We start from the raw sequence: 72,089 nt of genomic DNA on the forward strand, positions 1-72,089 counted from the left end.
TGCAGCTGGCACGAGCTGCTGGACAGACTGCTGCCGCCCAGCCAGAGTTGGAGCAGTCAGCAGCCGGCCACTCCAAGGCCAGAGCTGGTGCAGGCCGACCCCCAAGGGAATCTGCCGTCTCGCCATCTGCCCCTCAGCAGCCTTCCCCCAGCCTTGCTGCAGCCACTGGGCTCCCATTGAGGAGGAGCAGCAGGCCGGGCAGGGGCCAGGCAAGGATGCGCAAGGCATCGCCCTCGCAGGGCAAAAAGTAGAGGCATGCACAAATGCCTGGTGCTTGTTGTAAGGCCGACACTGGTGCAGTTGTTTTTGTGTAAGGCCGAGACTGGTGTCTTTCTTTCTTTATGTAAGGCCGAGACTGGTGTCTTTCTTTCTTTATGTAAGGCCGAGACTGGTGTCTTTCTTTCTTTTTGTAAGGCCGAGACTGGTAGTTTTGTGTTTTTGGAGGGGGCTTCTCCACATGAGCATGTAATGTGGGAAGGGCAGAGGTTTTCAATAAATTATTGTGGTTAAATTGCAGTGTGCATGGTTTTTTGGTTAAGTCCTGGTTGCCTTGGTCGGCTGAGGGCTTGTGGAGCGGCTACATTCATCTGCTGACATTGGCACAAGCCAGTCCCTGAGAGGGGGCCGAGAACCGACGTTCAATAAGCCGGCGACGGGCAGCCCTTGCACTTTGTGCCTCCCTCCTGTGCTGGTCCTCCTCCTCCTCCTCCTCCTCAGGTGGTCCTCCAATCTGTGGTGGCAGTGGCTGAGTCCTGCGGATAGCCAGGTTGTGCAGCATGCAGCAAACGACCACGAAATGGGAGACTCGCTCCGGCGAATACTGTAGGGCTCCACCGGAATGATCCAGACAGCGGAACCGTTGCTTCAGGATGCCGATTGTTTGTTCGATGATGTTCCTGGTCGCTTGATGGCTCTCGTTGTATCTCTCTTCAGCAGGGGTGCTGGGCGCACGGAGCGGGGTCATCAACCAGGTACACAAAGGATAGCCTTTGTCCCCGATAAGCCATCCGCGTGGGTGAGGCTGGGCCTGGAACATGTCTGCCACAGAAGTCTGTCGCAGGATGAAGGCATCGTGGCTGCTGCCTGGAAAGCGGGCATTGACAGCTAGGATGAGCTGCCTGTGGTCACACACCAGCTGTACGTTCAGCGAATGGTAGCCCTTCCGGTTGCGGTAATCCTCGGCATTCTCCAGAGGTGCCCGCAAAGCCACATGCGTGCAGTCAATGGCGCCCTGCACCATGGGGAAGCCCGCGAATGCTGCAAAGCCCATTGCACGCTGTTGCTGCTTGGCAAGGGCCATGGAGAAGGAGATGAACTGACATCTCCTTTGGAAAAGGGCATTGGTGACCTGGCGGATGCAGCAATGCACGGCGAACTGGGAGATGTTGGCAATGTCCCCAGTAGCGGCTTGGAAGGAGCCGGTGGCATAGAAGTTGAGAGCCACCGTCACCTTCACTGCCACCGACAGAGACGTCCTGCTCCTCAGCTGTGGCTGCAGATCACCGCCAAGCAGCTGGCAGATCTCTGTGACCACGTCCCTTCTGAATCGCAGCCTCCGAACACACTGCTCGTCAGACATGTTGAGATAGGAGAACTGCTGGCGGTATACCCTGGCTGGGTAAGGCCTCCTTTGCCGACGCCTGTTGCCCCCTCTCCATCTAGCCAGGGCTGCCACTCTCTCACGGCGTCTGTGAACCCTTTGGATATAATTGAGAAAGCCTGCGTTGACACCCATTGCAGCCCCATAATATGCTGGCAAACAATGAGATGTCAATGAAGGCAAAGACTAGTGGAAATCTGTGGCCTGAAGCCAGAAGTACCTGTCCGAGTGTTGGGCCAAAGCAGAAAGCTACCTACCTTGGTCTCTCTCCAAAGATCCGTTTCGCAAGAGGGAGTGCTGCGAAATGGCAGCCTTTTATATTGCAGGAGGAGTGCCCTTTAATTTGCGCCCCCCGCGCCCCGCATCGGCTGAGCACCGTTCCACTTAACAGTCACTAGGGGCGCCAGGTGCACAATGGGGCGTTGCCACTGAAGTTCCGGTTGGGGGCGCACAAAGGGCGTTGCACGAGGAAATGACGTCATGATCTGCGCGCGCAGCTGAGCGCGCGCAAAGACTTTGCGCCGCCGCTAAATCTCTAGTGAAGTTGGGGCGAGGCGCAGTTCTCGCTGCGCCCGGGCGCTACCCGCCTAGCGCCTGACATCTACTCCTCCTAAGGCGCTAACGGCTGGCGCAACCAACTGAATTTCTAGGCCTAAGAGTTTTTATAGTTATATAAAAAGAAAAAGGGTGGCTAAAGTAAATGTTGGTCCCTTAGAGGATGAGACCGGGAAATTAATGGTGGGAAATATGGAGATGGCAAAAACACTGAATGAATATTTTACATCAGTCTTTACAGTAGAAGACACTAAGAATATCCCAACACTGGACAAACAGGGGACTAAAGGGGGGGAGGAGCTAAACACAATCAAAATCACTAAGGAAGTGGTACTCGGTAAAATAATGGGACTCAAGGCGGATAAATCACCTGGACCTGATGGCTTACATCCTAGGGTCTTGAGGGAAGTGGCGGTAGGGATTGTGGATGCATTGGTAATAATTTTCCAAAACTCCCTGGACTCGGCAATGGTCCCGGCAGACTGGAAAACTGCTAATGTAACACTCTTATTTAAAAAGGGCAGTAGACAGAAGGCTGGAAACTATAGACCGGTTAGCCTAACATCTGTGGTAGGTAAAATTTTGGAGTCCATTATTAAGGAGACAGTAACAGGACATTTGGATAATCATAATTTAATAGGACAAAGTCAGCATGGTTTTATGAAGGGGAAGTCATGTTTGACAAATTTGCTGGAGTTCTTTGAGGAAGTAACATATAGGGTGGATAAAGGGGAACCAGTGGACGTAGTGTATTTAGACTTCCAAAAGGCATTTGACAAGGTGCCACACAAAAGATTATTGCTTAAGATAAAAAATCACGGGATTGGGGGTAATATTCTGGCATGGATAGAGGATTGGCTATCTAACAGAAGGCAGAGAGTTGGGATAAATGGTTCATTCTCAGACTGGCAATCAGTAACTAGTGGTGTTCCGCAGGGGTCAGTGCTGGGTCCCCAACTCTTTACAATCTATATTAACGATTTGGAGGAGGGGACCGAGTGTAACATATCAAAGTTTGCAGATGATACTAAGATGGGGGGGAAAGTAGTGAGTGAGGAGGACATAAAAAAAACCTTCAAGGGGACATAGACAGGCTAAGTAAGTGGGCAGAGATTTGGCAGATGGAATACAATACTGGAAAGTGTGAGGTTATGCACTTTGGCAGGAAAAATCGTAGAGCAAGTTATTATCTTAATGGCAAGAAACTGGAAAGTACTGAAGTACAAAGGGATCTGGGGGTCCTGGTGCACGAAACTCAAAAGGTTAGTATGCAGGTGCAGCAAGTGATTAAGAAGGCCAATGGAATGTTGGCTTTCATTGCTAGGGGGATAGAATATAAAAATAGGGAGGTATTGCTTCAGTTGTACAAGGTATTGGTGAGACCGCACCTGGAATACTGCGTTTAGTTTTGGTGTCTATACTTAAGAAAGGACATACTTGCTCTCGAGTCAGTACATAGAAGGTTCACTCGGTTAATCCTGGGGATGAGGGGATGGACATATGAGGAGAGGTTGAGTAGATTGGGACTCTACTCATTGGAGTTCAGAAGAATGAGAGGCGATCTTATTGAAACATATAAGATTGTGAAGGTGTTGGATCGGGTGGATGCAGGGAAGATGTTCCCGATGATGGGTGAAACTAGAACTAGGGGGCATAGCCTTAGAATAAGGGGCTGCTCTTTCAAAACTGAGATGAGAAGGAACTACTTCACTCAGAGGGTGGTAGGTCCATGGAATATGCTGCCCCAAAAAGCTGTAGAAGCTACATCATTACATAAATTTAAAACAGAAATAGACAGTTACCTAGAAGTAAAGGGAATTAAGGGTTACGGGGAGCGGGCAGGAATTTGGACATGAGTCTAGGTTCGGATCGGTCATGGTCCTGTGGGTAGCGGAGTGGGCCCAGGGGCCGTGTAGCCTGATCCTGCTCCTATTTCGTGTGTCTAATTCTGTTAGATGCAGGAGATGGTTCTGTGATAGTGGATTGGCAGTCAGGATCAGATCAGCCATGATCTTATTGAATGGCGGAGCAGGCTCGAGGGGCCGATTGGCCTACTCCTGCTCCTATTTCTTATGTTCTTATGTACACTAACTCTTCCATTCAACCCTATCCCTCCAGTACACTAACCCTTCCATTCAACCCTATCCCTCCAGTACACTAACCCTTCCATTCAACTCTATCCCTCCAGTACACTAACTCTTCCATTCAACACTATCCCTCCAGTACACTAACTCTTCCATTCAACCCTATCCCTCCAGTACACTAACCCTTCCATTCAACCCTATCCCTCCAGCACACTAACTCTTCCATTCAACCCTATCCCTCCAGTACACTAACCCTTCCATTAAACTCTATCCCTCCATAATGGAAGGGAAGATGCAGATATTGCAATCAGTGTGAAATATTCAATGAAATAAATATAGTGAAAGAGGAAGTAATAAGGGCTTTAGCATCTTTGAAAGTGGATAAATTCACAGGCCCAGATGAAATAGTCATAGAGTCATAGAGTTATACAGCATGGATAGAGGCCCTTCGGCCCATCGAGTCCGCGCCGGCCATCAAGCCCTGTCTAATCTAATCCCATATTCCAGCATTTGGCCCGTAGCCTTGTATGCTATGGCATTTCAAGTGCTCATCCAAATGCTTCTTAAATGTTGTGAGGGTTCCTGCCTCCACAACCCTTTCAGGCAGTGAGTTCCAGACTCCAACCACCCTCTGGGTGAAAAAGTTCTTTCTCAAATCCCCTCTAAACCTCCCGCCCTTTACCTTGAATCTATGCCCCCTAGTTATTGACCCTTCTACTAAGGGAAAAAGCTCCTCAGCATCCATCCTATCTATGCCCCTCATAATTTTGTACACCTCAATCATGTCCCCCCTCAGCCTCCTCTGCTCCAAGGAAAACAAACCCAATCTGCCCAGTCTCTCTTCATAGCTGAAGCGCTCCAGCCCTGGTAACATCCTGGTGAATCTCCTCTGCACCCTCTCCAAAGCGATCACATCCTTCCTGTAGTGTGGCGACCAGAACTGCACACAGTATTCCAGCTGTGGCCTAACCAGTGTTTTATACAGCTCCATCATAACCTCCTTGCTCTTATATTCTATGCCTCGGCTAATGAAGGCAAGTATCCCATATGCCTTTTTTACCACCTTATCCACCTGTTCCGCCGCCTTCAGGGATCTGTGTACTTGCACACCCAGATCCCTCTGACCCTCCATCTTGCCTAGGGTCTTACCATTCATTGTGTATTCCCTTGCCTTGTTAGTCCCCGCAAAGTGCATCACCTCGCACTTTTCCGGGTTAAATTCCATTTGCCACTGTTCTGCCCATCTGACCAACCCATCTATATCGTCCTGCAGACTGAGACTACCCTCCTCGCTATTTACCACCCTACCAATTTTTGTATCATCCGCGAACTTACTGATCATAACCTTTACATTCATATCCAAGTCATTAATGTAGGCCACAAACAGCAAGGGACCCAGCACCGATCCCTGCGGTACCCCACCAGCCACAGGCTTCCAGTCACAAAAACAACCTTCGACCATCACCCTCTGCCTTCTGCCACTAAGCCAGTTTTGTATCCAATGTGCCAAGGCACCCTGGATTCCATAGGCTCTTACCTTCTTGACCAGTCTCCTGTGCGGGACTTTATCGAAGGCCTTACTGAAATCCATGTATACCACATCCACTGCGTTACCCTCATCCACACACCTAGTCACCCCCTCAAAAAATTCAATCAAATTAGTCAGACATGATCTTCCCTTGACAAAGCCATGTTGACTATCCCTGATTAATCCTTGCCTCTCCAAGTGGAGACTAATTTTGTCCCTCAGAATTTTTTCCAATAATTTTCCTACCACTGATGTTAGGCTCACTGGCCTGTAGTTCCCCGGTTTTTCCCTACTCCCCTTCTTGAATAATGGTACTACATTAGCGGTTCTCCAGTCCTCTGGCACATCCCCTGTGGCCAGAGAGGTTCTGAATATATGTGTTAGAGCCCCCGCAATCTCTTCCTTTGCCTCACACAGCAGCCTGGGATACATTTCGTCCGGGCCTGGGGATTTATCCATTTTTAGGCCTGCTAAAACCGCCAATACCTCCTCCCTCTCGATGTTAATATGCTCGAGCATATCACAGTCCCCCCGCCCTATTTCTATGTCTACATCGTCCTTCTCCATAGTGAAAACAGATGCAAAAAATTCATTTAGAACCCCTCCTACATCTTCCGGCTCCACACACAGATTGCCACTTTTGTCCCTAATGGGCCCTATTTTTTCCCTAGTTATCCTCTTACCCTTAATATACTTATAAAACATCTTAGGATTTTCCTTTATTTTGCTCGCCAGTGTTATTTCATGGCCCCTCCTTGATCTCCTAATTTCTTTTTTAAGTATCCCCCTGCACTTTTTGTACTCCTCTAGGGCTTCCTCCGTCTTTAGCCTTTTGTATCTGCCAAAAGCCCTCCTTCTTTTCCTAATCCATTCTCGTATATCCCCTGACATCCAAGGTTCCCTGTGGTTTTTGGAACCACCCTTGACCTTTACGGGAACATGTTGCCATTGTATGATCTCAATCTCCCTTCTGAAAGCCTCCCATTGCTCCGATGCGGATTTTCCTACAAGTAGCTGATCCCAGTCCATTTTGGCCAGATCCTGCCTTATCCTATTAAAATCGGCCTTCCCCCAATTTAGAACCTTTATTTCCGGCCCATCCCTGTCCTTTTCCATGACCACCTTAAATCTCACCATATTATGGTCACTGTCACCAAAGTGCTCACCTACTAGCACTTCTTCCACTTGGCCGGCCACATTCCCTAGAATTAGGTCCAGTACCGCCCCCTCTCTTGTAGGACTTTCTACATGCTGGCTCAAAAAGCTCTCCTGGATGCACTTTAAGAATTCTACACCCTCTGAGCCTTTCACACTCTGACTATCCCAGTTAATATTGGGGAAGTTGAAATCCCCCATTATTATTACCTTATTATTTGCACATTTCTCTGAGATTTGCCTACATATCTGTTCCTCTATCTCCCCCTGACTGTTTGGGGGCCTATAGTACACTCCCAGCAAAGTGCTTGCCCCCTTTTTGTTTTTAAGCTCCACCCATATGGCCTCATTAGAGGAACCTGCTAATATATCATCCCTCCTTATGGCAGTAATTGATTCCTTAATTAATATTGCGACACCCCCTCCTCTTATACCTCCCCCTCTGTCTCGCCTGAAGATTCTGTACCCCGGAATATTGAGCTGCCAGTCTTGCCCCTCCCTCAACCATGTCTCCGTGATAGCAACAATATCATACTCCCATGTGTTTATCAACGCCTTCAGTTCATCCACCTTATTTGCAAGACTCCTTGCATTAAAATAGATGCCATCCAGCCTTGCCCTTATATATTTGCCCTGTCTACCAAGCTGACTTGTTTTTTTCTCTATAATTGGCAGCACATCACCCCCTATTTCAGCTCTCCTCTGTATCCCATCCCCCTGCCAAGTTAGTTTAAACCCCCCCCAACAGCGCTAGCAAACCTCCCCGCAAGGATATTTGTCCCGCTCTGGTTCAGGTGCAACCCGTCCGACTTGTACAAGTCCCACCTTTCCCAGAAGCAGGCCCAGTGATCCAGGAAACTAAAACCTTCCCTCCTGCACCAACTTTTTAGCCACGCATTCATCTGTTCTATCCTCCTATTCCTATACTCACTAGCACGTGGCACTGGGAGTAATCCAGAGATTACAACCTTTGAGGTCCTGCTCTTTAATCTGCTACCTAGCTCCCTAAATTCTTGATGCAGGACCTCATCCCCCTTCCTACCTATGTCGTTGGTCCCAATGTGGACCACGACCTCTGCCTGCTCACCCTCCCCCTTAAGAATGCCCTGTAGCCGCTCAGTGACATCCATGACCCTGGCCCCAGGGAGGCAACAAACCATCCTGGAGTCACGTTTGCGGCCACAGAAACGCCTATCTGTTCCCCTTACGATAGAATCCCCTACCACTATTGCTCTCCCACTCTTTTTCCTCCCTTTCTGAGCAGCAGAAGCGTCCCTGGTGCCAGGAATTTGGCTGCTGCTGCCTTCCCCTGGTGTATCCCAGACTGTTAAGAGAAGTAAGAGAGTAAATAGCAGAGGCTCTGACCATCATTTTCCAATCCTCTCTGGCTACAAGTATGGTGCCGGAGGACTGCTAACGTGGTACTGTTGTTTATAAAGGGAGAAAGGGATAGACCAAGTAATTACAGGCCAGTCAGCCTAACCTCGGTGGTGGGAAAATTATTGGAAAACATTCTGAGGGACAGACTAAATCTTCATTTAGAAAGACACAGATTAATCAGGGACAGTCAGCATGGATTTGTTAAGGGAAGGTCATGTCTGACTAACTTGATTGAATTTTTTGAGGAGGTAACAAGGAGGGTTGATGAAGGTAGTGCATTTGATGTAGTCTATATGGATTTTAGCAAGGCTTTTGATAAGGTCCCACATGCCAGACAGGCCATGATAGTAAAGGCCCATGGGATCCAAGGCAAAGTGGCAAGTTGGATCCAAAATTGGCTCAGAGGCAGGAAACAAAGGGTAATGGTCGAAGGGTGTTTTTGTGACTGGAAGGTTGGTTCCAGTGGGGTTCCGCAGGGCTCAGTACTGGGTCCTTTGCTTTTTGTGGTATATATCAATGATTTGGACTTGATGTAGGAAGTATGATTAAGAAGTTTGCAGATGATACAAAAATTGGCCGTGTGGTTGATAATGAAGAAGAAAGCTGCAGACTGCAGGAAGATATCAATGGACTGGTCTGGTGGGCAGAACAGTGGCAAATGGAATTCAATCTGGAGAAATGTGAGGTAATGCATTTGGGGAGGGCTAACAAGGCAAGGGAATACACATTAAATGGTAGGACAGTGAGAAGTGCAGAGGATCAGAGGGACCTTGGAGTGCATGTCCACAGATCCCTGAAGGTAGCAGGACAGGTAGATAAGGTGGTTAAGAAGGTATACGGGATACTTGCCTTTATTAGCCGAGGCATAGAATACAAGAGCAGGGAGGTTATGCTTGAACTGTATAAAACACTAGTTAGGCCGCAGTTAGAATACTGCGTGCAGTTCTGGTCACCACATTACAGGAAGGATGTGATTGCACTAGAGAAGGTGCAGAGGAGATTTACGAGGATGTTGCCTGGGCTGGAGAATTTTAGCTATGAGGAAAGATTGGATAAGCTGGGGTTGTTTTCTTTGGAACAGAGGAGGCTGAGGGGAGACCTAATGGAGGTGTATAAAATTATGAGGGGCCTAGATAGAGGGAATAGGAAGGACCTATTTCCCTTAGCAGAAGGGTCAATAACCAGGGGAAATAGATTTAAAGTAACTGGTAGGAGGCTCAGAGGGGATTTGAGGAGATTCTTTTTCACCCAGAGGGTGGTGGGGGTCTGGAACTCACTGCCTGAAAGGGTGGTAGAGGCAGAAACCCTCATCACATTTAAAAAGTACTTGGATATGCATTTGAAGTGCCGTAACCTACAGGGCTACGGACCAAGTGCTGGAAAGTGGGATTAGGGTGGATAGCTCTTTGTCAGCGGGCACGGCCAAATGGCTGTAGCTTTCTATGATTCATTAATAAACCTGAAGCTCATGGTAACCTGGCAGTCAACTTGTGCCCCTGTTAACATCGTCATCCACAGTGCAGCGAATGCTGGGCTAATTTGACCAAGGCTGTCCTTGATAATCACCACATGCTCTACAATACTACAACTCCCGTGCAGCTGTCCACAAGGTGTGGCGGCACAGATAGTCATGGCAGCTCATTCGCACTATTTCCGGGTGCTGACGCCCCAGTGTCTGGAGTGTGTTGGATATTTCCTGCTCACAACTTTCCTCTTCCTCAGCAATCATCTTCACGAGGACAGCTGAGAATGATTCCACGTTGAGGTACATTTTAGCAGTCTTTTCACAGCCCACTGGAAGTTTAGAATTGCTCCCTTCGGTATTAGAGATTATTACTGCCCTCTCACTAAGCTGTCTGATGCACTCTCAGCAGCTCCGTCCAGGTCTTTACTCTGTATTCTACTACTCTTCAATCTGAATAAACATTTTAACGAAATAATTTTTATGATCAATGAAAGACTGTCTTTGGGGAATGCCTACCTTGAAGAAGTTCTGCTTTTCTCTTTGACGGGATCTCTTTTACTTCTTTTACTTCTTTTGTTCTATCGCCGCCCTGCCTTCGATCTATTTTATTTCCTTTCCAGTTTGAAAAAGGGTTCGACCCGAAACGTCACTCTAATTTCTCTCCACGGATGTTGCCTGGCCTGCTGAGTTTTTCCAGCATTTTCTGTTGTCTTTGTTCACTCACTGACGGTCTGAAATCAGATCTCTGGTTGGATGACTCTTTCCTCTCTGGTTTCTTTCTCTCCAATAATTAACACTGTTTCTTTGCACCGTGTTTCCAGTCAGCTCTCCGGTGATCTTCCAAGATTGGGATGGATTTGATGAACGCATTTGTCTTTACACTCTGCTCTCGTTGCTCTCTCATACACAAATGCACCGTTTGTGCCACTTTGCTGTATTTTGTCCGCCCTGTGGTTTCTATGTTGTCATGGTTTCCATTGTGAGTTACCGAACTCCTCAGTTGTGATGTGGCACTGGGTCATCTGCTCTTTGTGGCAGTTTAAGGTGGATAGTGGGGGTTAAGGCCCAGACCTGAGGTACAGACAACATTCCCAACACTTGGCAGCCAATATTGGATTGAGCAGCTGTTTGTTCCTAATAAAGAACCCACCACACCACAGACACTCAAAGTACTTGTGACAGAAGATGTGGAAATGGGAGTGTAGGACACACATTTCCAACAGAATTGTCCCCAAATTGGGATGTGCGTGTGTCAGGGATTGAAGCTGCTTAATGACGTCATGTGGAAGTTGTGACATCAGAACGCTGCATTGTGACATCAGAGTGGTCCGTTGTGACATCAGAGCAGTCCGCTGTGACATTTGTTCCACTCACCTCCCCTTTAAAACTCTTGTTCTCTGTTGCCCACCACCCCAGGTTTCTCACCAACACATCCTCCCTGCTTTCCTCCTTCAGTCTCTGCACTCAATGACTCCTCATCCTCAGTCATTTCAATCTCCATCTCAACTCCCCTTATCCTTTCTCCTCTGATTTTACTGCCCTCCTGTTGGCCCTTAAACACTCCTACCCATCACGGCCACCCCTGCTACTTTGCCATCTCTCCTGGCCTTACTACTTCCATGGTCTCAATCACGGACAAGGCCATCTCAGACCAATTCATTGTATCACCTATAACCCCCTCCCACCTTCCAACCCCATTTCCATCTTCGTCCACCCCTGCAAACAACTCTCTCTTACAGGAACATAGGAACATTAGGAATAGAAGGAGGCCATTCAGCCCCTCGGGTTTGCTCCCCCGTTCAATTAGATCATGGCTGATCTGTTTCAACTCCATTTACCCACCTTTGCTCCACATGCCTTCACAACCTTACCTAACAAAAATCTATCTCTTTCAGTCTTGAAATTGCCAATTGTCCTAAAATCGAGTCTTTTGTGGAAGGGAGTTCCAGATTTCTACTAACCTATGTGTTAAAAAATGGTTTCTGATTTCACCCCTGAATGGCTTGGCAGCTGTACAGGACGATACCTCTCCACTCACTGATCAATGACACATGTCACTTAATGTCGCACCTATTCAGATACAGGACTGTACATCTCCACTCACTCACTGACCAATGACCACATAGATTCATGGAATGATAGAGTCATACAGCACAGAAGGAAGTCATTCAACCCATCACGCCTGTGCCGGCTATTTAATTAATCCCACTTCCTGGCTCTTTCCCCATAGCCCTGTAAATATTTTCCCTTCTAATATTTATCCAATTCAATTTTGAAAGTTTCTATTGCCTCTGCTTTCACCAACCTTTCAAGCAATGCACCCCAGATCACAACAACTCACTGCATGAATAAAGCCTCATGTTGCCTCTAGTTCCAGTTCTTTGGGTTTCAGTGTTCAGAGGGGAGGATCTAGAAGGAGATTTGCTCATTCCCATCCACCATTTCAGGTGTTATGAGCTGCAGCTCAGTCATCCTGTTCATCAACAACTTTTTAGTATAGTACCATTAACTCGAGTACGGGGCCTGGTATGTTCGTTCACAGTTATGATCTTTCGCCAACAACAAAAGGTCACTTTCAGCACAATACCATGGATCTAGCAATTTGAAGTCACATGGCAAACATATTCTCTGCTGAAAATTAAGCAAACATTAACATCAAACCCCTTCCCTTGCCCCCTCCCTCCATCCATCTAATAGCAGTTGGTATTAAATTAGGTTTCTGTGTTCAAGCCCTGCTTCATGACTGGAGTCCATGTAGATCTTTCATGTTGAGGGTAAGATTCAGGTCGAGATGGTAATTACCTATCGATAGAGCTAGTGAAGAACTAACCATGCCAAATGCAGTGGGCTGTAAGTGCTTTGGGGCATCCTGAGGTCCTGAAAGGCGCTATATAAATGCAAATTATTTTTAAAATTTCTTTCACAATCTTCACAGCTTTGTGAGACGATGGGGTGTTTATGTCTGCATGCTGTCTTCAGTTAATTGCCTTTATTCTCGTTACATACTCCTGAACTGTTCCAGTTTGTTCTGATGAATACTGCACTGAATACCTCCACCGTTCGTTCCTTTCACAGATGGAGGCTTTCCACCTGGTCACAGCGGTTAATGAACCTTGCATCACTCTGCTTCCATAATGACCTTTTATCTCCTCGGATTCTGTGCTCCAATCTGTGGTCTTCATGTTGCCTGTACTCATTCAACTTACCAATTGCAGCAAGTGTCCCCACTGAGTGAATGTCGTGTGGTTGCAGCCTGTTTAGTCATGGGCTGATTAGGAAGTGTTTGTGTGGAATGCCCAGTTCACTCAGCTTGGTACGACCACAGCTCTCCTTTGTGTTTCAGTGCCGAAGGACCTACTGGCGGACATGTTAGAAAGTGAGGATCTGGAGAAACACGAGTTGACGTTTTGGAATGACCTGCTGAACCCTAATCCCAGTGCACCCAATGACTTCAGCCACGAGTGTCAGAACACCTTTGGAAGCTCGGGCCTCAGTCCGGGGCCTGTGGCGGAAGCGGTCGAACTCAAATCGGCTGATGCTCCAACCAGTTTCCTACCATCCCAGCTCTTCGACCTCAGCCATGACACAGCAGGAGCTTTCATCGGTGAGTCCTGTAGCTTATTCAGTTGCACTCTTCCCCTTCACTGCTCAGTGTGTAAGTATTCAATAGTGAGGGTAACACATTTTACCAGTTTCAAAAACACAATCTCTATCTTAAAGCCTAATCACACTTTTTCCCATCACCCTTTCCTATAATCCCCATGCACCAAAAAACTTCCGTTGTTGATAAGATTGACTGAAGCCCTGCTCCCAGGCCTCTGCCAATGCTGTTGTGTAGCCAGAAAGTGTGCCTTTGCCTAATTGACACACTGATCCCTTTCCCTTCCTCCCCCAGCCCCCAAGAGAAGGCATTCTCCCTCAAATCAGTACCTTTTGCCTAAGATCATGATTGGCAATCAGGGCAACAGTAGCAAGCCAGTATTTATTGCCCATCCCTATTAGGAGTCAACTACATAGTGTGTGACTGGACCAGGTCGTCGTCCGTGTCTTCATACTGTTCCCTTTGGGGAACTGTATGAAGTGGCGGAAGGATTCTGGCTGCGATTAACGCTCCTTCCGTGACCGTAACCATCTTCGTACCAGCCATTAGGGTGGTTAGTCCTATGGCAGGAGGGTTTTACGGGCTCCCACAACCCATACGAGGGGGGGGGGGCACCCACACCCACGGACGCAAGTATCCCGCTGGATGTCAACCCAGAATTTAGAGCCGGAGCTCTGACTCCACTTGCCAGGACTGTCTAGTGCGGGGTTCGAAACCCTACGCCTTCTGGCCCAGCGGCGGGGATGCTACCGCTATGCCAAAGGCCCACTCCACTGGACCAGGTAAAGATGGGGGAGGCAGGTCCCCTTCCTTGAGGAGCATTAGTGAACCAGTTGGGTTTTTACAATAGTCTGGTTTTTATGGTCATTTTTTCTGGTTCCATCTCACAAATTGAATTCAGTTTCCCAACTTACCATGGTGGGACTTGAACTCCCAACCTCTGGACTAGTTAGTCCAGGGCCTTAACCACTAGGCTACCAAGCTGTTACTGCTCAGCATCCTTTAAAATCTGATCTGTTGAATCTTTTCTCCCTTTGTTACCTCCCTCCGTCTCCCCTTACCACTTCTGCACCCGACTCCCAGCTGCAGTGTGCTTCCATAGGAGTCAGGCATCCTCCAGGAGTGCCTTACTCAAATGGCCATTTGGTGTGAGTGAGCGTTGGCAGGATATTGCATTAAGGAGAGTATTGTGGCGGAGACCACATAGGGACAGTAACACAATTCACTATGTTTAGCCAATGTTGTTATCGCTCCACGTTATGTACGGAACTTGGTTGGGTTATCGGGGCAGGGTCCCTTTAAGAGTCGTCGATTGTGTGATTACGTCATAGCCCTGCGACGAGGCTGAGTCCCTCAGTCCATGTGGAGAGTTAATAAAGCTAACACGTGTTTTTCTTTGCTGCTACGAAAGTCTCGCAGTCTGTTGATTTCCAGCGACTCCTACATTGGTGACCCCGTTTCTCTTTTGGACGTTTCCAGAGACTTTATCCGAGGTGGCGACGAACGCCGTTTCTCTCAAATTACCGGAGTTTTGGGAACGACAGGCTGCCGCTTGGTTCGCCCAGGCCGAGGCTCAGTTTGCAATCCGGGACATCACTGCGGATGACACGAAGTATTATTACGTCGTCTCTGCTCTCGGCAGCTCCACCATGGCCAGAGTCGTGAGCCTGCTCGAGGACCCCCCGGAGCACCACAAATTTGCAACGCTGAGAACGCACCTCCTAGAGACTTTTGGACTAACTGAACCCGAGCGCGCACGCCAGCTTCTCTCTCTACCCGGGTTTGGCGACTCCAAGCCCTCAGAACTTATGGACCACATGTTAACCCTCCTGGGCAAGCACAAGCCGTGCTTCCTCTTCAGAGAACTGTTCCTACAACAGCTGCCAGGGCAGGTACGGTCATTTCCGCGACCTGGCCAAGGAGGCCGACAAATTTTTCTCCGCCGGGCAACAGTACTGCGCAGCCATGCAGGGCCCTGCCCCCACCGCCACAGCCCAACGGCGGCAGCCCCCAAACATGTGCTTCTACCACGCGCAGTTCGGCCCCAAAGCTATGAAGTGCCGGCCCCCGTGCAGCTTTACCACGTTGGGAAACGCGAAGGCCCACTCATTAGCTACCATGGCTGTCGGCCGTTCATGTAGTCTGTTATTCATTACGGACACTGACTCTGGACATCGTTTCCTCTGCGACATGGGTGCCCAGGTGAGCGTCCTGCCCACGTCAACCATAGACATACAGGGGGGAAACCACGGCCCCGCCCTCGAAGCCGCCAACGGCAGTTCCATCCGTACCTTCAGGAAACGGAGCGTGGAGCTGTGTTTTGGCGGGCAGCGTTTCGCTTGGGAATTTGTTACAACGAAAGTGTCACCCCCCTTCTCGGCGCTGACTTCCTCTGCGCCAATGGCCTTTTGGTGGACGTCAAGAACCAACGTCTCGTCAACGCTGAGACTTTCAGTTCGCTCCCGTGTTCGCTCAATTGTTCTGGCACGACGAAGTTGTCCAGCGCACTCTCGGCCTCCGACGAGTTTTCCCACCTCCTCGCCGGGTTCCTGGACCTCACGAAGCCCACTTTCTCGTCCACCGCCACCAAGTACGGGGTAGAACACCACATCCTGACCACCGGTCCGCCTGTCTACGCCCACGCTCGGCGCCTCGACCCGGGGAAACTCGCCATCGCTAAAGGTGAGTTCGACACGATGGAGCGCCTCGGCATCATTCGCCGGTCGAACAGTCCATGGGCCTCACCCCTCCACATCGCACCAAAACCAGGTGGCGGTTGGCGCCCGTGCGGCGATTACCAGCGCCTCAACGACGCTACGACCCCCGACCGCTACCCGATTCCACACATCCAGGACTTTTCCGCCCGCCTGGCCGGGAAAGTTGTTTTCTCTAAAGTGGACCTCGTTCGGGGTTACCACCAAGTCCCCGTCCGGCCGCAGGACGTCCCGAAAACCGTGGTGATCACCCCGTTCAGGCTGTTCGAATTCCTCCACATGCCATTTGGTCTCAAAAACGCCGCTCAGGCTTTTCAACGCCTAATGGACACCGTGTTACGGGACCTGCCATTCCTGTTCGTCTACCTGGATGACATTCTCATCGCCAGTGCCTCCAGGACGGAGCATGTGTCCCACCTCCGGACTCTCTTCGAACGCCTCAGCCAGCACGGCCTAATCGTCAATCCAGCCAAGTGTCAGTTCGGGCTGTCCTCGATCAACTTTCTCAGGCACCGCATCACGAAGGACGGGGTGGTGCCACTGCCGTCGAAAGTGGAGGCCGTGAAGGATTTTCCGCGACCCCTCACCGTGAAGGCCCTGCAGGAGTTTTTGGGCATGGTGAACTTTTATCTTCGCTTCGTTCCCCGAGCAGCCCAGCTTATGCGGCCCCTTTACGAGGCCCTCAAAGGCAAGCCCGCCAAGCTCGCCGTCGACTGGTCCGAGGAGATGGTCAATTCATTCACTGACACGAAAAGGGCCCTGGCTAACGCAACCATGCTGGCGATCGCTCTCGCCACTGATGCTTCGGACTATGCTGTCGGCACCATCCACGAACAGTGGGTCAATGGCGCCTGGCAGCTGCTCGCCTTCTTCAGCCGGCAGCTCCGCCCCAACGAGCGGAAGTACATCACCTTCGATCGCGAGCTTCTCGGCCTCTATCTCGCCGTCCAACACTTCCGTTTCCTGCTAGAGGCCCGCCTGTTCACAGCGTTCGTGGACCACAAGCCGTTGACCTTCGCCATGGCCAAAGTTTCCGAGCCGTGGTCGGCCCGTCAGCAGCGCCAGCTTTCCTTCATCTCCGAGTTCACGACGGACATCCAGCATGTGGCTGGGAAAGACAACCCCGTCGCCGACTGTCTCTCCCGGGCCGTCGCCAGCGCCGTACACCTCGGCATCGACTACACCCGCATGGCAGCCGACCAGGCCTCCGACCCGGATGGCCAGGCCTACAGGACGGCTGTCACGGGCCTTCAGTTAGCAGACGTCGCATTTGACGATGCCGGCACCACGCTCCTGTGCGACGTCTCCACTGGGCAGCCACGCCCCGTCGTGCCCGACGGGTGGAGACGGCAGGTTTTCAACACTGTCCATAGCCTTTCCCACCCAGGCAGGAAGCCGTCACAGAAGCTGGTGGCGGCTAAGCTCATCTGGCACGGGCTCAAGAAGGACGTTCGCGACTGGGCCAATACCTGCGTGGTATGCCAGCGCTCGAAAGTGCATCGCCATACTCAGGCCCCGTTGGTGCCTTTCGCGGTGCCCGAGAGGTGGTGCGACCATGTTAACGTGGACCTGGTGGGGCCCCTGCCGCCCTCCTGCGGGTTCACCCACCTCCTCACGATGGTCGACACAACCACCCGATGGCCGGAAGCCGTCCCGTTGTCGTCAACAACGTCCGCCGATGTGGCTCGGGCATTCATCGACACTTGGGTCGCCTGGTTCGGCGCCCCATCTAACGTCTCCTCCGACCGGGGACCCCAGTTCACGTCGGAGCTCTGGAACGCTGTCGCCCGAGGCCTCAGGTTGAGACTCCACCGCACCACCGCATATCACCCTCAGGCTAACGGACTGTGCAAATGGTTTCATCGCTCCATGAAGGCCGCGCTCCGGGCCAGCCTCCGAGACGACAGTTGGATCGACAGACTCCCGTGGGTCATGCTGGGACTCAGGACCGCCCCCAAGGAGGACCTCCAGTCTTCGTCTGCCGAGCTCGTCTATGGGCAGCCGCTGCGGGTTCCCGGGGAGTTCATCCCCAACGCCATGGACCCTTGGTCCGCAGCCCATCAGCGGTCTGCCCTCCTGGACAACGCCAAGGTTTTCGCGCCGGTGCCCACATCGCTGCACGGTCTCCCTCAGTCCCACGTTCTGCCCGACCTTCGTGCGGCGGAGTACGTTTTTGTCTGCCACGACGCCCACCGGGGACCTCTTCACCCACCCTATGACGGACCATTCCACGTCCTGGAAGCCGGGGACAAGGCCTTCGTGGTGGATGTCGGCGGTAAGCCTGACTACATTTCCGTGGACTGCCTTAAGCCGGCCCACCTGGATCTGGACCAACCCGTTGGGTTGGCTCAGCCCCCGCGGCGGGGCCGACCTCCGGCTTCTGCACCCTTAGTCCACCACCGAGCGCCCAGGGACCCTCCGGCGACCCCCCCGGTCCCCGCCCCGGATTTAAGGAGCCGTTTTGGCCCTGTGATCCGGGCCCCTCAACGACTGACATTGCCAGTTCTAGTGAATTCTGGGGGGGTGTATGTGGCGGAGACCACATAGGGACATTAACACAATTCACTATGTTTAGCCAATGTTGTTATTGCTCCACGTTATGTACGGAACTTGGTTGGGTTATCGGGGCAGGGTCCCTTTAAGAGTCATCGATTGTGTGATGATGTCATAGCCCTGCGACGAGGCCAAGTCCCTCAGTCCATGCGGAGAGTTAATAAAGCTAACACGCGTTTTTCTTTGCTGCTACGAAAGTCTCGCAGTCTGTTGATTTCCAGCGACTCCTACAGTATCACAGACTGAGCCTGATCAGGTCCTCATCCAGCGTTCACCCACACTCTTCCTACTGGGGTCACTGGATAGTGATCAGGAGCAGGGACCTTGGCTGATTTTATTCCCCACCTCCCTATCTCGGGGATGCTCAGACCAATTGTAGCTTCCCAGCTGTTGCACCGCTGAGTCACACAGCCTGGTCACTTTTAAAGGGACAGGCAATGGCCTCCGTTGCCCTCGGAGACGGGTTCAGATCCCTGAATGCAGAGATGGGTGTCTCACGGCGTCCAGTGCAGTAATGCAGATGATCCTGGAGAAGCTCCGTGGGAGCCCCAGAGAGAGTTCTCATTCTGTTGTGAAGGGCATGGTGCCCTGGAATGGGTTCACCTCGACCAAGGGTACCGACCCTTGAAAATTGTTGCAGTTACGATGGTATCTGGTGCGCTCTAGCTGGTCCTTGAAAGTCCAGGTCTCCAAGGTGAATATCGTCTGGCATGTTAAAACAAAATAAGTCGGAAAGTCAGATCCAAAACTTCGGGATAAGGATTCTCTCTAAGGCCTGGGTCGGTCAGGCTGGGGTATGAAGCGCGGCTGAGCAACCCTTCCACAGCCCATATACAATCAACCCTATCACAGACTGCATTTCAATCCTTTACCCGGCTACCGACCATAGAGCATATATATCAGAAACGCTGCCTACGGAGGGCACAGTCCATCATCAAAGACCCTACCCACCCCAGCCACAGTCTGTTCGCCCTCCTACCATCTGGAAGATGCTACAGATGCATTCGCACCCGTACGACCAGATTTAGGAACAGCTTCTTTCCCAGGGCTGTCATCCTACTGAACTCCACAAATAAACACTAAAGCCTGCACATCTGCCAATGCACTTTATTATGGTCATATTTATGCTAACATACTGCAAGCCAAATGTATAAATGTATGTTGAATGTTTAAGTGTCCTAATCCAAATTGTACACTCTCGGGAGCCGCAAGCCTACATTTCGTTGTACTGCACTTGTGCACTAACAATGACAATAAAAGTTGATTTGATTTGATTGATTTGATTTGATGCTCTGAGTGCGATGTACTGATTATACTGTGTTACTGTTTAAGGTTGGACTGATCCACCCAAACCACAGCCAGCGCCAATTCTACCCCCACAACATCCGGAGCCAAAAGTTCCAGCAAATCCCCCCCAGAACCTCCCAAAGGTCCCCTCCAAAGGTAGGTGACAGAGAGCCAGAGAGGGCTTTGTGATTTAACAGTGACCAGATAGAGTGTTTCATATTTCCCATCAATTCACTGGGGCAGGATTAGCACAATCTTCTGTTGGAATCATAGGCATGTCAGAAAGGAACAGCATTTGAAACAAAAACAGACTCTAGTGAAATTAAAATGTGTATAAAATTATGAGGGGCCTAGATATAGTGGATAGCAGAGGGGTCAATAACCAGGGGGCATGGATTTAAAGTCATTGGTGGAAGGATTAGAGGGGAGTTGAGGAGAACTTTTTTCACCCAGAGGGTGGTGGGGGTCTGGAACTCACTGCCTGAAAGGGTAGTAGAGGCAGAAACCCACATCGCATTTAAAAAGTACTTGGATGTGCACTTGAAGTGTCGTAACCTGCAAGGCTACGGACCAAGAGCTGGACAGTGGGATTAGGCTGGAGAGCTCATTGTTGGCCAGCACAGACATGATGGGCCGAATGGCCTCCTTCTCTGCCGTAAATTTCTATGATTCACTCCTTGTCTAGGCTGACATGTAGTGAGTGGTGCCAGTAGCTGTGGAACTATACTCCAGTGTGAGTCAGCACCCTCAGGAGAGGAGAGGAGGACTGGTGAGAAAGATAGAGAAAGAAAAGTTCTTGCTGCACAGATTGTGCCGGAATGCAATTCCTGGTGAAATGCACCAATTACTTCTGTCCTTTGAGTCCATGGACAGGATTATGCTGGAAAATTAGATGCTGAGGGCTGAGGTCAAGAACCTGCAGTGCCTCCCAGTGCAGGCATGGTGGGGCTGGGAACCTGCACACATTCTGTGTCCCAGCTCATGGCTACAGTGGCTGGAGGGCCTGAGCAGCCAGGACATTATGTAAGTGGGCAGATCTCGCTTTATATGGTGTGCTGGGTCTGTACAGCAGCGCACAGGCTGCATAATCAGCCCCCTCATCCCCAGTACAGGAAACTTTGGTTTATCCGGAGGTTAACTGTCCGGAATGCTCGAGCCACCGGCAAAAATCAGGAGCCGTTTCGTTAGGTTTTTTTTCTTTTAGTTGCTTTTTTTTCACCAGTCAGGCTCTGCAAGGTCTCGCTGAAGCTGTTGCTAAGCTACAGAGACGCTTGCAAGGTAGGGCCAACTGTTTAGAAGCTGTTGCTAAGCAACAGGGTTTGTTGCCAGATACGGAGCTCAAAATCTCCGAATGTTTCAACATTAGCGCTGGTTTGTCCGGCAGTTTTGATGGGACGGCAACAGCTCGGTCCCGTCGGTGCCGGATATCACAAAGTTTCCTGTACCAGGGGTGTGCCAACTGATCCTGGCAGTCTGAATGGCCTCCTGGTGTAAGCTTATCCAGCTGGTGTATACAGTCACAGCAGTAGCTACTTGTGCTTAGGAGGTGTTAATAACTAAATCTTTCCTCTTCCCTGCAGCTGCCAAGGGCAACACAGAGGACAAATCAGCCTGGTTCAATCTGTTTGCGGACCTGGATCCCCTTTCTAATCCCGATGCCATAGGTCGCACGAATGAAGAGCTCCTTAACGCTCGAGGCTGGGGCGAGGGGGGAAGAGGGGGAAGGAAGTCACTAAGTTATAGAGTACACAAATGTCTCACTGCAGTTCTATCTATATATATATATTTACAAAAACACTGGGCTACTATCTGTTAAACTACAAAATTAGAAACAGTTAAAGGAGGGGTGGGGGGAGGTTAAATGGAATGTTACAAAACCGCTCAGCTCCTGGGATGTGGTAACACTACTGCCGATTTTCGGTTTAGTTTCACACATTGTGACAGTGCTGCCGCGATCCTGGATGCCTGACCATGGTAAAGGATAGCAAACTGAGAAAAACCTTGACAATGTACAGACTTAGTGAACATAGCCTGGCGATCGAAAAAGGCAGACACAGGCAGACCCGGCTGCCAAGAGAGGACAGGATATGCCCTCACTGCAGTCAGGGAGTGGTGGAGACAGAGACACACTTCCTCACTGCTTGTGGAAAATATCAGGGCATAAGGGAGAATTTCTACCCAAAGTTCACAAAAATATGCCCTGAATTCAGAAATTTGAATGACGACCAAAAACTCCCATACCTACTAGGGGAACAGAGAAATTGTGTAACCTTAGCGGCACACTACGTTACAGCTTGCCATAAACAGAGGGACAACCATTAAATCTAAGAAAAGAGTATATACAAATTATATGAATGTATATTTATACACTCAGGGATATATCTGTTTATACACTGTATGAATAGATCTGCGTTTATGTGTTCAACCATAAATGTTTTTTCGATGCTTTGGCAACATAAGATATACCTTGTCCTGCCAATAAAGCGATTTGAATTTGAATTGAATTGAATTGAATTGACTGGGTGTAGAGCTGTTTTCAGAGAGCACCAGGCTGAGGTTAACTGGGTACACCACAGGTCCCGGGTTGTGGGATGGAGCCACCCTTGCACCCTGCTGTGGAGACAGTGCTGACACACAACAGCTCGGGCCGTTGTGCTGGTTGTGTTGGGGACCACACGATGCCTGGATCAGCTCACTATATATAGATAGATGGTAATAAAGGAGGTCACCGGCAGTGCTCTGGTGCTGTGGGCTATTTTGCAGCAGTATCTCATCAGTTACAACACTGGAGTTTCTTTTACAAACAACAAATTTGGGACAATGGCCTTTTTAAAAAATATATTGAGGGCAGGAAGTGTTCTTTGAATGTACAGTTAATAGTTAATGTCTGTCTCTGAGTTTAATTATTTGCCTTTTACAGTTGGACTGGTTTTAAGATGTAGTAGAGAAGTAAATGGGATTTGTTATGTGTGATGTCTGTAAGCTGCACTGTGGCCATGTGTCTGGAATGGACAGAATTCTCTTGTTAATTCTTTGTTAATAGATACAGGCAGCAGCCTCTCTTTTTGTTCCATTTTCTCACTGTAGCTCGTAGCAGTAGGAGAACGGTGCTGCTATTAACTCCACCATCCGGAACATTGCACTAACTTCGGAGAGGTGAAGTACCTGCTGTTTGTAAGTTTAGCGAAAGCTTCCCCCTGTGGCACTCGGGCCGAGTTTATTGCTGAAGTTATGGGCAGCGGGAGTGATCCCTCCTTTCTATGCATTCCGTGGAGCCCGGTTACGCGCAACTGAAGAGGATTTGCGGCTTGACGGAGTTGGGTCAGGTCATGCTGGAGAAGGACCTCGCCCTCTCCTCATACGCTGGGAGGATGCAAGTGTTGAAATGTTCACTCCAGTCGTATACTGGTCTGGGAGGGGAGAGGAGTTGGGGGTGTGGGGGGGGCTGGCGGGTGCGGTGGGGAAGAGAGAACACAAAGGCCTAGAAATTCATTAAGGCGCTGCCAGCTTTGCGCCCAGTTAACGCCTAAAGAGTGATTTTGCGCCAGAAATGAGTTTGCGCAGATATTCAGTGCAGCGGTATTGGCGGCGGTAGCCGTTAGCGCTGCGCCGGCACCGATTACGTCATCGGTGTGCACAGTGCCCCGGTTCCGCCCCGAAACCGGCCCGATCCCCATATTTAGTAGCGGCCGCCTCCTCCGAAGCGGCCGCAAACAGCGACCAGAAAACGGGGCCGTCCTGCTGCCTTAGTGGGGCACTTTAAAGCGGAAGGTGCGGCCGGCCGCTTTTTCGGCAGCCGCCTGCCCGCACCTCCTTCCCCGGCCTCCTCCACCCCCGCCCCCGCGGCATTGCCGGCTGCTCAGCTGCTTTCCGCGAGCCCGGCACTTCTCCGTGGTGCCGGGCTCATTTGCCGGCACTATCCAGCGGCGATCTCCCCGTTGCAGGCAGCTCCCCCTTAAGAGAAGGAGGAGGCCTGCAGTACCGCAGCCTGCCGCTCCACAGCGGCTGGCGCAGCGGCGCCAAGAGCGCTGATATTCAGTGTCAGCGCCCCAAGCGGAGGCGGGCACACCCTGGTATAGCGCCCGGTTCCGAATTGGGGCGCTAACAATGAATATCTGACGATCGCTATAGGCTTCCCGCCCAGCGCTAACTTTTGGGCACTAGCCAGCTGGCGGGGCCATAGTGAATTTCTAGGCCTAAATCTTTCTGGAAGTTAAAAGTTAATTCTTTAACTGTAGCCTTAAAAAGCTAGAAATACAAACTATTTCCTCTGTGGTGCCAGCCTGAAAAATACCAACAAATCTGACGCTAAGTAAGCACATTTCAACCGGACTGTTGTTATAACCTCAGTGCCGCTGGGTTAGAGAGGTGGCAGTCAGCCAGGGTTCCTCCTACTCCTGCTCATTGCCTGGCAAGACCTGCTGGAAACTGATTGCCAGCAATAATCCGCTCCAGTTGCTGATCAGCCTTGCCCATGAAGAATGGGGAGGTACCGGGAGGTGCCCAGTGCCTGTGGACAAGTCCGGCCATTGTCAGTACCTTCAGGAGTAAAATAAATTGAGACAAAAAAAAACATTGGATTACAGCCCCCCAGAATGCTGACCCAAGAGCTGGGTGATGTGCCATCAATAACTCAAGGACAAGAAGTTAAAGGATTCAACTGAAGGCTTTTAATCGCTAAGAACATTGCACGTCATTCCACATCGGATTCGTCTGGCAGAATGACTCATACAGCTCTTGAGACCTTTATATGACAAAAGACAGGGGCGGAGCCAATACACACAATAGGGGAAAAGGGGGGGGCGGTACACACAATACAATGCAGGTAAAACACAGGGGCTGATGAAGACATATATTTCATCACATTCACCCCTTCTACAGATTTAGTCTGTCCGGGGGTGTGATAGTCCTTCCTGAACGTCGCAACAGTACCTCGGGTTCCGACCGGGAGTCCGTGGTGCCCTCCTGGGCATACCCATGTGCTGGGGGTGTTGCAGGTACTTCTGGGGGTGGTGAGGATACCTCTGGGGATGGTGGAGGTTCTTCTGGGGGTGGTGAGGATGGGTCGTCGTCGCTTCCTGCCGAGGCGAGGTCCTTTATGGACACAGTGTCCTCACGCCCGTCGGCGTGCTTGACGTACGCGTACTGTGGGTTTGCGTGGAGTAGGTGTACTGCCTCCACGAGGGGATCCGTTTTGTGGCCCCTCACATGCTTCCGTAATAGGACTGTCCCTGGGGTGGAGAGCCACGAAGGTAGGGACACTCCCGAGGTTGATTTGCGGGGAAAAACAAACATCTTCTCGTGAGGAGTGGCATTAGTAGCAGTACACAGTAACGACCTTATCGAGTGGAGTACGTCTGGGAGGACCTCTTGCCAGCAGGAGGTAGGTAGGCCTTTAAACCTTAGTGCTAAGGTGACCGCCTTCCACACCGTCGCGTTCTCCCTCTCCACTTACCCATTACCCCGGGGGTTATAACTAGTGGTCCGACTCGTGGCTATCCCCTTCGACAGCAGGTATTGGTGCAGTTCGTCGCTCATGAACGACGCCCCCCTGTCAGTGTGGCTGTAGTTCGGCATGCCGAATGTGCAAAACAGGCTGCCGAGGCACTTGATGACCGTGGCACTGGTCATGTCTGGGCAGGGGTAGGCGAATGGGAAGCGGGAGTACTCGTCCACAATGTTGAGAAAGTGCACATTGCGGTCGGTGGAGGGGAGTGGTCCCTTGAAATCTAAGCTCAGGTGCTCGAATGGCCGTGTAGCTTTGATCAGGTGGGCTCGGTCGGGCCTGTAAAAACGGGGCTTGCATTCCGCACAGGTGCAGCAGTCCCTGGTCATAGACCGGACCTCCTCGATGGAATAGGGCAGGTTACGGGATTTTATAAAGTGAAATAGCCGGGTGACCCCCGGGTGGCAGAGGCCATTGTGGAGGCCCTGTAGCCTGTCCCCCTGGATGCTGGCACACATCCCTCGTGATAGGGCGTCGGGGGATTCGTTGAGGGCCCCCGGCCTATATATTATGTCGTACTCAAACGTGGAGAGTTCGATCCGCCACCTGAGAATTTTGTCGTTCTTGATCTTCCCCCTCTGTTTGTTGTTAAACATGAAGGCTACCGACCGCTGGTCGGTAAGCAGGGTGAAGCGTTTGCCGGCTAGGTAGTGCCTCCAGTGCCGCACTGCCTCCACTATGGCCTGGGCCTCCTTCTCTACCGAGGAGTGCCTGATCTCGGGCCCTTGGAGGGTTCTTGAGAAAAAGGCTACGGGCCGCCCATCCTGGGTGAGGGTGGCTGCTAAAGCGAAGTCGGACGCATCGCTTTCGACCTGGAAAGGGATGTTTTCGTCCACTGCCCGCAGCACGGCCTTTTCAATGTCGTGTTTAATGCTGTTGAAGGCGGTGTGGGCCTCGGCCGTGAGCGGGAAGGACGTTGATTTCAGGAGGGGACGGGCCTTGTCGGAATAATTGGGGACCCATTGGGCGTAATAGGAGAAAAACCCCAGGCACCTTTTCAGGGCCTTGGGAGTGTTTGGTAGGGGTAGCTCCCGTAGGGGGCGCAATCGGCCGGGGTCCGGACCGATTTCCCCGTTTTCCACCACGCAGCCCAGGATACAGAGGCGCGTGGTGCTAAAGACACACTTATCCTCGTTGTAGGTGAGATTGAGTCTGAGGGCGGTTTTCAGAAATCTCGCGAGGTTCGAGTCGTGGTCTTGCTGGTCGTAGCCGCAGATGGTGACGTTGTCTAGGTATGGATAGGTGGCTGTTAACTGGTTCTCATCGACCATGCGGTCCATCTCCCGCTGGAAGACCGAGACCCCATTCGTTACCCCAAAGGGGGCTCTGAGGAAGTGGTAGAGGCGTCCGTTCGCCTCGAAGGCGGTGTATGGACGGTCCTCCGGCCTAATGGGGAGCTGGTGGTATGCCGATTTTAGGTCGATGGTGGAAAACACCCGGTATTGCGCAATTTGGTTAACCATATCCGCTATGCGGGGCAGAGGGTAGGCGTCTAGCTGGGTGTATAGATTAACCGTCTGGCTATAATCTATCACCATCCGCTTCTTTTCGCTACCCTTAACCACTGCTACCTGGGCGCGCCACGGGCTGGTACTGCATTCGATGATACCCTCCCGCTTGAGTCTTTCTACTTCAGACGCAATGAACCGTCTGTCCTCCCAGCTGTACCGCCTACTCTTGGTCGCTATGGGTCGACAGTTGGGTGCGAGGTTGGCAAACAGAGAGGGCGGCTTGACCTTCAGGGTAGCCAGACCGCACACTGTGAGGGGCGGCTGGGACCCACCGTAGGTAAGCGTGATACTTTGGTGGTGGCACTGGAAGTCCAGACCCAAGATCACGCTCACACAGAGATCTGGCATTATCAACAGTTTAAAATCTCTGTAATCAGTGCCTTTTACCGACAACATAGCCACGCAGAAACCTGTAATTTTTGAGGTATGAGTCTTATCAGCCATGGCGATTTTGCCCTGTGTAGGGACTATCGTTAGTGAAAGTCGTTTTACCAGGCTAGGGTGAATAAAGCTTTCGGTGCTCCCGCAGTCAATCAAGCACTTAACCTTGTTCCCGTTTACCTCTATGTCCATAATCAATCTAGACAACGGATGCGGCCTGGATTGATCCACTGTGATTGAGGCCACCAGTGGGTCCTGGGGGTCCGTGTAGTCGGGACAAGATGGTGGACTCCATGAGGGTGGACAAGATGGCGTCCAAGATGGCCGCCCCCACGGCGCGCACGCGGCGGTGGCGGAGTTGGAGGCGGGGTTCCCTCTGCAGACTTTACTGAAATGTCCTTTCTTCCCGCATTTAAAACAGGTGGTGCCCTTCGCTGGGCACAGATGCCTGGAGTGTTTGTCCTGGCCGCAGAAGTAGCATTTCGGGCCCCAATGCATCGCGGCAGTAGTGGGGCTCCTGGGTGGAGGCTGGGGCTCCGACGGTGCTGGGCTGGCCTGAGACCTGGGAGGTGAAGATGGCTTCCAAGATGGCGGCCCCCACGGCGCGCACGAGGCGGAGTGGGCCGCATGGTCTGAGGAACAGGATTCAGAGTTCCTCTGGGCCATATCCAGCGATCACGCTATGCCCATAGCCTGTTTTAAGTCCAGTCCCTCCTTTTCAAACAGTTTCTGCCGAATGTAATTTGAACTGAGGCCCGCAATAAAGGAGTCTCGGATCAGCTCCTCCGTGTACACGGTGGTAGACACGGCCTTACAGTTACAGTCTCTGCCCAGTACTTTTAGGCTTAGCATGAAGTCCTCTAGTGACTCACCATGCCACTGCGTGCGAGTAGTCAGAAGATGCCTGGTGTACACCTCGTTTATTGGCCGCACGTAGTGGGCCTTCAGAATGGTGCAGGCATCCTCGTAGCTGGTGGCATCTCGGATGAGAGGGGAGACCCGATGACTCACCCGGTTTCGCAGGATTCCCAGTTTCACGTCTCCGGTGGCGGTCGCGGCTGCTATGGCGGTGGCTGAGGTTTCGATGAAAAATTCGAAGCATTGGAACCAGTGTCCGAACTGTGTGGCTGCGTCTGTGGCATGGGGGTCCAGATCCAAGCGCTCTGGTTTCAGGAGTCGATCCATCTTAGTGTTTTAGCGATTAAAATTGATGTGCCATCAATAACTCAAAGAAGTTAAAGGATTCAACTGAAGGCTTTTAATCGCTAAGAACATTGCACGTCATTCCACATCGGATTCGTCTGGCAGAATGACTCATACAGCTCTTGAGACCTTTATATGACAAAAGACAGGGGCGGAGCCAATACACACAATAGGGGAAAACACAGGGGCTGATGAAGGCATATATTTCATCACACTGGGATGTGCAACATCCAGCAGTTTTTGTACGCTTATCCCTCAGGCACTCACTGAGCTTCATTGACGCCTTATCTTAAGGGCTGTGAAATCCTTTAACATGCTGAGATGCTGAATGGCATTCCCAGGCTCCCCAATATGTGTTGTACCGTCAGCAGGAGGTGAATGTTTGAAACTTGAGTTGGACAAATGGAGCCGTCCGCTAGTTAGAATTCACTGTATTACAATTTGTTTTTTTTTTACTTTTATTTTAATGCAGAAACAGCATGCAGGAAGTGTAAGCTGAGAGGAGAGTACTGCGGGGATAGTCTCCAACCAGCACTTGTTTATGCATGTTTATACAAAGATCAAATCCTATTATTGTACAGAAAGCGGTAATTCTAGATCTGTATGGGGGGGAAAATGAAGAAATAAGAGCAGACAAATCTGTTAAATCCTGCGCTGTTAAGTTACGACCATTGGAACGGAAAAGGTTTCTTTTCCTGTAATGAAGTGCACTCTCGAGCAGAGCATGCCTATAAAGAGAAACTGTTGCCTTGTCAAACACTGGAACTAAACACTGCCTCACTGCACACAGTGTACTGTACTAAAACACGGAATTAAAACCTGGAATTATCAACTAGACAATTCCTGGTGTAAGATTGAGCCGTACAGACCAGCAGGTCTCTGTAATTCTGGTCCAGGCCATGCGAGCTGAGTCTGGCCATGTGTCTGGCTTCTGTTTACAAAAGTGCTTGTATAAAAATGTAGTTATATTTGATTGCAACTCTCTGGATACTGTGATCTCGCCACATCCAGCAAACCTGTATACCCACCCATAGCCTACAAGGCACACGACTACCCACACTATATGCGGTAAAACACAATGCACACAGACTACATACAAACAAAGCCAAAACAGTACATGTGTGTGAGCACCAGTCACAACTCAGCTATCAAGTAGCCTGGGACACATGCTCTAGGCTGATACAAGAGGAATTGGTCCTTGAGTGTTTACAGGATGGTTTCCTGGACCAATATGTCGAGGAACCTGTGATGAAATATTTCCATTCATCACTTCCTGTGACTGAGATCGGTTTCAGTGTCATTTCCCTTCCCCCAGACCTCATTGTATTGTGTACTGGAATGTGCTGTATTGTATACTGGAATGTGCTGTGTGTAGGGCTCCGCCCATACCTGGCCCCGTTTGTAAGCTAGCTTCAGTCTAGCCCCAATCTCCAGAAGGACGACATCTCTCTCGCTTACGTGTTTCGTTCTAAGTTAATAAAAGCCTTGTTTTGTTCTGCTACCTTCGAGTCTCGGAATTATTGAGGCACATCAATTTTATTAACTTATTTTTTCAACACTATGGATCAACTCCTGAAACCCGAACGTTTGGATTTGGATCAACATGCTCCGGACGCATCAGCACGCTTCGGACACTGGTTTGAGTGTATGGAATTCTTCCTGGACAATTCCGCAGCCGTCAAAGACGCTACGGACGCTGCAAGGATGAGACTCGGAATTCTGCGGAATTGGGTAAGCCACCGGGTTTACCCCCTCATCCAAGACGCAGAGACGTACCTGGCCGCCTGCGACATCTTAAAGGTGCATTACCAGCAGCCTACGAATGAGGTGTATGCTAGGCACCTGCTCGCCACCCGCGCACAGCGACCTGGGGAATCGGTGGAGGAGTTCCTAAGCACCCTGAAAATGCTTGGCAAAGACTGCAAGTGCCGAGATGTAAAAGCCGCGGTGTACACTGACGAGCTTGTTCGCGATGCCTTCATCACAGGCCTCAGCTCCACTTACATCCGGCAAAGACTGCTGGAAAAAACGGGGATGGACCTGAAACAGGCTGCGGACACCGCGCGATCCCTGGATGTGGCCCAGAGAAACTCGGACGCCTACTCTTCAGCCCGCGCCGTCCACGCCGCCACGTGTGCACCGAGGGTGCCGCCATCTTGGAAGGCATCTTCCCCGCCCGACAGCCCGACACCGGCTGGGCCCCGCTCTCCCCCCAGAAGCCCTACGACAGCCGCGACGCGTCAGGGACCCAACTGCTACTTCTGCGGGCAGCCAAAGCACACCAGAAACCTGTGCCCGGCGAAAGGCACCACCTGCTTTAAGTGCGGTAAGAAGGGGCACTTCGGGAAGGTGTGCAGAGGGAACCCCGCCGGAAAACCCGCCACCGCCGCGTGTGCGCCGTGGGAGCGGCCATCTTGGACGCCATCTTGCCCGACCTCGTGGGGTCCGCCATCTTGTGAGCAGACAGCGTGGACGCCATCTTGTATCGATCAGGGCCCTACAGTGGCATCGGTCACAGTGGACCAGACCAGGCCGCACCCGCTATCCAGATCAATGGTGGACATCGAGGTAAACGGGTGCCGGGTTAAATGCTTAATTGACAGTGGAAGCACGGAGAGCTTTATCAACCCAGAACTGGCACAACAACTCTCCCTAAAGGTGGTCCCTACTCAGGGTACCATCTCTATGGCTGACAAAACCCAGACATCGACCATTCTGGGTTACTGCACGGTACAATTCTGCGTTAACGGAACTGTATATGATAATTTTAAAGTATTAATCATGAAGAACCTATGTGCGAGCGTGATCTTGGGCCTGGATTTCCAGTGCAACCACCAAAGCATCACGCTCAAGTACGGTGGGTCCCAGCCGCCCCTCACAGTGTGCGGTCTGGCTACCCTGAAGGTAAAGCCGCCTTCGCTATTCGCGAACCTTACCCCTAACTGCCGGCCAATAGCGACCAAAAGCAGGAGGTACAGCTGGGAGGACAGGCGGTTTATCGCGACCGAGGTAGACAGGCTCCTGAAAGAGCGCATTATTGAACGCAGCAACAGCCCGTGGCGCGCCCAAGTGGTAGTGGTAAGGGGTAGCGAGAAGAAACGGATGGTGATCGACTATAGTCAAACGATCAACAGGTACACCCTACTAGACGCCTACCCGCTACCCCGCATATCAGAAATGGTGAACCAAATCGCCCAATACCGGGTGTTCTCCACCATCGACCTCAAGTCAGCGTACCACCAGCTCCCTATCAGACCGGAGGACCGCCCGTACACCGCCTTCGAGGCGAACGGACGCCTCTACCAATTCCTCAGAGTCCCCTTTGGGGTGACGAATGGGGTCTCGGTCTTCCAGAGGGAGATGGACCGCATGGTCGATGACCACCACTTGCAGGCAACCTTCCCCTACCTCGACAACGTCACCATCTGCGGTCACAACCAGCAGGATCACGACTCGAACCTCGAGAGGTTCCTGAAAACCGCACAAAAACTCAACCTCACCTACAACGAGGACAAGTGCGTTTACAACACCACGCGCCTCTGCATACTAGGCAGCGTGGTGGAGAATGGGGAAATCGGACCAGACCCCGACCGATTGCGCCCCCTACGGGAGCTGCCCCTGCCCAACACTCCCAAAGCCCTGAAAAGATGCCTGGGGTTATTTTCTTATTATTCCCAATGGGTCCCCAACTACTCCGACAAAGCCCGCCCCCTCTTGAAAGCATCCTCTTTCCCGCTCTCTGCTGAGGCCCACGCCGCCTTCAAAAGCATTAAGCAGGATATTGAGCGGGCCACGCTACAGGCAGTGGACGAGAACACTCCATTTCAAGTGGAAAGTGATGCGTCTGACTTCGCCTTGGCGGCCACCCTCAACCAGGCGGGGCGGCCCGTAGCTTTCTTCTCGAGGACCCTCCAAGGGCCCGAGATCAGACACTCCTCCATGGAAAAGGAGGCCCAAGCCATCGTGGAGGCAGTGCGCCACTGGCGCCACTACCTAGCCGGCAAACGCTTCACCCTACTTACCGACCAGCGGTCGGTAGCGTTTATGTTCAATAATAAACAGAGGGGGAAGATTAAAAATGATAAGATTCTTAGGTGGCGGATCGAGCTCTCCACCTTCGAGTACGACATCATTTACCGGCCAGGGGCCCTTAACGAATCCCCTGACGCCCTCTCACGAGGGATGTGTGCCAGCGCCACCGGGGATCAGCTACAGACCCTCCACAACGACCTCTGCCACCCAGGGGTCACGCGGCTGTTCCACTTCATAAAGTCCCGTAACTTACCCTACTCGATTGAGGAAGTTCGGTCCCTGACCAGGAACTGCCGCACTTGCGCTGAGTGCAAGCCTCGGTTCTACCGCCCAGATAGAGCCCACTTAATCAAAGCTACACGGCCCTTTGAGCGGCTCAGCTTAGATTTCAAGGGCCCCCTCCCGTCCGTCGACCGCAATGTTTACTTCCTGAACATTGTGGACGAATACTCCCGGTTCCCATTCGCCTTCCCCTGCCCAGACATGACCAGCGCCATGGTCATTAAATGCCTCAACAGCCTGTTCTGCCTGTTCGGTATGCCGAGCTACATCCATACGGATAGGGGGGCGTCCTTCATGAGTGAAGAGCTACGCCAGTACATGCTGTCCAGGGGGATCGCCACGAGCCGTACCACCAGCTACAACCCCCGGGGTAACGGCCAAGTGGAGCGAGAGAACGGGACAGTATGGAAAGCAGTCACTCTAGCTCTAAGGACCAAGGGCCTCCCTATCTCCCGCTGGCAGGAAGTCCTCTCGGATGTGCTCCATTCGATACGGTTGCTATTGTGTACGGCCACTAATACCACGCCTCATGAACGAATGTTTGTCTTTCCCCGGAAATCCACCTCAGGCGTATCCATGCCGTCATGGCTTTCCACCCCAGGTCCGGTACTCGTGCGAAGGCATGTGAGGGGCCACAAGACGGACCCTCTCGTGGAGCCAGTACACCTACTCCACGCCAACCCCCAATATGCATATGTCCGGCACGCCGACGGAAGGGAGGATACCGTGTCCATAAAAGACGTCGCCCCAGCCGGCATCGACAACAACCACGGCAATAGCGGCAACGACGATCACAGCAACTCTTACCCACCCACTACTCTTTCATCACCCCCGGAAGAACACCGACCAACAGCACCCCCACCAACTACCCCTTCAACAACCCTGGCGGCACCCCCGGCAGAGACCCAGGAGGCTACCGGGGACACCCAGCCGACACCCGCGGCACCGCAACAGCCACGTCGGTCGCAGAGGACTATCAAACCCCCAAACAGACTAAATCTATAGAAGGGGTGAATGTGATGAAATATTTCCATTCATCACTGCCTGTGACTGAGATCGGTTTCAGTGTCATTTCCCTTCCCCCAGACCTCATTGTATTGTGTACTGGAATGTGCTGTATTGTATACTGGAATGTGCTGTGTGTAGGGCTCCGCCCATACCTGGCCCCGTTTGTAAGCTAGCTTCAGTCTAGCCCCAATCTCCAGAAGGACGACATCTCTCTCGCTTACATGTTTCGTTCTAAGTTAATAAAAGCCTTGTTTTGTTCTGCTACCTTCGAGTCTCGGAATTATTGAGGCACATCAGAACCAACCAGAGATCAGGCCATCTTAGACTGGGTGTAAGGGGTTTTCCTTGAGAGGTTTCCCTGAGGTTTCCCTCTCTAGAGGCCTCTCTCTCTTGCACAGTAAACCTTGAGTGGTTCGGCCCACTCACCCCTTAGATTCTATACTCTGGACTTAGGCGCAGGAACTACAATGTAGAGAAGACTCTTGTAGACCAAGTTTGATGAATCAAAATGAAATTTTATTGCAAATGAAAAAATACTAAATCAAATGCAACACAGATAAGAGAGTACATGGGAGGGAAAAACAAACACACAAATCATAACGACATTATACTAACTAAAGCAAATACAGGCATCTTATACTCTACAAAGATCATCATGAAATAAGGAAACACACGGAACATCGAGGGACAACAACTCATGTTAATTGTACCCTTAAATCCACCCCCTTATTAAACCTATCTAGATCTGATTGTGAAGGGCCAGAAACATGCTCACCAATCCCACTAGGAAGTGCAAGGTTTTGAAATCGAGTCTGTGTTTGGTCCTTTCAGGCGTTTCGTCTCCACGTGGATCGTGGAGCTCCTGTGAGCTGCGCCACACCTCTCTCCTGAGGTGGGGGTCGGGGGCGGCTGGACACCGGCGGGCCTGGATGTCGGCTGGGTCGAGGATCATCGGCTCGACCCTGGTCAGGGAAGCCTTGGGCTGGTATGGCCCTTTTTGCTTTCGGCTACGGCCCGGGGATGGTCTTCCCCGGGCCGTAGCCCGGTGGTTTTCCCTGGGGCGGGACGCTGGTTTCGAATGACTTTCTTTATACAGTCATAATTATCCTTCTTCCTCCTCCGACGGTGGAGAGGAGTCCGCTGATCTTTCCCCAAGCCAGCTCCTCTTTGCCCAGCTCAAAAGCTGGACCGGCTGCTGAGGCTGCAACGACTGTCCGACTATAAACTGTCTTTTAGCTCGACTCTCCTTGTGACTGTCCGAGCTTGCCGATTCAAGCTTCTCCCAGCGTCTTCTCCCAAGCTGTGTCGCGTGTCCCCAAGCCTGCTACTGCTCAACTGCTTCTGTGTCGAGTCGTGTCCAACTGCCGAAAAGGTCTCTCCAAATATACCTTTCTTCCTGAGGCTTCACTTCCCGCCCAAAATCAGGTTAGTCTTTGTTTTAATTTTGGCGGGCCGGGAGCACAATGGGGCAGTTATTATATTTAAAATCATTTTAAGCGGCTGGTAACAGGCCCATCTCTGGTTTGAAATGGCTCTCATTGTTTTTAATGTCCTGCTGATCTTGTTACCAAGCCCTTGGTGTTGTTCTCATGAATATGAGATTGTCCCCTTTCATCTGGGTCAACATTTAGATGGCCTCTGTCTCCAGGCCGATCTTGAGTGGATCTACATCTAATCCATATGCATGCCTGTGGGTCTGGTTTCGTTCGCTCAGAAACGGCTTCCAGAACTTACTATGGGTTGAATCCACATAGCTGTCTGAGGTTGCGCAGGAACCATTTTAAAGTGTCCCAATAAGCTGGTCACATGGTACGGCGGCCATTTTGTATGCCCCTTTTTCTGGGCTTCTTTTAAAACAGTCTTTAAAATCATGGCCTCTTCTGCCTATTGACCCTTATTAATATGAAATCCAATTTTGCGAATCCTACATGGGTATTATGTAATGAGAAAGGATTAATTAGCAATCTTGTTGTACGAGGCCCCTTGGGTCGGAGCGATCATAATATGATCGAATTCTTCATTAAGATGGAGAATGAAGTAGTTGACTCAGAGACTAGGGTCCTCAATTTAAATAAAGGAAACTACGATGGTCTGAGGCGCGAGTTGGGTAGGATTGATTGGGGAATAGCACTCAAAGGGTTGACGGTGGATAGGCAACGGCAAACATTCAAAGACCGAATGGATGAGCTACAGAATTTGTTCATCCCAGTTTGGCATAAAAATAAAACAAAAAAGGTGACTCAACCGAGGCTAACAAGGGAAATTAGGGATAGCATAAGATCCAAGGAGACGACATATAAATTGGCCAGAAAAAGCAATAATCCTGAGGATTGGGAGCAGTTTAGGATTCAACAAAGGAGGACAAAGGAATTAATTAAGAAAGGGAAAATAGAATATGAGAGTAAGCTAGCAGGGAACATAAAAACTGACTGTAAAAGCTTTTATAGATATGTGAAGAGAAAAAGATTGGTGAAGTCGAGCGTAGGTCCCTTGCAGTCAGAATCAGGGGAATTTATAATGGGAAACAAAGAAATGGCAGACCAACTAAATTCATACTTTGGTTCTGTCTTCACAAAGGAGGACACAAATAACCTCCCAGAGATGCTGGGGAACATAGGGTGTGATGAAAGGGTGGAACTGAAAGAAATCAGTATTTGTAGGGAAATGGTGTTAGGAAAATTGATGGGACTGAAGGCCGATAAATCCCCAGGGCCTGATAATCTACATCCCAGGGTACTTAAGGAAGTGGCCCTAGAAATAGTAGATGTATTCCTGGTCATCTTCCAGAACTCGATAGACTCTGGAACAGTACCCATGGATTGGAGGGTAGCTAATGTTACCCCACTATTCAAAAAAGGTGGTAGAGAAAATGCGGGGAATTATAGACCGGTAAGCCTGACATCGGTAGTGGGGAAAATGCTAGAGTCTATAATAAAAGATGTAATAGCAGAGCACTTGGAAAGCAGTGACAGGATCGGACAAAGTCAACATGGATTTACAAAAGGTAAATCATGCTTGACTAATCTACTGGAATTTTTTGAGGATGTAACTGGTAAAATAGATAAGGGAGAACCAGTGGATGTGGTGTATTTGGACTTTCAGAAGGCTTTCGATAAGGTCCCACATAAGAGATTAGCGTGCAAAATTAAGGCACATGGGGTTGGGGGCAAGGTATTGACTTGGATAGAGAACTGGTTGGTGGACAGAAAGCAAAGAGTTGGAATAAACGGGTCGTTTTCCGAGTGGCAGGCAGTGACTAGTGGGGTACCGCAAGGATCGGTCCTAGGACCCCAGCTGTTCACAATATATATTAATGATCTGGACGAGGGAATTGGATGTAATATCTCCAAATTTGCAGACGACACAAAGCTGGGTGGAAGGGTAAGCTGCGAGGAGGATGTCGTGAAACTCCAGTACGATTTGGACAGGTTGGGTGATTGGGCAGAAAAATGGCAAATGCACTATAATCTGGATAAATGTGAGGTTATCCACTTTGGTGGCAAAAACAGGAAGGCAGATTATTATTTGAATGGCAATAGATTGGGAGAAGGGGAAGTGCAAAGAGACCTGGGTGTTCTTGTGCACCAGTCGCTGAAGGTAAGCATGCAGGTGCAGCAGACGGTTAAGAAGGCAAATGGTATGTTGGCCTTCGTAGCAAGAGGGTTCGAGTACAGGAACAAGGATGTCTTGCTGCAGTTGTACAGGGCCTTGGTGAGACCGCACCTTGAGTATTGTGTGCAGTTTTGGTCGCCTTACCTGAGGAAGGACGTTCTTGCCATGGAGGGAGTGCAGCGAAGATTCACCAGGCTGATACCTGGGATGGCAGGAATGACGTATGAGGAGAGATTGTGTCGATTGGGCTTATACTCACTGGAGTTTAGAAGATTGAGAGGGGATCTCATCGAAACCTATAAAATTCTGTCAGGCCTGGACAGACTCGATGCAGGAAGGATGTTTCTGATGGCCGGGGAGTCCAGAACCAGGGGTCATAGTCTAAGGATAAGGTGTGGTGTATGTAACCTGTTCCACCTTAAGAGAACTACCTTAAGAGATGTACTACTTTCTCTTGGCTGCTGTATACTGTAATACCGGTGGTGACCACACCGGTATATAAGTGTTGTGTAGGGATTTGCTGGGCAGTTCAGCCCTGACCTCCGAATAGTAAAGACCTGTTAAAAGTTATTCTTGTTGTCTGTGTCCAGTGATTGATCATACGCATAACTGGGACACACAGACTCAACATAAGGGGTAAGCCATTTAGGACTGAAATGAGGAGGAATTTCTTCACCCAGAGAGTGGTGAACCTGTGGAATTCTCTGCCACAGAGGGCGGTGGAGGTTAGTTCATTAAATATATTCAAGAAAGAGTTGGATATATTTCTTGAGGCTAAAGGGATCAAGGGATATGGGGAGAAGGGTACTGAATTTGGATGATCAGCCATGATCGCATTGAATGGCGGAGCAGGCTCGAAGGGCCGAATGGCCTACTCCTGCTCCTATCTTCTATGTTTCTATGTTTCTATGAGTGAGGTACAAGAGGGAGCTGTACCCTATTAAACTGTGTCTCAGGAAGGAGAGGACTAAGAGAAACAATCTAGTTACAAAGAACAATACCCATGGTCCCCAGAATAAACCTTACACTATAAACCAAAGAATCAGTAATTTAGTGACCATCATGCCAGCCCTAAAGTCTGTATCTCATCATTAACTACCATCTGTTGGTTATTTGTTCATTTGTGTGCTTTGTTTTTTTATATAAAAAAAGCTCCTTAGCGTAGAAACACCCTCCCAATTTTAACTATTTTGTGACATTTGAAATATACTTCATATGGCAGAGCAGTTTGGCGTCTTTGTGTAACACCCATTATGGAATGTGGAGGAGTGGAGAGCTCCCTACCGCCTCGCCAACCACCCTAAAGACTGGAACACTCGACCCATTGTAATGCTGGAAATATTTAAAAAGCTATAACTATTAACACGAGTCAATTCACTGGATTAGTCTATAGGGGCCTGTGTAGTACTGAACCCTGCACATCACAATGCCTGTCCGTCTCATACTTTTCAGTTCTAAAGGCTCCATATACGAAATGTATACTCGCCTCTGCGCTCCATAGATGCAGCCTTTTTAGTTTCCTGTGTGTCAAGTTCGTTTCCCACTCTCTTAGTTGATCTCGACCGTGGCCTGTATGTCATCCATTGACCTAGGCTGGGAAGTGAACATCAGTGCTGCTGCGATGCACCCCCTGCTCCTACCCCACCCCACATAATGGAATCTCATGTCAGTCCTCACCATGCAGGCTCACGTGAACAGCAGCTACTTGAGTGAAGCCCCAGTAGCCGTAGAACCATAAATGAGCAAGTCAGCAGCTGGCAAGAGAGGAGAGAAGGGTATTTTTAATCATTATTATTTATAAGTTTATATATTATGTAAAATTACACAATAATTCAATTGATCTGTGCAGAATAACCCAAGGCCCACCTGTCATCACACCTCCCATGGATCCTGAGTCCAGTTTCTGCCTCTTACAGTTGGTCAATCATTAACATCCCTACTACAGAAATTCTCAGCGGGTTGCTTCAGAATGACACCCAACCATATCTGTATCAAAAACACTAACGGCACATGTGGCGGATGCAGTTTGCATGGACTATGTAAGCTTATTTCAGAGGAGTTGTAACTTCACAAAGAAGGAATATCACTGAAGGTTCTTGACACTAACTTCAAAAAAATTGTTTTGTCAAAGAAAAAACTGTTGGATTTGAGCTTCTGCACTGGACGAGTGTTTGTATTTTCTATTGAATGGTTATCTGGAAACTTACCTCTTCTATTAACAATAGTAGTTTCTCAACATGTGCTTAATGGCTTTATTGATATGTTTTGAATGCACCTTTGTAAACTCAAAATAAAGTGGGCGAGGCCCTTCCATCCCACGTGAGACACATTGACATGTTATCTTAATTGTTCAGGACTATTATGACATCTCGACCACAAAAGGCAGGTGAGGCCAATTCACTAAATATATTCAAGAAGGATTAGATATATTTCTTAAGGCTAAAGGGATCAAGGGATATGGGGAGAAGGCAGGGACAGGGTACTGAGTTTGGATGATCAGCCATGATCTCATTAAATGGCCATATAAATACTGTGGCTACAAGAGCAGGCCAGAGGCTGGGAATTCTGCGGCGAGTGTCTCACCTCCTGACTCCCCAAAGCCTTTCCACCATCTACAAGGCACAAGTCAGGAGTGTGATGGAATACTCTCCACTTGCCTGGATGAGTGCAGCTTCAACAACACTCAAGAAGCTCGACACCATTCAGGATAAAGCAGCCCGCTTGATTGGCACTCCATCCACCACCTTCAACATTCACTCCCTCCACCACCGGCGCACTGTGGCTGCAGTGTGTACCATCTACAAGATGCACTGCAGCAACTCGCCAAAGCTCCTTCAACAGCACCTTCCAAACCCGCAACCTCTACCACTTAGAAGGACAAGGGCAGCAGACGCATGGGAACATCACCACCTACAAGTTCCCCTCCAAGCCACACACCATCCTGACTTGGAACTGTATCGCCGTTCCTTCACTGTCGCTGGGCCAAAATCCTGGAACTCCCTTCCTAACAGCATTGTGGGTGTACCTACACCATATGGACTGCAGCGGTTCAAGAAGGTGGCTCACCACCATCTTCTCAAGGGCAATTAGGGATGGGCACTAAATGCAGGCCTAGCCAGCGACGCCCACATCCCATCAATGAATAAAAAAACAATTTTTTTTTAAATGGCAGAGCAGGCTCGAGGGGCCGAATGGCCTACTCCTGCTCCTATCTTCTATGTTTCTATCTCAGAGTCGTTTACTTTTATCCTCATCATCTCCAAATTTCTAGGTTCTATTGTCAGAGGTCAGCACATTAAAATTACCAGATAAAGTTTAAACTTCAGCCAGAATATCACATCAATAGTTAGGTGTATATATGAAGTAGATGGTATCCATCCTTAAGTCGCCAGCATCCTATGTGAAGAACAGTAGTCTGCTATCTCTCGTTGATCTCCATCGCAATGTGGTCTCCTACGGTTCCATTTCTACTTGTCTCAACAATGAGTTAATCACCATGGCTTCACCTGTGTGCCCCATAGCTCTATCCTCAGCCCCCACCAATTCCTCATCTACAGAGACATTATCTACACTCATGGGGTCAGTTTCCAGCTGTTTATCAATGACACCCAATTCTACTGCTCGGTCTCAATTGTACCGCCTAACAGTTTGATTCATATTATGCCCTGCTTTCACCTGTTTAACATCAGGCACGTCTTGTTGGCCTCCTGCCACAAACTTTTCACCGCAGGCATCAAATCCATTGCTGTCCAGCTGCTTGCTCAGACTGAACCTACGGGCACACAATCTTAGAATCCTGTTCAATGCTAAGGTGGGTTTCAAACCCCAGAACCAAGCTACCTTCCATGACCACAACATCAGCAAACTCCACCCTAACCCTCATTCACACCTCTGTTGTCTCAGGAATATTTCACCCATAGGCTTGCACAGCTCACCTTTACATAAACTCTCTTGATTCTAGGGTCTATGTCCTATTTCACAGACCCATCCTCACAAAACTCATTAGGCGCCAGCACATGAACTTGAGAATCATCCTCAAAGCTGTCGTTGGCCTCACTTTAGAATCTTCTCCAGCCCTAAATCCCAGCTAACCCCTTCAGATTATCTGACTTGTTTGCTCTGGAATTCTTTCTAATCCTCACAACCACACTTCAAAACCTTTCCTCAATTCTCATCTCCTCTAGTGCCTTTGGTTCCCTCCCATAGCTTCTTTCCGACTTTCTGCTTGGCCTCCACCACTTTCACTATGAAGCACTTTGGGACATTGCTTCACAACAGACTCTGTACAAGTCGTTGTTGAGAATTTCTTCAGGTACTCCAGTCCTGTACTTCAGGTACTGCAGCTAACCCAAAGAGGAAAGCACATAGCTACAAACTATTATTTCGCTTCCCTTTCTTTAGGTGCCAACCACCATTAGTTAGACAAGGTTGCATAGAAACATAAGAAATAGGAGCTGGAGTAGGCCATTTGGCCCTTCGAGCCTACTCCGCCATTCATTAAGATCATGGCTGATCTTCTACCTCATCTTCACTTTCCTGTACCATCACCACATCACTTGATTCCCTTAATATCCAAAAATCTACAGGAAACTTTCGATTAACCGGCCCCTAAATAACCAGAAATGTTGGTTAACCGGCAAAATTCAGGAGTCGGTTTCAGCGAACTTTTATAACTTTTATTACTTGCACAGCAACAAATTGAGGAAGGCAAGGGTTTGGCTGCAGCTGTTGCTAAGCTACAGAGACGCTTGCAACTTCTGGACGTTGTTCTGAAGCTGTGGGTTTGTTGCTTCATACACAGCTCTAAGGTCCGTATCTTTCACTATAGCGTTCGGTTATCCGGAATTGTTGCTGAACCGGCACCACGTCGGTCCCGTCCGTGCCGGATACCAGAAAGTTTCCTGTATTGATCTCCATCTTGAATATACTCAATGACTGAGCCTCCACAGCCCTCTGAGGTAGAGAATTCCAAAGATTCACCACCCTCTGAGTGAAGAAATTTCTCATCTCAGTCCTAAATGGCCGACCCCTTATTCTGAAAATGTGACCCCTGGTACTAGACCCCCCAGCCAGGGGAAACATCCTCCCTGCATCTACCCTGTCAAGCCCTGTAAGAATTTTGTATGTTTCAATGAGATCACCGCTCATTCTTCTAAACTCTAGAGAATATAGGCCTAGTCTACTCAATCTCTGCTCATAGGACAATCCCCCATCGCAGGAATCAGTCTGGTGAACCTTCGTTGCACTCCCTCTATGGCAAGTATATCCTTCCTCAGGTAAGTTTCAGATTCCCCCTCATGGGAGAATCTAGAACTAGGGGGCATAGTTTCAGAATAAGGGGTCGTGCATTTAAAATGGAGATGAGGAATTTCTTCTCTCAGAGGGTTGTGAATCTTTGGAATTCTCTTCCCCAGAGAGCTGTGGAGGCGGAGTCATTGAATATATTCAAGGTGAAAGAGACAGATTTTTGAAAAGTGGGTATCAAGGGTTATGGGGAAAGGGCAGGAAAGTGGAGTTGAGGCCAAGATCTGATCAGTCATGATCTTATTGAATGGCGGAGCAGGCTCGAGGGGCCGAATGGCCGACTCCTGCTCCTATTTCTTATGTTCTTATGTAATGTTGTATCCTGAAAAGTGGCCCTGGTGTTGTGTCAGGTCGACACTTAACCCTTTCCCCCTCAGAGCGGACTAAGTGATATACAAAGTCGACGCTTAGCTTTGGTACAGATGACAGACTTCGAGTGAAGGATGCTTCAAAACGGTCTTTATTCACAGGCCTGGGGAGAACCTTCTGAGACCCCTCTCAGATCCGACTCCACCGATTCCCTAGCAACAATCACAGTTATACAAAAATCAAACCCCCCTCCCTAGGGGCGGGGATAAAGCTTATCAGCATATACAGAGTTATAGCTAAATGGCAATTATAAACCATGACATTTCATCTTCTTGCGCCCAGAAACCCCACATTTCTGTTATCTGTTAGTCCCGTCACCTCCTGTGACCATGGACCTCATCTTAATTACTTTACAACCATCCATTTGCCCGTAGCCAAGTGGTTTTGCTTGTTACATGTTTTCTTAAGATAACAGTCCTCGTTAAGGGTGCGAAGCCCAGACTTTCGGCCTCATCTCGGGTTACCTTCTGCAAAGCAAGCACATCCTAATTAGACTTTGAAGAATGGAACCCTGTTTTGATTTACTATAAGCGAATTCTTAGGTGCGTTATCTCGCATATGTGATGCTTCGCCTGGTCAAACACACATCCTCCTCAATCTTCCCATGGGTTAATCTCTCAGCATTTGAAGTCACTTAATCATGTTTTAAAACTTAGCTGGGTGAAGGCAATACACAGACCTCTATATCGTTTAACTCAGGGTAGGGGTTAACCCATTATCTCCACCTTGTACATTGGTGCTACATTATACATATTTTAACATTAAAACTAAATTATACATATTCTAACATACAAACTAAGGTATAATAGTAATTTGGCTACTTCAGTCCCCCCTTATGGCCCATTGGTCACTTTGACCCAATACGGCCAATATGCTGCAGTTTAAGATTGTTTGCTATGAGGACCGTCGCCCTAGTGGTACCAAGCCAGGGTGTCTAGTGCTCATACTTCCGCAATCCTAAACACAATCTTCATAATGATTCTCCTCCCGCCCTACCCCTTGCTTGTTGGTGGTTAGCAACAGTGTTTCTTTCTCTTCTTCCTTCATTATTCATTTGGTTACGGCCTGTGCTAGGTTGTGGTTCTTTCGCCATCGGCAATATCCACAAAGTAAGAACAAAAGGATCATTAATACGGCGCCTTGCACAACTACCAGCACATGTGGCATGATCCTGATCCAGGGGTGTATATCGACATTTAGCCCCCAATTCCAGATCTTATTGTACCAAGGAGTTTCCGCTAATGTTGTAACAATGTCTTTTTGTTGTTTCTTTAAGTCTTCCTCTATTTTATGATAATACTTTAAAATTTCCTTCATTTCCTGCCGTAATTTCTTCCAAGCCTCCTCTTCCTCTAACCTTGGGCTCTGGTATGACATAAGTTTCAACCTCTTTATTAAGTACCATACTATCAAGTGACCATGTTTCCGTTTCCTGTGGTCTTGGTGGGTGTATATATTGATGTCCTATCTGTGTAGATATCTTTGGATCAAAACAGAAGTTTGGTTGGGGAATGGGACAAATCAGATCTTGATATTCATATTTCTGTTCAGTCGTGGTGACACAAAATGTCCCGTTGTTCCTTGGTGCTACCCTTGTCCGGTGTATCCCCCTTGGGTGTACCTCAAGGGTGCAATTGGTGTTTTTTGTAAATCCGCACTCGGATGTGTCTCCCTCGGTGGGGGGGTGTGTGCACGCCCATGTCCTTCCCTTGCGGTGGCACCCGTCCATTACCACCCCCCTTAAGGTTCCATTCTTCTGTTTATTATCTTCATCCCCTTCCCAAAGTGCCTTGGTAGGGACATCATGATATTTAATGCAGCTTTCCCTTTGTATCTCTCCTATGTTAATCACGTCGTATAGGGGCTGTCCCTCTTCCGGGAGTTGTGGGATTGCTAGTACAAAGCCAATCACCTTAGTCCATGGGGTCAGACAATTGCCTGCCCGGTATACTTGTCCCATTTTACGCCCCTTACATAGGCTTTTATTTGTGTCAATCCAAGGTTCCAGATCCTCATTAGTAATCCAATCAGGGATCTGTCCATTATTTATTTGCCTCATGTTGTGCTGAGCATTCGACAATAGCCATGAGCCATACATGGCACATACTAGTTCCTTATGGGTTTGGCGAGAAGCATTGTCAAGTCGATCAATAATTGTATTGATTGTTTCTGCATGGGGGGGGCTACTACCTCTTCCACCCCCAACAATTGCATTATTGCTTGTTTTCCCTGCCAGTGTCAATTGCTGGCTATTTCCAGTGGCTTGTTTTAGTAACCTTTTTATTTTTGCTTGTAGTTCTTCTACTCCTTCGTTTACTCCTTCTGTGTCCAGGCTATTAACTGTTGCTAACCCGGCCGCATACCCTGCTCTGGCCATTTCCAGTACTCCCCGTTTCTTACGTCTTTGTAAGATAGACTTTCCCTGTGGACCCTCTAATTGTTTCAGCCACAGGGAGTTCCATATTTGTTTTGTATGATTGTTACACATCGCGGGCATCTCCAGAGTACTCATATTAATGGCAACCTTAATAATCCTATGTGTTACACTAAAATACACCTCATCCTGTGTTTTCCTTGTTACTAATCCCCTTTGACAACGGCAATACTTATGTTCATCCCTAGGATCAAGGCGAGGACGCTCCGCCTCATTCCGGACGTCCAGTGTTCCTGTAATTACAAAAAAGGGGGCTGGTCGTCACCAGCCAATTAGAATTATTCTACTCTTATCTGTTCTGTCAGTTCAAACTGCTGTACATCTGGTTCATTTCTTGGTCTGTGGCTCTGTCTCCAGAAATACCTGAAGATGCAAACTATGGCATATAACATTATCATCATACACAGCCCTATCATTGATATATGTAGAAACTTCCCTTCCCATTCTTTATACCTTCTAGCGTACCCCTCACTCTCCTCAAAAGGCACCATCTCTGGCTTACTCATTGTCTTTGTTATATATTTTTAACTGAGTCCAGTGCTTCCACCTTCCTTTACCCATTCCGGACTCATCTATACAAGCGCAGGTGTCACTGTTCATTACTTTGTAAGGCCCTGACCATCTGGGTGCTAGCCCTGGTTTGGCTGGTATTATTTTTGCCATCACCTTGCTACCTACAGCTGGGACCTCCTTCTGGTCGTCCCGTGTATCTTGTTCTAGATCCCGTATAATCTGTTGGTCTTTGGCCTCATGTCTGAGAGCGTGTAATTGCGTACACAATTGTTTAATAAATCTCCTAATTCTATCCTTCAGGGGCCCTACATCCTCACCCCCGGTAGCGAGACCTTCCGGCAGTGTCATTGCTCAACCGGTCATTAGTTCGAAAGGTGTCAGCCCCGTGGTTCTATTCGGAGTTGCTCTAAGTCTCATCAGTATACTTGGGAGTAGCTCTGCCCATCCCTTCCCCGTGTCTTCTATTGCTTTAGCTAAGGATAATTTCAAAGTCCGGTTCATCCTTTCCACCATCCCTGAACTCTGAGGGTGGTGTGGTGTGTGGAACCTTTGTCTGATACCTAACAATGCACATGTTTCCTTTATAACCTTCCCTGTAAAGTGTGTTCCCTGGTCTGAATCAATCTGCAGCGGGACCCCCCATCGGGGTACAACCTCCTCTGCCATTATTCGTGCTGCGGTCGTTGCCGTGCAATCTTTAGTGGCGAATGCTTCAACCCATCTAGTGAATTGATCTATTATTACCAAACAGTACATTTTCCCCTTTGATTTCGGTAGAGGTCCAGTAAAGTCTATCTGCAACTTCTCCCATGGGCCTCTCAGTCTCGGCTGATGTCCCCACTTTACCGTGAAAGGTTTCCCTATGTTATACTGCGCACATATGGGGCAGTGTCTACAGAATCTGTCCACAGCTTGTTTCATTCCGGGCCACCACCAGCATCGCTGGAGGTTGTTTAACATATTGGATATACCTGTGTGTTGCCTGCTATGGTACATTTTCATTAATTCTTGCTGTATACAGCCTGGTGCACATATCTGCTGCTCTTTCCTCCATATTCCCCCCGCTCTTTCTCCTGCTCCCCCTCGTTCCCATAGCTGCTTCTCCTCCTGGGATACTTCCTTATGTAATTTGGATATATCTATATCTTCTGGCAATGCAGTTATAGCAGCTATGTCTTTCTGTGTTTCTGGTTCTCTTGTTTGCTGCTGCAATCTGTTGCTCCACCACTTTTCTGGCTGCACGATCTGCGGCTCTGTTTCCCCTTTCTGTGGGAGAGTTCCCCCTCTGGTGGGCTTTTACCTTCACTGCAGCTGTTTCAGTGGCTAACCCTGAGGCAGCTACCAATTCTTTACTAATTCCTCATGCTGTATGGGTTTGCCACCTGAGGCAATATACCCGCTTCTACTCCAAGCTGCCATATAATCATGTACTAGCGACTATCGGTATAGATATTCACCCGTTTCCCTGCTGCCAACTTTAATGCTTCTGTCAATGCTGTTAGCTCGGCAACCTGTGCTGAACTACCCCCTGGTAATCTTCCTTCCCTCTGGACGGTGCCATCTCCGGTCACCACGGCCCAACCTGTTCGTGGTGTTCTGTTAACATATTTATGGGACCCATCCACATATAGCTCTAGGTCTGCCTGTGTCAAAGGCAATTCCCTGATTCTGTCTACATATTCTGATTCTTCTTCACTGGTGCAACAGTGTTCCTCTCCCTCCATTCCCATCATAGCTGTGGGGTTCTGGCTCATATCTCTAACTATCTGTATGGATTTGTCTTTAGGTAACAGGACAGCCTCCCAAGCAGCCTTCCGGCCATTTGAGATGGTTTTTAATCATCCGGTGTTTAACAATTCCACTATGGTGTGTTGTGTATGTAACACAATATCCCCTGTCATTACTACAGGTTCACTGACTTTGACTGCCCACCGTGCACAATCAATCTCGGCAACGCATCTTGGCATACCGGCTACTAGGCTACTATCGGGGATCTTCGTGTCGAATAGTAGGCTACAGGTCTCATGTTATCCCCATTCTTTTGTGCTACCACTGCACTGTAATGTCCCCCATGATTGTGGCAGAAGATATGATATGGCCTCCCCATATCGGGTAATCCTAAGGCTGGTACAGCAGTCAGTGCCTGTTTTAATTTAGTGAAGGCTTCCGCCTGTAACTCTGTCCATTCAATGGGTTCGTCTGCAGCTTTCCCCCTTTGGTCAGTTCATACAGAGGTGCAGCTAGTTGTGAGAATCCTTCAATAAAATTTCTGCTATAATTAAATAGTCCCATTACTTGTCGCACTCCCCTTATATTCACAGGTTTGGGCATATCATTTATAGCCCATTTTCGATCCTCTGGCATGGCTCTCTTGCCCATGCTGATGTTATATCCCAGATAGGTTACCTCTGATTTCCCTACTTGGGCTTTAGTGGGGTTTACTTTGAAGCCTGCATCCCGAAGAGCTTTCAGAATTTTAGACAAGGCTTTAACATGCCCCTGAGTGCTTGTGGAAGCTATCAGTAAATCGTCGACATACTGCAACACATTACTGCCGTCCTCCTCTAATTCTACTACCTCCAGGGCTTTGGCCATGTGTCGGTGGAATATAGCTGGACTATTATGGAACCCTTGAGGGACCCTCATCCAAGTATATTGTTTCCCATCTAGTGTGAAAGCAAATTTCTCTTGCGATTCTTCATCCAATGGTATGGACCAGAATCCGTTCGCAATGTCTAATACTGTAAAAATTCTGTGTTCAGGCTTTAGTCCATTAAAAATTGTAGCAGGGCTTGTTACTATCAGGTATTCCTTTGGGGTCATCTTATTTAGTTCCGTATAATCTATTGTCAGTCGAAATGATGCATCTGGTTTCCTTACTGGCCATACCGGGGAATTCGTTTCAGATATAGTTTCTCGTAAGATTCCCTGTTTGGTTAATTCCAACACTATGCCCCGTACTGCTGCTTTGACTTCCTCCTTTAAAGGATATTGTTTTTGCGGGCGATGCATTGGTCCTGGTATTTTCACAGGGGGGGGTTTGGACTAAACCACAATCTTGTTTATGTGTTGCCCACACCCCAATATACTCTTTGCATGGGATTGCCCACGGTCCCTTCTTATCCCATTCTGGGTCTATAACTTTAATTGCCCCTACCTGATCTGTTTTGTTTACCGGGGCTGCCTGTTTGCTTGACTTATAATCTGGTGGCCAGTACACTTCATTCGCTTTAGTGTCGACTAAAGCTCCTACTTCTCGCAGTATGTCTATCCCTAGGATTGTTCCTTCGGTGTTCTCGCATATCCACAACTGTGTAGGTATTATTATACATCCTATTTCTAGTAAAACTGTTTCGCTCTTGTAAGCCCTGATTTTTCATCCACCGATTCCTGTTACATTAACTGGAAGTTTCGTTCGGGGCAAGGGTAAGTCTGTCAATGAGATTGTGGCTCCTGTGTCTATTAACATTTTGCACTGTCGGCCCCCTACCAATGCGTCAACAAACATCCTTGGATCCCCCTCCCCTCTCTGGCGCGGTCCCTTCCTGCTGCCATCTCTAGCTGCTTGTAAGTAATCAAAGCACGCAGCCAGTCCTAATGCCCCTCCCATCTGTTTTTTGGGCATTTGTCTCTTCCCTTGTGTTATTAGGTATACTAGGTAGATTTCTTCGTCCTTCCCTACCTGTACCTTTCCAGGGTTTAACTTTAGTCCTGCATTCTGTAGGGCTCCCAGTACCGTAGTCAATTAAATATTGTAGAGGGACCTGCCACTACCGGACGTTCTTGCGGAGTGGAGTTATCTTATTCAATTCGGACTACACCAATTTACACCAACCAGAAATTTACTGTGGCCACAATGAAAGTCTGGTTTTAATAGGTTAATTTACCTCATAACTCCAAGGTTAAATCTTAGACTGAAACTTAATCTTTTGTTAAACAAACTTTTTCTTGCTCTTCTCAGTTTTACACTCCAGCTTAACTTAAGTTGTAGTAGGTTTTTTTTCATTCTGGGGGCACAATCTTATTCGCACATTCTTAAAACTTCCAAAATCCAAGTCAAGACAAAAGGGTTAAATGCTTTTTTTTTTAACAAAGAAGTGGGTGGAGCTAAAACACAGCAGATTTTTTTTTTTTAAGGACAGACTTTCAGACAAAGGAATGTTGTAACTTCTTAAGCATTCATAGTCAGGAAAACTTTCACACTTTAACACACAATTTCATACAACCTGGAATTCCAACATACGTTTAAGGTTCCTTTCACTCAGCAAATCTTGTGTTTTATTTGTCTCGGTACAGATGTTACTAACTTCCATGTTGGCAAAGCTTTAAGTTTATATTTTTTTCTCTTTAAATCAGTGACTTAGCAACTTTCCCTAGCTTTCCAAATCCTTGATTTTGTTTTTTTCCTTTGCTGAGTTTTCAAATTGGTTAGCCTGCAAATTAGATCTTTTCCTTCTTTATCTCTGCATCCTTTTTAGGCATTCTATATAGCTTCTGACTTACTTCTCAACAGTTCTTATATTACCCGGTCACTCACTCACACACACACTTATTTTGCGCACACTCACTCATCAAGGGAGGGAGGAGCTAAACACGATCAAAATCACTAAGGAAGTGGTACTCGGTAAAATAATGGGACTCAAGGCGGATAAATCACCTGGACCTGATGGCTTACATCCTAGGGTCTTGAGGGAAGTGGCGGTAGGGATTGTGGATGCATTGGTAATAATTTTCCAAAACTCCCTGAACTCGGCAAAGGTCCCGGCAGACTGGAAAACTGCTAATGTAACACCCTTATTTAAAAAGGGCAGTAGACAGAAGGCTGGAAACTATAGACCGGTTAGCCTAACATCTGTGGTAGGTAAAATTTTGGAGTCCATTATTAAGGAGACAGTAACAGGACATTTGGATAATCATAATTTAATAGGACAAAGTCAGCATGGTTTTATGAAGGGGAAGTCATGTTTGACAAATTTGCTGGAGTTCTTTGAGGAAGTGACGTATAGGGTGGATAAAGGGGAACCAGTGGACGTAGTGTATTTAGACTTCCAAAAGGCATTTGACAAGGTGCCACACAAAAGATTATTGCTTAAGATAAAAAATCACAGGATTGGGGGTAATATTCTGGCATGGATAGAGGATTGGCTATCTAACAGAAGGCAGAGAGTTGGGATAAATGGTTCATTCTCAGACTGGCAATCAGTAACTAGTGGTGTTCCGCAGGGGTCAGTGCTGGGTCCCCAACTCTTTACAATCTATATTAATGATTTGGAGGAGGGGACCAAGTGTAACATATCAAAGTTTGCAGATGATACTAAGATGGGAGGGAAAGTAGTGAGTGAGGAGGACATAAAAAACCTGCAAGGGGACATCGACAGGCTAAGTAAGTGGGCAGAGATTTGGCAGATGGAATACAATACTGGAAAGTGTGAGGTTATGCACTTTGGCAGGAAAAATCGTAGAGCAAGTTATTATCTTAATGGCAAGAAACTGGAAAGTACTGAAGTACAAAGGGATCTGGGGGTCCTGGTGCACGAAACTCAAAAGGTTAGTATGCAGGTGCAGCAAGTGATTAAGAAGGCCAATGGAATGTTGGCTTTCATTGCTAGGGGGATAGAATATAAAAATAGGGAGGTATTGCTTCAGTTGTACAAGGTATTGGTGAGGCCGCACCTGGAATACTGCGTACAGTTTTGGTGTCCATACTTAAGAAAGGACATACTTGCTCTCGAGTCAGTACATAGAAGGTTCACTCGGTTAATCCCGGGGATGAGGGGATGGACATATGAGGAGAGGTTGAGTAGATTGGGACTCTACTCATTGGAGTTCAGAAGAATGAGAGGCGATCTTATTGAAACATATAAGATTGTGGAGGGGTCGGATCGGGTGGATGCGGGGAAGATGTTCCCGATGATGGGTGAAACTAGAACTAGGGGGCATAGTCTTAGAATAAGGGGCTGCTCTTTCAAAACTGAGATGAGGAGGAACTACTTCACTCAGAGGGTGGTAGGTCCATGGAATATGCTGCCCCAAAAAGCTGTAGAAGCTACATCATTACATAAATTTAAAACAGAAATAGACAGTTTCCTAGAAGTAAAGGGAATTAAGGGTTACGGGGAGCGGGCAGGAATTTGGGCATGAGCCTAGGTTCGGATCGGTCATGGCCCTGTGGGTAGCGGAGCGGGCCCAGGGGCCGTGTAGCCTGATCCTGCTCCTATTTCGTGTGTCTAATTCTGTTAGATTCAGGAGATGGTTCTGTGACAGTGGATTGGCAGATAGGATCAGATCAGCCATGATCTTATTGAATGGCGGAGCAGGCTCGAGGGGCCGATTGGCCTACTCCTGCTCCTATTTCTTATGTTCTTATGTTATCACGGGGTTATGATCCTGTGGTGTTTCGTTCCCTACGCCTACTTGGTCCTGGCCGTCACGTGGGACTATGTCCTCTTAATTCGGGCTCAGGCTCGGCATTTAGGATAGACAACCACCCTTGTCCGTGTTGGTCACCCCGTGACTCCCAAGGATCCACTATTCGTAGGAGTTACCGCCCACTTAACCACCTCTTTACCCTAGAGGCCTTGCCGTCTTAACGGCTCTGAGGATTTGGTTTGCCACCTCCCGGCTTCCTCGTAGGTCTTTATAGCCCACTTATCTGCCTCTCTGCTCTAGAGGCTTTGCCACCTTCCGGCTCACTCGTACGTCTTTCTCACCCACTTATCTACCTCTTTATCCTAGAGGCCTTGCTGTCTTAACAGCTCTGAGGATTCGCCGCCTCCCGGCTCACCAGACCGCACCCCCTTTCTCGAGTCTGTCTCTGCCAACTTTAATTCTTTTAATCACAGCCTTACCGGATCTCACAGTACGTTCGGAGCTTTCTAATTTATGGGTGGTAATTTAAAACGTACTCACCCTTCTTAGCTCGTCGTTCCTGTGGACCGGTCAGAGTCTCTGATCCTGTTCGTGACGCCAATTGTTGTATCCCGAAAAGTGGACCTGGTGTTGTGTCAGGTCGACACTTAACTCTTTCCCCCTCAGAGCGGACTAAGTGATATACAAAGTCGACGCTTAGCTTTAGTACAGATGACAGACTTCGAGTGAAGGATGCTTCAAAACGGTCTTTATTCACAGGCCTGGGGAGAACCTTCTGAGACCCCTCTCAGATCCGACTCCACCGATTCCCTAGCAACAATCACAGTTATACAAAAATCAAACCCCCCTCCCTAGGGGTGGGGACAAGGCTTATCAGCATATACAGAGTTATAGCTAAATGGCAATTATAAACCGTGACATTTCATCTTCTGCTGCCCACAAGTCCCACATTTCTGTTATCGGTTAGTCCCGTCACCTCCTGTGACTATAGGCCTCACCTTAATTACTTTACAACCATCCATTTGCCCGTAGCCAGGTGGTTTTGCTTGTTACATGTTTTCTTAAGATAACAGTCCTCATTAAGGGTGCGAAGCCCAGACTTTCAGCCTCGTCTCGGGTTACCTTCTGCAAAGCAAGCACATCCTAATTAGACTTTGAAGAATGGAACCCTGTTGTGATTTACTATAAGCAAATTCTTAGGTGCGTTATCTTGCATATGTGATGCTTCGCCTGGCCAAACACACATCCTCCTCAATCTTCCCATGGGTTAATCTCTCAGCATTTGAAGTCACTTAATCATGTTTTAAAACTTAGCTGGGTGAAGGCAATACACAGACCTCTATATCGTTTAACTCAGGGTAGGGATTAACCCATTATCTCCACCTTGTACATTGGTGCTGCATTATACATATTCTAACATTAAAACTAAATGATACATATTCTAACATACAAACTAAGGTATAATAGTAATTTGGCTACTTCAGAGGCCAATTCATTAAATATATTCAAGAAGGAGTTGGATATATTTCTTAAGGCTAAAGGGATCAAGGGATATGGGGAGAAGGCAGGGACAGGGTACTGAATTTGGATGATCAGCCATGATCGCATTGAATGGCGGAGCAGGCTCGAGGGGCCGAATGGCCTACTCCTGCTCCTATCTTCTATGTTTCTATGACCTGGCCATGTACTCGGGCTGGTATTTAAGGTCAGGGTCCATGTCCAGATTTACAGAGGAAAAATAATTGTGCTCAAGGATCAGAGCTTGTTGATAGGAACCAAACTGTTCAGCAGAACCGGAGTCCATTCGATCTGATCAGATCCATTGAAAAGGGAAGTGAAGGCTGTTCGAACCAATCATTGTTTTACTCCTACTGACCTTTCCACACAAGCCCGAGGCAGTTAAATTTTAAAATGAGCGGATGGTTTTTGAGTATCCACTGTGGATTTAATTTTCGTCTCCAAGATGCTGCTACAAAAAATCTTTTTAAAACTTTTAATTTTTTGGGGCATCCTCAGCAGTTCATCCTCAGCAGTTGTCTGATAGGATGATTAATTTTATTCGGGACTAGTTGTAGCTGCTTTAGATTTACTGTTGTGTATGATTTTTTTTTATTCGTTCCTGGGATGTGGGGGTCGCTGGCAAGGCCGGCATTTATTGCCCATCCCTAGTTACCCTTGAGGAGGTGGTGGTGGGCCACCTTCTTGAACCGCTGCAGTCCGTGTGGTGAAGGTACTCCCACAGTGCTGTTCGGTAGGGAATTCCAGGATTTTGACCCAGCAACGATGAAGGATCGGCGATATACTTCCAAGTCAGGATGGTGTGTGACTTGGAGGGGAACCTGGAGGTGACGGTGTTCCCATACACCTGCCGTCTTTGTCCTTCCAGGTGGTAGAGGTCGTGGATTTGGGAGGTGCTGTTGTAGCGGTACCACCGAGTGTCCCTTCCTTATAGGACATAGTTCCCTTTACCTACGTTGTATTGAGTTTGTATGTTCAGGCCATTGCCCCTTTAAGAATGCGAGCCGGGCCAGCTCGGCCTCCCGCCCCCGCGGCAATCGCCGGCCCAGCTCGGTCTCCCGCTCCCGCGGCAATCGCCGGCCCAGTTCGGCCTCCCGCTCCCGCGACTTCAGCCGCAACGGCCAGCTCCAATGCCGGGTGCCGGGTAGACGTGATAACGTCATCACGCGAGTCACGTGACTGCCCCAAGCACGGGCAAACGCGATGGCGTCACATCGCAAGTCACGTGACGCTCCAAGCGCAGGAAACGCGAGCAACGCGATGACGTCACGACGCAAACGCGATGACGTCATCGCACAAACCTCCGGACTGCCTCGTCAGTCCTCGTGGCGTCCCCACTGGGGAAGGACCTGTTCCACAACTCTCCTGCATAGTTCTACATTGTTTGCTGTATTTCATCTAATTCAACATTAAAATCCTGTTTGTTGTTCTTCCGAGTCAAGCTCCGTTACTTGTTAGGAATACACCTATTACTACATTGGTGACCCAATGACGTGAGGACAGGAATTCATCAAAACCTACATTGGTGACCCCGTCTCCGTGAACGTTTTTCACGGACGACGCGCACAGCCTGAACCCTGTCTCTGTGAACGGTTTCACAGAAGCAGAGCCCGACGAACAACAACCGACGAACACCAACTCCTACATTGGCGACCCCGTCTTTGTGAACGTATTCGCAAAGGAAGCGCAGCCTGGAGGTGATCCCGTTTTTCACGAACGTAACGCAGCCGGACCCCGATTTTTGTGAACGATTTTCACAAAAGAAGCACGCCATGGGAGCACCAGCCGTTTCGCTGTCACTACCGCCATTCAGGGAGCAGCAACCGCCCTCGTGCTTTCTTCTGGTAGAAGCCCCGTTCGCCAAGAACATCGATGCAGCGCAGACCAACGTGGCCTCCGTATTCGTCAGCTCTAACGCCTTACGGATCGTCCGCCTCCACGACATCTCCCAACGCAACAGCAAATACACATCCCTCCAAGCGCGGGTTCCGCAGGTTTTCGGGCCCTCAAGATCGGAGTGCGCCCTCGCGGAGATGCCACGAGGACTCGCTCCTCACGACCCACGAGGACCCATCCCTCGCAAACCACGAGGACCCATCCCTCGCGAACCACGAGGACCCATCCCTCGTGAAACACAAAGACTCATTCCCCGCCGACGACGCACCAGCCCGTCAGCCTGCTGGTTGTGTTTTCTACCACGCTTTTTGGTGCAAAAGCGACGCGTTGCCGCCCTCCCGGCAGTTTTCCCCCTAAATCAACAACAACTCAAAGCGTTGCCACCCTCTCTACAGTGTCCCCCTCAACAAACGCGAACGTACTGACGCTGCAAACATCGATGACGGGTCCAATGGACATCCCGCGGCTGCGATCGGCCACGCAAAAGTTGCTGTCATCACCGATCACTGATCAATGCAGCAACGGTTCACTCTCTTTTGTGTTACCGTCGTAGCACTACGGCACGCACTGTTCCGTGCGTTCCAGACTGCCGAAGAGTTCGCTCACCTGTCGGCGAGTTCACCGACCTTGCCCGCCAAGTCCTCCTGGATCGCCCGTTTGGCGTTCCTGCAGATTCCGTCAGACTGGGGACTTTTTCCAATGACAACAGAGCCATGGTCCGCGTCTGCCCAGCCTGCCCGTCACTATGACGCGGCCTGCTGTTTCGCCCCGGCGCCCGCTTCGAACCACGGGCTGCAGAGGTCACGCGTCTCCACGGTCCTTCGCATGGCTGAATACGTTTTATCCGCCATGACGCCGCGGTCCTTCACATGGCTGGATACGTATTATTCGCCACGATGCATGCAAGGATCCGCTCATGACCAGCACCTTTTGACCTCGCCCGCCAAGTCCAGACAGCACGACCGCCGAGACCACCGACCACCCATCATCGTTGCAGCACACCAGTTACGATCATCCGCCTGACCACCAGCCACCCAACAGTCTCCGTCTCGAGACTGCGGGAGTCGTTCGGACAGGCTCGTCAGACTACCTCACCTTTTGTCGTTCATTAAAGTGAATTCTGGGGGGGCGCATGTAGCGGTACCACCGAGTGTCCCTTACTTATATAGGACATAATAATTCCCTTTACCTACGTTGTATTGAGTTTGTATGTTCGGGCTGTTGCCCCTTTAAGAATGCGAGCCGGGCCAGCTCGGCCTCCCGCTCCCGCGGCAATCGCCGGCCCAGCTCGGGCTCCCGCTCCCGCGGCAATCGCCGGCCCAGCTCGGGCTCCCGCTCCCGCAACTTCAGCCGCAATGGCCAGCTCCAATGCCGGGTGCCGGGTAGACATGATAACGTCATCATGCGAGTCACGTGGCCTCCCCAAGCGTGGGCAAATGCGATGACGTCACGTCGCAAGTCACGTGACGCCCCAAGCATGGGAAATGCGAGCAACGCGATGACGTCATGACGCAAACGCGATGACATCATCACGCAAACCTCCGGACTGCCTAGTCAGTCCTCGTGGTGTCCCCACTGGGGAAAGACCTGTTCCACGACTCTCCTGCATAGTTCTACGTTGTTTGTTGTATTTAATCTAATTCAACATTAAAATCCTGTTTAGAAACATAGAAACACAGAAACTAGGAGCAGGAGTAGGCCATTCGGCCCTTCGAGCCTGCTCCGCCATTCAACAAGATCATGGCTGATCATCCAAACCCTAGCACCCGGTCCCTACACTGACAGCCATCCCACCCAAGCCCTATCCCCGTAACCCCGTAACCCCACGTATTTAATCCCCCCTAACACTAAGGGCCAATTTTTTTATCATGGCCAATCAACCTAACCCGCACATCTTTGGACTGTGGGAGGAAACCGGAGCACCCGGTTATTAACAAAGCTCCGTTATTTGTTAGGAATACACCTATTCCTACACTGTCAAAGAAGCCTTGGCAAGTTGCTGTAGTGCATCTTGTACACACAAGATGGGGTGCAGATCAAGTGGGCTGCTTTGTCCTGGATGGTGTCGAGCTTCTTGAGTGTTGTTGGAGCTGCAGGCAAGTGGAGAGTATTCCATCACATTCCGGACTGGTGCCTTGTAGATGGTGGAAAGGCTTTGGGGAGTCAGGAGGTGAGATACTCGCCGCAGAATACCCAGCCTCTGACCTCCTCTTGTAGCCACAGTATTTATGTGGCTGATCAATGGTGACCCCCCAGGATGTTGATGGTGGGGGATTCGGCGATGGTAATCACAGAATCACAGAAACCCCACAGTGCAGATAGAGGCCATTTCGGCCCATCAAGCCTGCACCGACACATATCCCACCCAATCCCCGTAACCCCTACACCAACACATATCCCACCCTATCCCCGTAACCCCACGTATTTAATCCCCCTAACACTAAGGGTCAATTTATCATAGCCAATCATCCTAACCCGCATGTCTTTGGACTGTGGGAGGAAACCGGAGCACCCGGAGGAAACCCACGCAAACACGGGGAGAATGTGCAAACTCCACACAGACAGTCACCCGAGGCCGGATTCGAACCCGGGTCCCTGGCGCTGTGAGGCAACAGTGCTAACCACTATGCCACCGTGCTGCCGTTGAATGTCATGGGGTGGTGGTTAGACTCTCTCTTGTTGGAGATAGTCATTGCCTGGCACTTCTGTGGCACGAATGTTACCTGCCACTTATGAGCCTAAGCCTGAACATCGTCCAGATCTTGCTGCATGCGGGCATGGACTGCTTCATTACCTGAGGAGTTGCGAATGGAACTGAACACTGTGCAGTCATCAGCGAAAATCCCCATTTCTGACCTTATGATGGAGGGAAGATCATTGATGAAGCAGCTGAAGATGGTTGGGCTTAGAATACTGCCCTGAGGAACTCCTGCAGCGATGTCCTGGGGCTGAGATGATTGGCCTCCAACAACCCCAGCCATCTTCCTTTGTGCTAGGTATGGCTCCAGCCAGTGGAGAGTTTTCCCCCTGATTCCCATTGACTTCAGTTTTACTAGGGCTCCTTGATGTCACACTCGGTCAAATGCTGTCTTGATGTCAAGGGTAGTCACTCTCACCTCACCTCTGGAATTCAGCTCTTTTGTCCATGTTTGGACCAAAGCTGTAATGAGGTGGACTGTTGTCCTGCTTGTGTGTGTATCAAAGTACTCAGTTATGTTCCATAACGTAACTGTTGGCAATTTGTTTACACACTTGGTTCAGATTCCTATGTTACTGCAGAGCAACCAAAAACAATTTGCATTTATATAGCGCCTTTAATGTAGTAAAACACCTCAAGGCGATTCACAGAAATGTTATCAAAGAAAATTTGACAACGAGCAGCATGGTGGCATAGTGGTTAGCACTGTTGCCTCACAGCGCCAGGGACCCGGGTTCGAATCCGGCCTCGGGTGACTGTCTGTGTGGAGTTTGCACATTCTCCCCGTGTTTGCGTGGGTTTCCTCCGGGTGCTCCGGTTTCCTCCCACAGTCCAAAGATGTGCGGGTTAGGATGGTTGGCTATGATAAATTGACCCTTAGTGTTAGGGGGATTAAATACGTGGGGTTACGGGGATAGGGTGGGATATGTGTTGGAGTAGGGGTTACGGGGATCGGGTGGGATATGTGTTGGTGCAGGCTCGATGGGCCGAAATAGCCTCTATCTGCACTGTGGGGTTTCTGTGATTCTGTGATTCTGTGAACGAGCCACATGAGATATTAGGACTGAATCTTGGTCAAAGAGGTAGGTTTTAAGAAGTGTCTTAAGGGAGGAGAGAGAGGTTGAGAGGTTTAGGGAGGGAATTCCAGCACTTAGGACCCAGGCAGCTGAAGGCATGTCCGACAATTAATTGATCCTGTGAAGTGCCTTGGACGTTTTCCTACGTTAAAGGTGCTACATAAATGCAAGTTGTTGTTGCTGAGGTTGCACAAATGGAGTTAAGACTGAGTGTGGTCTCAGTTGGAGTTAGACGGCAGGAGATTGCTGTACGAGGGCTCAAAGACAATTCAATCCCCCTTTTCAAAGCCATGCTTCCTGCCCTTTAGAATAGTTTTTATCTCATTTTTATTTAATTATTATTACTTATAATTTTTTGTCTTTTAATGCTCCTGTGAAGCACCTTAATAACATAAGAAATAGGAGCAGGAACAGGCCATTCGGCCCCTTGAGCCTGCTCTGCTATTTAATGAGATCATGGCTGATCCGATTTTGGCGATAACTCCACTTTCCCGCCCGCTCCCCATAACCCTTGACCCCCCTGTTGCTCAAAAATCTGTCAATCTCCGCCTTGAATATATTCACTGACTCCGCCTCCACAGCTCTCTGGGGTAGAGAATTCCAAAGATTCACGACCCTCAGAGAAGAAATTCCTCCTCATCTCCATCTTAAATGGGCGACCCCTTATTCTGAGACTATGCCCCCTCGTTCTAGATTCCCCCACGAAGGGAAACATCCTCTCAGCATCTACCCTGTCCAACCCCATCAGAATCTTATATGTTTCAATAAGATCACCTCTCATTCTTGTAAACTCCAATGAGTATAGGCCCAACCTGCTCAACCTTTCCTCATAAGACAACCCTTCCATCCCAGGAATCAACCTCGTGAACCATCTCTGAACTGCCTCCAATGCAATGCAATGCAATAACCTGGCCCTTAACACCAAGAAAACCAAAGAAATCATTGTGGACTTCAGGAAGTCCAAAGGCGCAAGTCACACCCCCATCCACATCAATGGGGCTGTGGTGGAAAGGGTGGACAGCTTTAAGTTCCTCGGAGTCCACATCACGGAAGACCTCTCCTGGTCCCTCAACACCTCCTCTCTGGTGAAGAAGGCCCAGCAGCGCCTATATTTCCTAAGGAGGCTGAAGGGATGTAACCTGTCACCCCTGATCCTCTCTAACTTTTACCGCTGCACAATAGAGAGCATCCTGACGAACTGTATCACAGTATGGTATGGCAGCTGTAGCTACTATGACTGGAAAGCCCTGCAGCGGGTAGTCAAAACTGCCCAACGCATTACCGGCACCCGGCTACCGACCATAGAGCACATATACCAGAAACGCTGTTTACGGAGGTCACGGTCCATCATCAAAGACCCTACCCACCCCAGCCACAGTCTGTTTGCCCTCCTGCCATCTGGGAGACACTACAGATGCATTCGCACCCGTACGACCAGATTTAGGAACAGCTTCTTTCCCAGGGCTGTCATCCTACTGAACTCCACAAATAAACTCTAAAGCCTGCACATCTACCAATGCACTTTATTATGGTTATATTTATGTTAATGTATTACAAGCCAAATGTATGTTGAATGTTTAAATGTCTTAATCCAAATGTACACTCTCGGGAGCCGCAAGCCTACATTTCGTTGTACTGCACTTGTGCACTAACAATGACAATAATAGTTGATTTGATTTGATTTGATCCCTCCTTAAATAAGGGGACCAAAACTGTACGCAGTACTCTAGGTGTGGTCTCACCAGCGCCTTGTACAGTTGTAACAAGACTTCCCTACTTTTATACTTCATCCCCCTTGCAATAATATAGAAACATAGAAGATAGGAGCAGGAGTAGGCCATTCGGCCCCTCGAGCCTGCTCCACCATTCAATGAGATCATGGCTGATCATCCAAACTCAGTGCCCTGTCCCTGCCTTCTCCCCATATCAATTTCAATTTCAATTTCAATTTTTATTTGTCACATAACCAAATACAACAAGTGAAATCCAGTCAGTGAAATGCTTTTTTCTTAACAAGCCGAGCGCACCAATCAGCAAAGGACACTTAGCTGCCTGGTATGCACGGAGCCCGCAAGGACGGCAGCCATCTTCATCGGCGCCATCACAATAGGGTCCGCTCTCGCCTCGATCCGCCTTTCCCGCACTCCTGCCCAACAATCTTCAGCCGCTGTGGTACCGACTTCCTGGGGCCTGCTTCTCCCTGGCTCTCCTTCCACCCGGTCTGACCTCCGAGCCTCCCGCGGTGTCCGACCGTCCAGGGCCTGCTTTTCCCGACCTCGGTACGCTGGCCGCATTCCCTCCTACCGGTTCGACCTCAGAGCCTCTCGACGAGGAGCTGCCGGCTGTCGTGCTACAGCGGGTCGTCGTGGCCTCCATCGCTGTTTCTGCTGACTCACCGCCAACTCCTTCTTTCTAGAGGGACTCTTTTTACCGCACCATCCCTTGATCCCTTTAGCCTTAAGAAATATATCAAACTCCTTCTTGAATATATTTAATGAATTGGCCTCAACTGCCTTCTGTGGTAAAGAATTCCACAGGTTCACCACTCTCTGGGTAAAGAAATTCCTCCTCATCTCTGTCCTAAATGGCTTACCCCTTATCTTTAGACTGTGACCCCTGGTTCTACACTCCCCCGCTATCGGGAACATCCTTCCTGCGTCTAGTTTGTCTAGTCCTGTTAGAATTTTATAAGTTTCAATGAGATCCCCCCTCATTCTTCTAAACTCCAATGAGTATAAGCCCAATCGACCCAATCTCTCCTCATACGTCATTCCTGCCATCCCAGGTATCAGCCTGGTGAATCTTCGCTGCAATCTCTCCATGGCAAGAACACCCTTCCTCAGATAAGGCGACCAAAACTGCACACAATACTCAAGATGTGGTCTCACCAAGGCCCTGTACAACTGCAGCAAGACATCCTTGTTCCTGTACTCAAACCCTCTCGCTACGAAGGCCAACATACCATTTGCCTTCATAACCGCCTGCTGTACCTGCATGCTTACCTTCAGCGGCTGGTGCACAAGGACACCCAGGTCTCGTTGCACTTCCCCTTCTCCCAATCTATTGCCATTCAGATAATAATCTGCCTTCCTGTTTTTGCCACCAAAGTGGATAAACTCGTATTTATCCACATTATACTGCATCTGCCATGCATCTGCCCAATCACCCAACTTGTCCAAATCATACTGGAGTTTCTCGGCATCCTCCTCACAGCACACACGCCCACCCAGCTTTGTGTCATCTGCAAACTTGGAGATATTACAACTAGTTCCCTCGTCTAGATCATTAATATATATATTGTGAATAACTGGGGTCCTGGCACCGATCCCTGCGGTACCTCACTAGTCACTGCCTGCCACTCGGAAAAAGACCCGTTTATTCCAACTCTTTGCTTCCTGTCTGCCAACCAGTTCTCTATCCAAGTCAGTACCTTGCCCCCAATCCCATGTGCCTTAACTTTACACGCTAATCTCTTATGCGGGACCTTATCGAAAGCCTTCTGAAAGTCTAAATACACCACATCCACTGGTTCTCCTTTATCTATTCTATCAGGTACATCCTCAAAAAATTCCAGTAGATTAGTCAAGCACGAGTTACCTTTTGTAAATCCATGTTGACTTTGTCCGATCCTGTCACTGTTTTCCAAGTGCTCTGCTATTACATCTTTTATAATGGACTCTAGCATTTTCCCCACTACCGATGTCAGGCTTACCGGTCTATAATTCCCCGTTTTCTCTCTGCCACCTTTTTTGAACAGTGGAGTAACATTAGCTACCCGCCAATCCATGGGTACTGTTCCAGAGTCTATAGAATTTTGGAAGATGACCAGCAATGCATCTACTATTTCTAGGGCCACTTCCTTAAGTACCGTAGGATGTAGATTATCAGGCCCTGGGGATTTATCGGCCTTCAATCCCATCAATTTTCCTAACACCATTTCCCTACAAATACTGATTTCATTCAGTTCCTCCCTCTCATTAGACCCTATGTTCCCCGACATCTCTGGGAAGTTATTTGTGTCCTCCTTTGTGAAGACAGAACCAAAGTATGTATTTAATTGGTCTGCCATTTCTTTGTTCCCCATTATAAATTCCCCTGATTCTGACTGCAAGGGACCTACGCTTGACTTCACCAATCTTTTTCTCTTCACATCATAAAGGCCAACATTCCATTTGCCTTCCTAATTACTTGCTGCACCTGCATGTTAACCTTTTGTGTTTCATGTACGAGGACACCCAGATCCCTCTGTACCACAGCATTAGTCTTTCTCCATTTAAATAATATGTTTCTTTTCTATTCTTTCTACCAAAGTGGATAACTTCACATTTTCCCACATTGTACTCCACCTGCCAAATTCTTGCCCACTCACTTAACCTGTCTATATCTCTTTGCAGACGTTTTATGTCCTCCTCACAACTTGCTTTCCCACCTATCTTTGTATCATCTGCAAATTTGGCTACGGTACACTCGGTCCCTTCATCCAAGTCATTAATATAGATTATAAATAGTTGAGGCCCCAGCACTGATCCCTGTGGCACCCCACTAGTTACTGATTGCCATCCTGAAAATGACCCATTTATCCCGACTCTCTGTTTTCTGTTAGTTAGCCAATCCTCTATCCAATCTAATATATTACCCCCAACACCATGAGCTCTTCAAATCAAATCAAATCAAATCAACTTTTATTGTCATTGTTAGTGCACAAGTGCAGTACAACGAAATGTAGGCTTGCGGCTCCCGAGAGTGTACAATTTGGATTAGGACACTTAAACATTTCAACATACATTTGTACATATATATTAGCATAAATATGACCATAATAAAGTGCATCGGCAGATGTGCAGGCTTTAGTGTTTATTTGTGGAGTTCAGTAGGATGACAGCCCTGGGAAAGAAGCTGTTCCTAAATCTGGTCGTACGGGTGCGAATGCATCTGTAGCGTCTTCCAGATGGTAGGAGGGCGAACAGACTGTGGCTGGGGTGGGTAGGGTCTTTGATGATGGACCGTGCCCTCCTTAGGCAGCGTTTCTGATATATATGTTCTATGGTCGGTAGCCGGGTGCCGGTAATGCGTTGGGCAGTTTTGACTACCCGCTGCAGGGCTTTCCGGTCATGGGAGCTACAGCTGCCGTACCATACCGTGATACAGTTTGTCAGGATGCTCTCTATAGTGCAGCGGTAGAAGTTAGAGAGGATCGGGGGTGACAGATTACATCCCTTCAGCCTCCTCAAGAAATATAGGCGCTGCTGGGCCTTCTTCACCAGAGAGGAGGTGTTGAGGGACCAGGAGAGGTCTTCCGTGATGTGGACTCCGAGGAACTTAAAGCTGGCCACCCTTTCCACCTTTCTTGTGCAGTAACCTTTTATGTGGCACCTTATCGAATACCTTTTGGAAATCCAGATACACTAAATCTACTGGTTCCCCTTTATCCACCCTGCTCGTTACCTCCTCAAAGAACTCTAATAAATTTGTCAAACACAATTTCCCTTTCATAAAACCATGTTGACTCTGTTTGATTGTATATGAAGATTAAAATCGCCCATGATTATTGCAGTACCTTTCTTACAAGCCCCCATTATTTCTTGATTTATACTCTGTCCTATAGTGTAGCTACTGTTAGGGGGCCCATAGACCACTCCCACCAGTGCCTTCTTTCCCTTATTATTTCTTACCTCCACCCAAATTGATTCTGCATCTGGAACGTCCGAGCCAAGATCATTTCTCACTGCTGTACTGATCTCATCCTTTATTAACAGAGCTACCCCACCTCCTTTTCCTTTTGTCTATCCTTCTGGAATATCAAATACCCTTGAATATTCAGTTCCCAGCCTTGGTCACTGTAGTGTATGTGCCTTTAAGAGCCCCAGGTGTGCTGTAATGCCGGTAATTGCCACTCGGGCTATATAAGCCTGTATATTGTGTATATCCGTTAGAACCCCCCCCAGACTTTGCTTAGTAAACACCTATGAACCAACTCCTGTCTTCAGTGTCTCTATCAACACACGGACACTACAGTGGCGACGACGTGGAAACGGACTTACCTGCAATTCAGCAGCACCTCAAGGACATCGATTCCTCGGGCGTCCAGAAGACTCAAGAAAGTGAGAGAAGCTGTGGTTTCACCAGCTGGCCAAGCTGGTGGCAGGTACTGCGCTAATTCCTCCTGGGCGTCAGGCTGGGGCTCCAGCGGCTGGCTCTACAGCTGAGACAGGCAGCGAAATCGGAGGCAAGCAATAACGGACTGGGAGGGAGCACTCGGGAGATGGCCGGCGCTGCAAGCAGGTCGGCGTTCAGACCTGGAGAGAAAGTCCGGCGGGAACGAGTCTCCAACTGTAAATAAATAATTTAAAAAAAGAACGGAAACCGCGGGAAACAGCGTTGTCATTGGCAGCAGCGGCGGGAAAGCGCGGGAAGCGCCATATCTTTGCTGCAGAAAAGAAAGAAAAGCGCGGGAAGCGCCATATCTTTTCTAAGATGCCTAAGTCTGGCAATATTGATGCTTTTGATAGCGAAATAGAGGATTGGACCACATATGTGGAAAGAGTAGAGGTATATTGCACTGCAAATGGAATAGAAGATGAAAAAAAAGCTTCAGTACTGCTGAACCTAATGGGCGCAAAGGCATACGGGCTGTTACGAAATTTAATCACTCCAGCCAAACCAAAGGACAAGAATTTTAAAGAAATTGTTGATACCCTGCAGGAGCACTTAAAGCCAACACCACTGCTGATAGCGGAACGATTCAAATTCTTCAAGAGAAATCAACACAAGAATGAAAGTAACGCTGATTACCTCACCGAATTAAGAAAGCTATCAAAGTACTGCCAATTCGGGGCAGGATTAGCAGATTATCTTCGAGACAAATTTGTCTGCGGTCTCTTAAGTGAAGGAACACAAAAAAGGCTGTTTTCTGAAAAAGATTTAACACTGGACAAAGCTTTCAGTATGGCTGTATCATACGAAGCAGCAGCAAAAGGAGCTGCAGAGATACAACAAAAGACACAGGACTTCGGCACCCATGAAATGACACAGGGTTTCGAAAGATGTTATCGCTGCAGCAGATCCACCCATAACCAGAGGGACTGCTGGTTCAAGGACAAAGCATGCAGGCAATGCGGAAAGATTGGGCACATTGCACGGGTATGCCGATCTGGACAAAATAAATCCACAGACAGAAAAAAAAAAATCAATAAAGAAAAGTACAGAAAGGTACAAATGATGACGGACAGTAGCTCCGAAGACTCCGAAAACAAGAGACTAAGCTGTCTCAAATGACATAATGTACTTGCCAAAGATGATTACCAAACCATTTGGGTTACCCTCACGATAGCAGGGTCCCCAGTTAAAATGGAGCTAGATACAGGATCAGCTCTAACCGTAATAAATCGACGGGATTACGAGAGGCTATTTCCGCATATACCTCTAAAAGACACATCCATTATCTTAAAAACATATACGGGGCAGAAAGTATACCCCAAAGGAAAAATAAGGGTGCCTGTTGTATACAACGGCAAAGAAATACAGAAGTTGTATTTATACATTCTACAAGATGGTGGTCCACCGTTGTTGGGACGTGAATGGATCAGAAAGATACGTTTAGACTGGCACTCCATTCAGGCACTGACGGTGACCAGTAAGGAAAAAAAACGAGGATGACATCATACCTGAACGATTAAAAGACATCTTGGCCAACGCCAAAGAAGTGTTTCAAGAGAAACTAGGAACCTTGAAAGGCATCACCGCCTCAATAAAAGTGGAAGATGCAGCAATTCCAACATTTTTTAAGGCAAGACCGGTGCCATATGCAATTCGTCCAGCAGTCGAAGCAGAGCTGGAGAATTTAGAAAAGGCAGGCGTATTATCCAAAATAGATTGGAGCGAGTGGGCAACACCCATCGTTCCAGTCATGAAAAAAGCATTGAATAATGATAAATCTGAAGAACAGAGAAAAATTCGCATCTGTGGAGACTTCAAGGTGACTGTAAACCCGGTCCTTCACACAGTACAGTATCCTCTTCCGAGGATAGAAGATATTTTCGCCTCACTATCCGGAGGGAAACGTTTCACCAAAATTGACTTGGCACAGGCATATCTACAGATGGAGGTTGAGGAGGCCTCTAAAAAGTATCTCACGATAAACACACACAAAGGCCTGTACCAGTACAATCGACTGGTTTTTGGAGTAGCATCAGCTCCAGCTATCTGGCAAAGAGCTATGGAGCAAGTCCTGCAAGGGATTCCGGGGACTCAATGCTACCTAGACGACATCCTTGTAACAGGAGAAAACGACAACGAGCACCTTACCAATTTGGAGCAGGTGCTCACTAGGCTGAGAGAACGGGGCCTACGAGCAAATCGCCCGAATGCAAATTTTTCCAAAATCAAATATCATATTGTGGCCACATAATTAATAAGGAAGGGTTGCATAAGTCACCTGAAAAAAATTGAAGCGGTCATAAAAGCCCCAGCACCTGAAAATGTTTCACAATTAAGGTCGTTCCTGGGATTAATAAATTACTATCATAAATTTTTACCGAACTTAGCAACTCTTCTACACCCTCTTAATGAACTGCTACAAACAGGAGTGATTTGGAAATGGAACGAAGACTGTAAACGTGCCTTCCATAAATGCAAAGACTTAATCGCATCCGAAGAAGTTTTGGCTCATTACAACCCATCACTGCCAATCAGACTGGCGTGCGATGCATCCCCTTATGGCATAGGAGCAGTATTATCGCATAAATTCCCTGATGGCTCAGAACAGCCGATAGCTTTTGTGTCACGCTCATTAAACTCAGCTGAGCATAACTATGCCCAAATCGACAGGGAAGCACTCAGCCTGGTATGGGGAGTGAAGAAATTCAACCATTACCTACACGGACAAAAATTTACCTTGTTGACTGACCATCAACCCCTCATCTCCATATTCAACCCTAAAAAGGGTGTTCCCATTATGACAGCGCAAAGGCTACAGAGGTGGTCCCTTTTTCTAGGGGCACACCAATACAACATAGAATACAAAGGATCAAAACAGCATGGGAATGCTGACGGTTTATCGCGCCTACCGTTGCCAACGGTAGAAGAGGCACCTACAGTAGACCCAGTGGAGATGTTCCACTCAACCATAGTGGAATGTCTACCAGTAACAAATTCTGCCATTGAAAGGGAGACGAGAAATGACCCAACTCTCTCACGGGTCTACGATTTAACAGTGAAGGGATGGCCAGCACATGGCGAACCACTGTTGCCAGCATTCTCGCAAAGAAGAGAACAGCTGTCAGTGTGCCGAGGAACCTTGATGTGTGGATCCAGAGTGGTGATTCCACCCAATCTCCAGGATAAAGTGCTAAAGGAGCTTCACAAGGGGCATCTGGGTGGAGTGAAAATGAAGAACCTAGCTAGGGCGTTTGTATGGTGGCCAGGTATCGATGGAGACATCGAAGAAATGACCAAGAGCTGCCTAGGATGCCAGAAGGTCCAAAACGCTCCACCACAAGCCCCTCTACATCCATGGGAGTGGCCCTCATCTCCCTGGCAAAGGGTGCACATCGACTTTGCTGGTCCATTTATGGACTCAATGTTCTTAATCGCGGTTGATGCACACTCCAAGTGGCCGGAGGTAATAAAGATGTCCTCCACCACCACAGAAAAAACCATCACAGTATTAAGGACCATATTTGCCAGGAATGGGCTGCCGGAACAGATCTGTTCTGATAATGGACCGCAATTTGTGTCCGAAGAATTCAGGAAGTTCTTAAAAAACAATGGGGTTAAGCACTACACGTCCGCCCCATACCATCCCGCCACCAATGGATTGGCTGAAAGGTTTGTCCAGACCTTCAAGAAGGCCATAAAGGCCGTGGGTAATGAAGACATAAAACTTCAGCACAAGGTGGATAACTTCTTATTCGCATACAGGAATGCAACACATATGGTTACCAACCAAACTCCCGCCATGATGTTCTTCAATAGAAACCTAAGATGCCGGCTGGATTTGGTCAAGCCCAACATCAGAAGGGACGTGGAGAACCGGCAGTTTCAAGGCATGAATGAAAGGCCAACTAGAACCTTCCAGATAGGTCAACAAGTTTTGGCCCGGGACTACCGTACCGAGAAATGGCAGCCTGGAACTATCTGCACACGACTAGGACCACTGATGTATACCGTGGACATCGGAGAAAGCATAATAAGGCGCCATGCTGACCAAATCATAGAGTCATCCGAAAAGGGACAACCTACACCACAACTCTATATGTCTAACGATGAAGTAGAGATACCCATATCTACCTCCGATCCGGTGATACTGGAACCCGATGAACCCGACACTGGTATTCAAGCCGAATCAGCCTTGCCAGAAGAACCTACTACACCACTAGAAACTACTACACCCCCGAGGCGTTATCCGGACCGAGTCAGGAAGCCTCCTGAGAGACTGACTTATAATGAATTAACTACAGCAATGTGTATATTATTTTTCTTATAACATGTAATTAATAATTACTTAAAATATGATGTACTGGTTAGCTAAAAGGGGAGGAGATGTAGTGTATGTGCCTTTAAGAGCCCCAGGTGTGCTGTAATGCCGGTAATGGCCACTCGGGCTATATAAGCCTGTATATTGTGTATATCCGTTAGAACCCCCCCCAGACTTTGCTTAGTAAACACCTATGAACCAACTCCTGTCTTCAGTGTCTCTATCAACACACGGACACTACAGTCACATTACAACCACGTCTCTGTAATGGTTATCAGATCATACCCATTTATTTCTATTTGTGCCGTCAATTCATCTATCTTGTTACGAATGCTGCGTGCATTCAGATAAAGAGCCATTAATTTTGTCCTTTTACCACTTTTCCCTACTCTGACCCTATTTGCTGGTGCACTCTTATGTTTGTACTCTCTGTCCCTTCTGGTTATCATTACCCTTATCGCTACCCTGCACTATTGCCTTATCCTTTCTCTTTAACTCTCTAAATTTCCCCTCGCTTGAACCCTCCCTCCACAGCCCTAGTTATTCGATTCGCCAGGACACTGGTCCCAGTATGGTTCAAGTGAAGGCCGTCCCAATGGAACAGCTCCCTCTTTCCCCAGTACTGGTGCCAGTGCCCCATGAATCAAAACCCATTTCTCCGACACCAATCCTTGAGCCACGCATTCAACTCTCTGCTCTTATTGACCCTATGCCAATTTGCAGGTGGCTCAGGTAGTAATCCAGAGATTACCACCTTTGTAATAATAATAATAATAATAATCAACTTTATTGTCATTGTTAGTGCACCCGGCTCCCGAGAGTGTACATTTAGATTAAGACATTTAAACATTCAACATACATTTGGCTTGTAATACATTAACATAAACTGCTTTTTAATTTAGACCCTAGCTGCTCATACTCCCTCAGCAGAACCTCTTTCTTAGTCTTACCTATGTCGTTGGTTCCTACATGGACCACGACAACGGGATCCTTCCCATCCCACTCCAAGTTCCTCTCCAGCCCTGAGGAGAGGTCCTTAACCCTGGCACCGGGCAGGCAACACAGCCTTCGGGACTCACACTCCTGGCTGCAGAGAAGTGTCTATCCCCCTGACTATACTGTCTCCTACCACTACGACATTCCTTTTTACACCCCACACTTGAATGGCCCACGGTGCCGTGGTCAGTTTGCTCATCCTCCCTGCAGTCCCTGCTTTCGTCCACACAGGTTGCAAGAACCTCGTAACTGTTGAACAAGCGCAAGGGCTGAGGCTCCTCCAAGACCTGCCTCACTCACAGTCACACACTCCTGTACCTGACCACGGGCCAAATCTGAAGTATTTAACCTAAAGGGTGTGACTGCCTCCTGGAACAAAGTGTCCAGGTAACTTTCTCCCTCCCTGATGGATCGCAATGTCTGTAGCTCGAACTCCAGCTCATTAACTCCGAGCTGAAGTTCCCCGAGCTGCAGACACTCACTGCAGATGTGGTCACCCTGGATCACACTGGTGTCCACCAGCTCCCACGTGCTACAGCTGCAACACATCACCTGCCTTGCCATCTCTATTGTATTTTTGTAAATGCATTGCCTCACACTTCTCCAGGTTGAATTCCATTTGCTACTGTTCTGCCCACCTGACCAGTCCATTGATATCTTCCTGCAGTCTGCAGCTTTCTTCTTCATTATCAACCACACGGCCAATGTTTGTATCATCTGCAAACTTCTTAATCGTACTTCCTACATTCAAGATCAAATCATTGATTTATACCACAAAAAGCAAAGGACCCAGTACTGAGCCCTGCGGAACCCCACTGGAAACAGCCTTCCAGTCACAAAAACACCCTTCGCCTCTGAGCCAGTCTGCCATGTGGGACCTTATCAAAAGCCTTGCTAAAATCCATATAGACTACATCAAACGCACTACCCTCCTTGTTACCTCCTCAAAAAATTCAATCAAGTTAGTCAGACAGGACCTTCACTT

The 72,089-nt window shown here is 48.7% G+C and overlaps 1 protein-coding gene and 1 long non-coding RNA gene across 2 annotated transcripts; one reads left to right on the forward strand and one right to left on the reverse strand.

The window, feature by feature from the left end:
• The first annotated feature begins 13,004 nt into the window (after positions 1 to 13,004).
• LOC147120708 (islet cell autoantigen 1-like protein) lies at positions 13,005 to 21,968 on the forward strand. The gene is made up of 3 exons (XM_085983874.1): positions 13,005 to 13,371; positions 19,968 to 20,078; positions 21,503 to 21,968. The coding sequence occupies exons 1-3, from the start codon at positions 13,134 to 13,136 to the stop codon at positions 21,736 to 21,738; spliced, it is 585 nt and encodes a 194-aa protein (XP_085840000.1). The 5' UTR covers positions 13,005 to 13,133; the 3' UTR covers positions 21,739 to 21,968.
• Positions 21,969 to 43,203: 21,235 nt separating this feature from the next.
• Positions 43,204 to 55,109, reverse strand: LOC147120709 (uncharacterized). Its single transcript, XR_015078227.1, has 2 exons — positions 52,987 to 55,109; positions 43,204 to 45,797 (listed from the first exon to the last, which is right to left on the reverse strand). It is a non-coding gene; the product is annotated as an uncharacterized LOC147120709 (long non-coding RNA).
• Between the last annotated feature and the right edge of the window lie 16,980 nt (positions 55,110 to 72,089).

Source organism: Somniosus microcephalus, chromosome 4, assembly GCF_052327205.1.
Source record: "Somniosus microcephalus isolate GS21.2 chromosome 4, FLI_Smic_1.0, whole genome shotgun sequence".
Classification (NCBI taxonomy): domain Eukaryota; kingdom Metazoa; phylum Chordata; class Chondrichthyes; order Squaliformes; family Somniosidae; genus Somniosus; species Somniosus microcephalus.

Coding starts and splice junctions, on each gene's coding strand:
- LOC147120708 (XM_085983874.1), top strand. CDS start 13,134: ATGTTAGAAAGTGAGGATCTGGAGAAACACGAGTTGACGTTTTGGAAT. Junction 13,372..19,967: donor CACAGCAGGAGCTTTCATCG/GTGAGTCCTGTA, acceptor TTACTGTTTAAG/GTTGGACTGATCCACCCAAA. Junction 20,079..21,502: donor CCCAAAGGTCCCCTCCAAAG/GTAGGTGACAGA, acceptor TCTTCCCTGCAG/CTGCCAAGGGCAACACAGAG.